The sequence below is a fragment of the Zea mays genome, chromosome 3, assembly GCF_902167145.1.
Source record: "Zea mays cultivar B73 chromosome 3, Zm-B73-REFERENCE-NAM-5.0, whole genome shotgun sequence".
NCBI lineage: Eukaryota > Viridiplantae > Streptophyta > Magnoliopsida > Poales > Poaceae > Zea > Zea mays.
Genome location: NC_050098.1, coordinates 227,207,565 through 227,279,154, shown reverse-complemented (window position 1 = coordinate 227,279,154; position 71,590 = coordinate 227,207,565). Strand labels below are relative to the sequence as shown.

At 48.0% G+C, this 71,590-nt stretch overlaps 4 protein-coding genes across 6 annotated transcripts; 2 read left to right on the top strand and 2 right to left on the bottom strand.

The window, feature by feature from the left end:
* The first annotated feature begins 22,513 nt into the window (after positions 1-22,513).
* On the top strand, positions 22,514-28,622 carry LOC103651544 (putative pentatricopeptide repeat-containing protein At5g09950). 3 transcript variants are annotated; one of them, XM_008677192.4, is made up of 3 exons: positions 22,514-25,802; positions 26,160-26,432; positions 27,689-28,622. In XM_008677192.4, exon 1 carries the CDS (start codon positions 22,558-22,560, stop codon positions 25,732-25,734), a length of 3,177 nt encoding a protein of 1,058 aa, XP_008675414.1. In that variant the 5' UTR covers positions 22,514-22,557; the 3' UTR covers positions 25,735-25,802; positions 26,160-26,432; positions 27,689-28,622. The 3 variants fall into 3 exon arrangements, with proteins under 3 accessions (XP_008675414.1, XP_008675415.1, XP_008675416.1); XM_008677193.4 differs by having other exon boundaries at positions 26,116-26,432; positions 27,689-28,621; XM_008677194.4 differs by lacking the exon at positions 27,689-28,622 and adding an exon at positions 26,976-27,063.
* On the bottom strand, positions 27,046-28,229 carry LOC100282478 (uncharacterized). The gene is given in 2 exon segments (NM_001155387.1): positions 27,046-27,258; positions 27,703-28,229. Coding segments are annotated over 2 exon segments (570 nt in total). The 5' UTR covers positions 28,158-28,229; the 3' UTR covers positions 27,046-27,143.
* An 11,566-nt stretch (positions 28,623-40,188) lies between the features above and the next one.
* Positions 40,189-44,074, bottom strand: LOC100194216 (uncharacterized). Its single transcript, NM_001139258.1, has 3 exons — positions 43,858-44,074; positions 43,110-43,754; positions 40,189-40,630 (listed from the first exon to the last, which is right to left on the bottom strand). The coding sequence occupies exons 2-3, from the start codon at positions 43,664-43,666 to the stop codon at positions 40,561-40,563; spliced, it is 627 nt and encodes a 208-aa protein (NP_001132730.1). The 5' UTR covers positions 43,667-43,754; positions 43,858-44,074; the 3' UTR covers positions 40,189-40,560.
* Positions 44,075-47,481: 3,407 nt separating this feature from the next.
* LOC100216658 (Uncharacterized conserved protein UCP009193) lies at positions 47,482-50,536 on the top strand. Its single transcript, NM_001143069.1, has 3 exons — positions 47,482-47,673; positions 49,270-49,350; positions 49,933-50,536. The coding sequence occupies exons 1-3, from the start codon at positions 47,512-47,514 to the stop codon at positions 50,293-50,295; spliced, it is 606 nt and encodes a 201-aa protein (NP_001136541.1). The 5' UTR covers positions 47,482-47,511; the 3' UTR covers positions 50,296-50,536.
* The last annotated feature ends 21,054 nt before the right edge of the window (positions 50,537-71,590 follow it).

Here is a 71,590-nt window from a genome sequence, read left to right as displayed (position 1 = left end):
ATCCTGCAAGAAGAACACCCAAGTGAAGCGGGAAAAGTCATCAACAATAACTAAACCATACTTACTTCCCCCTATGCTTAGATAGGCGACGGGTCCGAAGAGATCCATATGTAGCAGCTCCAGGGGTCTTGATGTGGTCATCACATTCTTGCTGTGATGCGTTCCTCCCACCTGTTTACCTGCCTGACAAGCTGCACAAGGTCTATCTTTTTCGAATTGTACGTTAGTTAAACCTATCACGTATTCTCCCTTTAGAAGCTTGTGAAGGTTCTTCATCCCCACATGTGCTAAGCGGCGATGCCACAGCCAGCCCATGCTAGTCTTAGCTATTAAGCATGCATCTAGACCGGCTTCTTCTTTTGCAAAATCAACTAAATAAAGTTTGCCGTCTAATACACCCTTAAAAGCTAGTGAACCATCACTTCTTCTAAAGACAGACACATCTACATTTGTAAATAGACAGCTATATCCCATATTGCATAATTGACTAACAGATAGTAAATTATATCCTAGAGACTCTACTAAAAACACATTAGAGATAGAATGCTCATTAGAAATTGCAATTTTACCTAACCCTTTTACCTTGCCTTGATTCCCATCACCGAATATGATTGAATCTTGGGAATCCTTATTCTTGACGTAGGAGGTGAACATCTTCTTCTCCCCCGTCATATGGTTTGTGCATCCGCTGTCAATAATCCAGCTTGAACCCCCGGATGCATAAACCTGCAAGGCAAATTTAGGCTTGGGTTTTAGGTACCCAACTCATGTTGGGTCCTACAAGGTTAGCACAAATATTCTTAGGGACCCAAATGCAAGTTTTGTCTCCCTTGCATCTTGCCCCTAACTTCCTAGCAATTACCTTTCTATCCTTTCTACAAATTGCAAAGGAAGCATTCAAAGCATGATATATTGTAGAAGGCTCATTAACTTTCCTAGGAATGTTAACAACATTTCTCCTAGGCATATTATGAACAACATCCCTTCTACCAACATTTCTATTATGCACATATGAAGAACTAGAAGCAAACATAGCATGAGAAAAATCATCGTACTCATTATAACTCCTATAAGCATTGCTAGTTTGTCTCCTATCATGATACAAAAAGGCATGGTTCTTTTTAGCACTAGTAGCCATAGGGGCCTTCCCTTTCTCCTTAGTGGGAATGGGAGCCTTATGGCTTGTTAAGTCCTTGGCTTCCCTTTTTAAGCCAAGCCCATCCTTAATTGAGGGGTGTCTACCAACCGTGTAGGCATCCCTAGCAAATTTTAGTTTATCAAAATTACTCTTGCTAGTCTTAAGTTGAGCATTAAGACTAGCTAATTCATCATTCAATTTTGAAATAGAAGTTAAGTGTTTGCTACAAGCATTAATATCAATATCCTTACACCTAGTGCAAATTTCAACATATTCAACACAAGAGTTGGATTTATTTACTTCTACTAGTTTAGCATTTAAATCATCGTTTATGCTCTTTAAGTTAGAAATAGAATCATGGCATGTTGACACTTCACAAGCAAGCATTTCATTCCTCTTAATTTCTAATGCAAGGGATTTTTGAGCCTCTACAAACTTATCATGTTCTTCATACAACAAATCCTCTTGCTTTTCTAAAAGTATATTCTTTTCATTCAAGGCATCAATTAATTCATTAATTTTGTCTATCTTAGATCTATCTAAGCCTTTGAACAAACATGAATAATCTAATTCATCCTCATCACTAGATTCGTCCTCACTTGAAGAAGCATAGGTAGAGTTGCGAGTACATACCTTCTTCTCCCTTGCCATAAGGCATGTGTGACGCTCGTTTGGGAAGAGGGTTGATTTGTTGAAGGCGGTGGCGGCGAGTCCTTCATTGTTGGAGTCGGAAGAGGAGCAATCTGAGTCCCACTCCTTGCCTAGATGCGCCTCGCCCTTTGCCTTCTTGTAATGCTTCTTCTTTTCCCTCTTGTTTCCCTTTTCCTGGTCACTATCATTATCGGGGCAGTTAGCGATAAAATGACCAATCTTACCGCACTTGAAGCATGAGCGCTTCCCCTTCGTCTTGGTCTTGCTTGGCTGCCCCTTGTGACCCTTTAGCACCGTCTTTGAAGCGTTTGATGATGAGAGCCATCTCTTCATCATTAAGTCCGACCGCCTCAATTTGTGCCACCTTGCTAGGTAGTGCCTCCTTACTTCTTGATGCTTTGAGAGCAAAAGGTTGTGGTTCGTTGATCGGTCCATTCAAGGCGTCGTCCACGTATCTTGCCTCCTTGATCATCATTCGCCCGCTGACGAATTTTCCTAAGACTTCTTCGGGCGACATTTTGGTGTACCTGGGATTCTCACGAATATTATTCACCAAATGAGGATCAAGAACGGTAAAGGACCTTAGCATTAGTCGGACGACGTCGTGGTCCGTCCATCGCGTGCTTCTGTAGCTCCTTATTTTGTTGATAAGGGTCTTGAGCCGGTTGTATGTTTGAGTTGGCTCCTCGCCCCTTATCATCGCGAACCGTCCAAGCTCGCCCTCCACCAACTCCATTTTGGTGAGCAAGGTAGCGTCATTTCCCTCATGAGAGATCTTGAGGGTATCCCAGATTTGCTTGGCGTTATCCAAGCCACTCACTTTGTTATATTCATCCCTGCACAATGAAGCTAGAAGAACAGTAGTAGCTTGTGCATTCTTATGGATTTGCTCATTAATGAATATAGGACTATCCGAACTATTAAAGTGCATTCCACTATCTACAATCTCCCATATACTAGGATGGAGAGAAAATAGGTGACTACACATTTTGTGGCTCCAAAATCCGTAGTCCTCCCCATCAAAGTGTGGGGGCTTGCCGAGTGGAATGGAAAGCAAATGTGAATTTGAGCTTTGCGGAATACGAGAGTAGTCAAAGGAAAAGTTAGAATTAACCGGTTTCCTTTGCTCGTAGTCATTGTGGTCGTCGTCCTTTTGGGAAGAAGTAGACTCATCACTGTCGTCGTAGTAGACGATCTCCTTGATGCGCCTCGTCTTCTTCTTCTTTCCTTCCTTTCGTCTATGACCCGAGCCGGAGTCGGTAGGCTTGTCATCTTTGAGCTCATTGACGAAGGACTCCTTCTCCTTATCGTTGATCACGATTCCCTTCCCCTTAGGATCCATCTCTTCGGGCGGCTAGTCCCTTTCTTGAAGAGAACGACTCTGATACCAATTGAGAGCACCTAGAGGGGGGGGTGAATAGGTGATCCTGTAAAACTTCAAAACTTAAGCCACAAAAACTTATTAAATGTTAGCACAATTATGGCCAAGTGGCTAGAGAGGAGTCAAAACACAATAACCACAAGAAATCAATCACAGAGATGACACGGTGGTTATCCCGTGGTTCGGCCAAGTACAAAACTTGCCTACTCCACGTTGTGGCGTCCCAACGGACGAGAGTTGCACTCAACTCCTCTCAAGTGATCCAATGATCAACTTGAATACCACGGTGTTCTTGCTTTTCTTTTCTCAATCCCGTTTGCGAGGAATCTCCACAACTTGGAGCCTCTCGCCCTTACAAAAAGATGTTCACAGAGAATCACGGAGCAAGGGAGGGATTAGCAACTCACACACGACAAAAAATCACAGCAAATACGCACACACAAGACCCAGACTTGAGCTCAAGAGACTAGCACACTAGAACGGAGCTCAAATCACTAGAATGTCGAACAAGTGCGCAAGATTGATGTGTGAGTGATCAAGAGTGCTCAAGGAATGCTTCGTTCTCTCCTCCATGCGCCTAGGGGTCCCTTTTATAGCCCCAAGGCAGCTAGGAGCCGTTGAGAACAAATCTGGAAGGCCATCCTTGCCTTCTGTCGTCGGGCGCACCGGACAGTCCGGTGCACACCGGACACTGTCCGGTGCCCGATTTCTTTCCTTAACAGGCGCAGCCGACCGTTGGAGATCTGGCGCACCGGACAGTCCGGTGCACACCGGACAGTCCGGTGCCTTCTTCCGACCGTTGGCCAGACCACGTGTCGCGCGCAGATTCCGCGGCCGACCGTTGGCTCGGCCGACCGTTGGCTCACCGGACAGTCCGGTGCACACCGGACAGTCCGGTGAATTTTAGCCGTACGCCGTCGGCAAATTCCCGAGAGCGGCCTCTTCGGCCGAGGCAGCCTGGCGCACCGGACACTGTCCGGTGCACCACCGGACAGTCCGGTGCCTCAGACCGAAACAGCCTGTTGGCTGTACACAGCCAACATTCTCCTTTTCTTCTTCTCTCTGTTTCTAACACTTAGACAAATATATTAGTACACAAAACCAATGTACTAAGACTTAGAAACATACCTTTACTTGTGATTTTCACTTTGTTCATCCATGGGCATAGATTCACATTTAAGCACTTGTGTTGGCACTTAATCACCAAAATACTTAGAAATGGCCCAAAGGCACATTTCCCTTTCACACATAATACAAAAACATTATATAGTCTTTCTCATAAGGTACATATAATGTGTATCTTCTACATTCTCTCAACAATCTACACAATGTTTTTCTAGACAACTCAAGAGATCTAAGCAAATCAAGTAACTATCTCAACAATACCACATGAGAGGATGGACTTTTGATAACCTTTTTCCATTCTTAAATAAGAAAAATCTTCAATACATTCCAAAAAATGGACAACACATCCCCTCTTATTACGTCATGAACACAATTCCTCTCTGTTCTTGGTGCAACCTTAAGGAGAGAGATGATGTATAAAGCAAGTGCATTAATACATGTTAAAGACATCAACCGATACTAATGTGCAATATAGATACACGACAGTTAGAACTGATATATTGATGCTTACATCAATACCAGTTCTAAAGCAATCGATCATGATGTTCTCGAACAGAAGCACATTTTTTATAGTGATCTGTATATCCGGTCTTCTATATATCAAATAACTATATTAAGGACATAGTATACTCCATTTTTGTATGTACGCATTTGTTAAACCCTACATATTTATTTTACCCTAAAATGTTATATATATATATAGTTTTGTTTAATCCGATGTCTATAAATATAAAAATGAATAGTGTCGGGGACCATAATTAGGGGTACCCTCAAGGCTCCTAATTCTCAGCTGGTAACCCCCATCAGCATAAAGCTGCAAAGGCCTGATGGGTGCAATTAAGACAGGAATCAGTCCACTCGAGGGACTCGATCACGCCTCGCCCGAGCCTAGCCTCGGACAAGGGCAGCCGACCCCGGAGGATTTCCGTCTCACCCGAGGCCCCCCTCCAGCGGCGAATATATTTCCGGCTCGCCCGAGGCCCTGTCTTCGCCAAGAAGCAACCCTGACCAAATCGCCGCACCGACCGACCAAATCGCAGTGGCATTTAATGCAAAGGTGGCCTGACACCTTTATCCTGACGCGCGCCCCCCCAGCCGGCAGAGCCGAAGTGACCGCCGTCACTTCGCCGCTCCACTGACCGGCCTGACAGAAGGACAGCGCCGCCTGCGCCACTCCGACTGCGGTGCCACTTGACAGAGTGAGACTGACAAGCAGTCAGGCCCGGCCAAAGGCACCATAGGAAACTCTGCTCCGCCCGACCAAGGGCTCGGACTCGGGCTAAGCCCTGGAAGACGGCGAACTCCGCTCCGCCCGACCCAGGGCTCGGACTCGGGCTAAGCCCCGGAAGACGGCGAACTCCGTTCCGCCCGACCCAGGGCTTGGACTCGGGCTAAGCCCCGGAAGACGACGAACTCCGCTCCGCCCGACCTAGGGCTCGGACTCGGGCTCAGCCCCAGAAGACGACGAACTCCGCTTCGCCCGACCCCAGGGCTCGGACTACACCCTGGCCTCAGCCGACAGTCTCCGCCTCGCCCGACCCAGGGGCTCGGACTCGACCTCGACCACGGAAGGCAGACTCGATCTCGGCTTCGGAGGAGCTTCCACATCGCCCAACCTAGGGCGCAGACCAGCCACGTCGACAGGAGGCGCCATCATCACCCTACCCCGAGCTGACTCGGGCCACGGGGGACAAGACCGGTGTCCCATCTGGCTCGCTCCGCCAGATAGGCAATAATGGCGCCCCGCGTACTCTGTGACGACGACGGCTCTCAACCCCCTTACGGAAGCAAGAGGACGTCAGCAAGGACTCAACAGCTCCGACAGCTGTCCCTCCGCCAGGCTCCATCGCTCCTCCGACGGCCACGACCTCACACCAGCTGGGTGCCAAAATCTCTCCGGCTGCCACAACGGCATGTACTTAGGGCGCTAGCTCTCCTCCGCTAGACACGTAGCACTCTGCTACACCCCCATTGTACACCTGGATCCTCTCCTTACGCCTATAAAAGGAAGGACCAGGGCCCTCTTAGAGAGGGTTGGCCGCGCGGGGACGAGGATGAGACAGGCGCTCGCTCCCTCTCCCACGTGGACGCTTGTAACCCCCTACTGCAAGCGCACCCGACCTGGGCGCGGGACGAACACGAAGGCCGCGGGATTCCCACCTCTCTCACACCGGTCTCCGACCGCCTCGCTTTACCCCCTTCGCGCTCGGCCTCGCGCTCGACCCATCTGGGCTGGGGCACGCGGCGACATTCACTCGTCGGCTCAGGGACCCCCCGGTCTCGAAACGCCGACAGTTGGCGCGCCAGGTAGGGGCCTGCTGCGTGTTGGCGAACAGCTTCCCGTCAAGCTCTAGATGGGCAGTCTCCAGCGACCTCTCCAACCCGGGACGGTGCTCCGTTTCGGGAGTCTCGAGTTCATGTCCCTCGACGGCAGCTACGACATGAAACTCATTCCACCGCCGGGCGGCAGCGGCAACGGCGGCCGACAGCCCGCCCGCCGGCGGCGGAATCGACGACGTCTTCCCCGCGTGGTGGAAGAACAATCTTCGAGCTCATCCCGCCCTCTTCCCCGCCGGCGGCGGGGTAGGCGGGGCAACCAAGGCCAAGCAGGAGGCAGTGCCTCGTCGGCCGTCGAGCGAGTCGACAGCGTCGGCACCCCAACAGGGGGCGCACCGGGTATCGACCTCGCGCTTGAGACGAAGACGAGCGTCGTCTCCCCGCGACACGCCAATCCCGAGCAAGCGGACGACGCCAGCACGCTCGCGAAAAGCTTGCTGGACGTCACCCTCGTACCTGAGACGACGGTGCATTCAGTCCCCGACATGACTTCATCACCGCCCGTCAACCAAGAGGTACCGACCGATTCTCATCCCACGTCATTTGGGTTCAGCCTCAACCCGCCTAGCGGCTTCGCTTTGGCGGGTGCTCTCGTAGAGGCGAGCCCAAACCCTCTGGGGTTTCGTATGCGGTCACCTTGGGACCGGCTGACGGATGTCTCGACCTATGGGCCCTCTCGGTCCGAGGAAGACGACGAGCCCAGCTTCTGTTGGGATTTCTCTGGACTTGGCAACCCCAGTGCCATGCGGGACTTCATGACCGCATGCGACTACTGCCTCTCCGACTGTTCCGACGGTAGCCGTAGCCTCGGCGACGAGGACTGCGGCCCAAGTCGCGAATGCTTCCACGTCGATCTAGGGGGTCCCTCCGAACGTAACCATCTCGGCATGCCGGAGGACGGTGATCTCCCTAGGCCGGTGCCTCGCGTTGACATCCCACGGGAGCTAGCTGTGGTCCCCGTTCAGGCAGGGGGCCATGACCCACAGCTCGAGCAAATCCGCGGGGTGCAGGCCAGGCTCGACGAGGGAGCAGGAGCGCTTGAGCCGATCCGCCGGGACGTCGGGCAGGCATGGGCGGGCCAACCTCCGGACGGAGAAATACGTCATCTACCCCAGGGCTTCCAGCACCGCATCGCCGACGCTGTCAGGGTCAGGCCGCCACCCGCATCTAGTGGGGTCAGCCAGAACCTGGCTGCGGCAGCAATGCTTCTCCGCGCGATGCCGGAGCCATCAACCACCGAGGGACGGCGAATCCAGGGAGAGCTCAAGAATCTCCTGGAAGGCGCCGCGGTCCGACGGGCCGAGAGCTCCGCCTCCCGAAGGCAGGGGTACCCCTCGGAACCTCATGCCGCGACTTCCCGATTCATGCAGGAAGCCTCGGTCTACACCGGGCGCACGCGCAACACCGCGCCTGCGGCCCCGGGTCGCCTCGGCAACGAGCACCATCACCGCGGCCGTCGGGCCCACCTCGACGAGAGGGTGCGCCGAGGCTACCACCCCAGGCATGGGGGACGCTACGACAACGGGGAGGATCGGAGTCCCTCGCCCAAACCACCCGGTCCACAGGCCTTCAACCGGGCCATCCGACGGGCGCCGTTCCCGACCCGGTTCCGACCCCCGACTACTATCACAAAGTACTCGGGGGAGACGAGACCGGAACTATGGCTCGCGGACTACCGTCTGGCCTGCCAGCTGGGTGGAACAGACGATGACAACCTCATCATCCGCAACCTCCCCCTGTTTCTCTCCGACACCGCTCGCGCCTGGTTGGAGCACCTGCCTCCGGGGCAGATCTCCAACTAGGACGACCTAGTCCAAGCTTTCGCCAGCAATTTCCAGGGCACGTACGTGCACCCCGGGAATTCCTGGGACCTCCGAAGCTGCCGACAGTAGCGGGGAGAGTCTCTCCGGGACTACATCTGGCGATTCTCGAAGCAGCGCACCGAGCTGCCCAACATCACCGACTCAGATGTCATCGGCGCGTTCCTCGCCGGCACCACCTGCCGCGACCTGGTGAGCAAGCTGGGTCGCAAGACCCCCACCAGGGCGAGCGAGCTGATGGACATCGCCACCAAGTTCGCCTCCGGCCAGGAGGCGGTCGAGGCTATCTTCCGAAAGGACAAGCAGCCCCAGGGCCGCCCATCGGAAGATGCCCCCGAGGCGTCAACTCAGCGCGGCGCCAAGAAGAAGGGCAAGAAGAAGTCGCAAGCGAAACACGACGCCGCCGACGCGGACCTTGTCGCCGCCGCCGAGTATAAAAACCCTCGGAACCCCCCCCCGGAGGTGCCAACCTCTTCGACAAGATGCTCAAGGAGCCGTGCCCCTATCACCAGGGGCCCGTCAAGCACACCCTTGAGGAGTGAGTCATGCTTCGGCGCCACTTCCACGGGGCCGGGCCACCCGCGGAGGGTGGCAGGGCCCGCGACGACGACAAGAAGGAAGATCACTAGGCAGGAGAGTTCCCCGAGGTCCGCGACTGCTTCATGATCTACGGTGGGCAAGCGGCGAATGCCTCGGCTCTGCACCGTAAGCAAGAGCGCCGGGAGGTATGCTCGGTGAAGGTGGCGGCGCCAGTCTATCTAGACTGGTCCGACAAGCCCATCACCTTCGACCAAGCCGACCACCCCCGACCATGTGCCGAGCCCGGGGAAATACCCGCTCGTCGTCGACCCCGTCATCGGCAACGTCAGGCTCACCAAGGTCCTCATGGACGGAGGCAGCAGCCTCAACATCATCTACGCCGAGACCCTCGGGCTCCTGCGTGTCGATCTGTCCTCCGTCCGAGCAGGCGTTGTGCCCTTCCATGGGATCATTCCCGGGAAGCGCGTCCAGCCCCTCGGACAACTCGACCTTCCCGTCTGCTTCGGAACACCCTCCAACTTCCGAAGGGAAACCCTGACGTTCGAGGTGGTCGGGTTCCAAGGAACCTACCACGCGGTGCTGGGAAGACCATGCTACGCGAAGTTCATGGCCGTCCCTAATTACACCTACCTGAAGCTCAAGATGCCGGGCCCCAACGGGGTCATCACCGTCGGCCCCACGTACAAACACGCGTTCGAATGCGACGTGGAGTGCGTGGAGTACGCCGAGGCCCTCGCCGAGTCCGAGGCCCTCATCGCCGACCTGGAGAGCCTCTCTAAGGAGGTGCCAGACGTGAAGCGACATGCTGGCAACTTTGAGCCAGCGGAGACGGTTAAGTCTATCCCCCTCGACCTCAGCGGCGACACCTCCAAGCAGATCCGGATCGGCTCCGGACTCGATCCCAAATAGGAAGCAGTGCTCGTCGACTTTCTCCGCGCAAACGCCGACGTCTTCGCGTGGAGTCCCTCGGACATGCCCGGCATACCGAGGGATGTCGCCGAGCACTCGCTGGACATCCGAGCCGGAGCCCGACCCGTCAAGCAACCTCTGCGCCGATTCGACGAGGAGAAGCGCAGAGCCATAGGCGAGGAGATCCACAAGCTAATGGCGGCAGGGTTCATCAAAGAGGTATTCCATCCCGAATGGCTTGCCAACCCTGTGCTTGTGAGAAAGAAAGGGGGGAAATGGCGGATGTGTGTAGACTACACTGGTCTAAACAAAGCATGTCCGAAGGTTCCCTACCCTCTGCCTCGCATCGATCAAATCGTGGATTCCACTGCTGGGTGCGAAACCCTGTCTTTCCTCGATGCCTACTCAGGGTATCATCAAATCAGGATGAAAGAGTCCGACCAGCTCGCGACTTCTTTCATCACACCCTTCGGCATGTACTGCTATATCACCATGCCGTTCGGCTTGAGGAATGCGGGCGCGACGTACCAGCGGTGTATGAACCATGTGTTCGGCGAACACATTGGTCGCACGGTCGAGGCCTACGTCGACGACATCATGGTCAAGACGAGGAAAGCCTCCGACCTCCTTTCCGACCTTGAAGTGTCATTCCGATGTCTCAAGGCGAAAGGCGTCAAGCTCAATCCCGAGAAGTGTGTCTTCGGGGTGCCCCGAGGCATGCTCTTGGGGTTCATCGTCTCCGAGCGGGGCATCGAAGCCAACCCGGAGAAGATCGCAGCCATCACCAGCATGGGGCCCATCAAGGACTTGAAAGGCGTACAGAGGGTCATGGGATGTCTCGCGGCTCTGAGCCGCTTCATCTCACGCCTCGGCGAAAGAGGTCTACCTCTGTACTGCCTCTTGAGGAAGGCCGAGTGCTTCACTTGGACCCCTGAGGCCGAGGAAGCCCTCGAGAACCTGAAGGCGCTCCTCACGAAGGCGCCTATCTTGGTGCCCCCAGCTGCCGGAGAATCCCTCTTGGTCTACGTCGCCGCGACCACTCAGGTGGTTAGCGCCGCGATTGTGGTCGAGAGGCAAGAAGAGGGGCATGCATTGCCCGTTCAGAGGCCAGTCTACTTCGTCAGTGAGGTATTGTCCGAAACCAAGATCCGCTACCCACAAGTTCAGAAGCTGCTGTACGCGGTGATCCTAACGCGACGGAAGCTGCGACACTACTTTGAGTCTCATCCGGTAACTGTGGTGTCATCCTTCCCCCCGGGGGAGATCATCCAGTGCCGGGAGGCCTCGGGTAGGATTGCAAAGTGGGCGGTGGAAATCATGGGCGAGGCGATCTCGTTCGCTCCTCGGAAGGCCATCAAGTCCCAGGTCTTGGCGGACTTCGTGGCTGAATGGGTCGACACTCAGCTACCGACAGCTCCGATCCAACCGGAGCTCTGGATCATGTTCTTCGACGGGTCGCTAATGAAGACAGGAGCCGGCGCAGGCCTACTCTTCATCTCGCCCCTCGGGAAGCACCTACGCTATGTGCTACGCCTCCATTTCCCGGCGTCCAACAATGTGGCCGAGTATGAGGCTCTGGTCAACGGGTTGCGGATCGCCATCGAGCTAGGGGTCCGACGCCTCGACGCTCGCGGTGACTCGCAGCTTGTCATCGACCAAGTCATGAAGAACTCCCACTGCCGCGACCCGAAGATGGAGGCCTACTGCGATGAGGTTCGGCGCCTGGAAGACAAGTTCTACGGGCTCGAGCTCAACCACATCGCTCGGCGCTATAACGAGACTGTGGACGAGCTGTCTAAAATAGCCTCGGGGCGAACAACGGTTCCCCCGGACGTCTTCTCCCGGGATCTGCATCAAGATCGATGACACGCCCAACCCCGAGGCACCCTCGGCTCGGCCCGAGGCGCCCTCGGTTCAGCCCGAGGTACCCTCGGCCCCCGAGGGCGAGACGCTGCACGTCGAGGGGGAGCAAAGCGAGGTCATGCCTGATCAAAACTGGCAGACCCCGTACCTGCAATATCTCCACCGAGGAGAGCTACCCCTCGACCGAGCCGAGGCCCGGCGGGTGGCGCGGCGTGCCAAGTCGTTTGTCTTGCTAGGTGATGAGAAGGAGCTCTACCACCGCAGCCCCTCTGGCATCCTCCAGCGATGCATCTCCATCGCCGAAGGTCAGGAACTCCTGCGAGAGATACACTCGGGGGCTTGCGGCCATCACGCAGCGCTTCGAGCCCTTGTCGGGAATGCTTTCCGACAAGGCTTCTACTTGCCCACGGCGGTGGCCGACGCTACCATAATTGTCCGCAGCTGCGAAGGGTGTCAATTCTACGCAAGGCAGACCCACCTGCCCGCTCAGGCTCTGCAGACGATACCCATCACCTGGCCTTTTGCTGTGTGGGGTCTGGACCTCGTCGGCCCCTTGCAGAAGGCACCCGTGGGCTACACGCACCTGTTGGTCGCCATCGACAAATTCTCCAAGTGGATCGAGGTCCGACCCCTAAACAATATCAGGTCCGAGCAGGCGGTGGCGTTCTTCACCAACATCATCCATCGCTTCGGGGTCCCGAACTCCATCATCACCGACAACGGCATCTAGTTCACCGGTAGAAAGTTCCTGGACTTCTGCGAGGATCACCACATCCGGGTGGACTGGGCCTCCGTAGCTCACCCCATGTCAAATGGGCAAGTAGAGCGTGCCAACGGCATGATTCTACAAGGGCTCAAGCCTCGGATCTACAACGACCTCAACAAGTTCGACAAGCGATGGATGAAGGAACTCCCCTCGGTGGTCTGGAGTCTGAGGACAACACCGAGCCGAGCCACGGGCTTCACGCCGTTCTTCCTAGTCTACGGGGCCGAGGCCGTCTTGCCCACAGACCTGGAATACGGCTCCCCGAGGACGAGGGCCTGCACCGACCAAAGCAACCAAGCTAGCCGAGAAGACTCGCTGGACCAGCTGGAGGAGGCTCGGGATAGGGCCTTACTACACTCGGCGCGGTACCAGCAGTCCCTGCGACGCTACCACGCCCAAGGGGTCCAGTCCCGAGACCTCCAGGTGGGCAACCTGGTGCTTCGGCTGCGACTAGACGCCCGAGGGCGACACAAGCTCACGCCCCCCTGGGAGGGGCCGTTCGTCATCGCCAAAGTCCTGAAGCCCGGAACGTACAAGCTGGCCAACAGTCAAGGCGAGGTCTACGACAACGCTTGGAACATCCAACAGCTACGTCGCTTCTACCCTTAAGATGTTTTCAAGTTGTTCATATACCTCGCTCCCACGCAAAGTTTAGTCATCAAGGAAGGGTCGGCCTCGCCTCGGCAAAGCCCGACCCTCCCTCGGGGGCTAAAAGGGGGGAACCCCCTCTGCGTCGAAATTTTCCTCGAAAAAAGATCTTTATCTGCCAGAATGTCTTTCGTGCTTTTTGACTACTTCGAAAGTGGATCCTGAAAACGACGGAGTACACGTAAGCAGCCAAGGCTGACCGAGCCGAGGGACTCCTACGCCTCCGGGATACGGATACCTCACTCATCACCTTCTGCGATAAGTAACTCACGTTCGGATAAGTGATTCTGCAGACCGAACAAGTCTTCACGCTCGGAAGCTCTTCTGCCGGAGCGATTCTTCAAGCCTTCTCGACTGCGTCGGTGACAGAGCCCCATGGACGGGTAAGAGTGCGCGTAAGCGGCAAGGCCGACCGAGCCGAGGGACTCCTACGCCTCCGGGATACGGATACCTCACTCATCACCTTCCGCGAGAAGCAACTCTCGCTCGCACAAACATTTCTGTTACCGACAAAAAAGTCCAGATACTCGAAACAAGAGGAAAAGAGACGCAACTTTACAACACGACGAGGGTGTGTTTTGGCCTCGGCGGCCGCAGGAAACACACGCTACAAGACAATCCGATTCTGCAGGCTCGGATCCTGACGCTTGAAGGGAGCAGCATCGCCCTCGGCGTCGACAACACCTTCGGCGAGGTCCGACCTAGCCTCGGACGGCAACGCGGTCCGAAGATCTCCACTCTGAAGGACGGCGTCATCACTAAGCCCGGGCCATCGCTGCCAGGGTCTTCTCCGGGAATCCGGCTCGGGCAGGCGGCTCGGCTGGTCGCCCCGAGGCCTCGGCCGGCTATCCGCCGCGGACATTAGCCCGACCCGAGGCCTCGGCAGGTCAATTCCGACGTCGGTCCCGCTAACGGGCAACCCGGCCAGGCCCCGGCCGACCAGGTCTTCTTTTCGGGCCAACTCTGCCTTTGTTCATGCTGACACTGCTACCCCCGGCCTCGACTCATCGAAGGGCGGCCGAGGGGTTCCTTTAACCGAGCAAGAGAAGCCTCGAGCAACAAGGCCGACCGAGCCGAGGGACTCCTACGCCTCCGGGATACGGATACCTCACTCGTCACCTTTGCACGGGGCGACTCACACTTGGTGAAGCGGTTCAGACAACCAACAGGCGAGTCTTAATGCTCAAAAATGAGGACAAAACACGACTCCATGCCGAAGTTACATACATGTTTAGGCCTCGACAACCACAATGAACAAAAACACTGGCATTCAAAGTGCCATTACAAACGGAACTCCGGTTCCACCTCCGCAGGTACGAACAACCCCACTCGATGGGGGGGCCTGCGGAGCAACAGAAGACCGACGAACGGCGCGCTGTCGCCCGCTCCAGCAGCGGCGACGACGACGACTTCTGCTCCGGGGGGTCGAACAGCGGCAGCGATGACCTCAGGGCGGATGCTGCTGCCAGGAGGCCCCCGCCCATGCCCAAACTCGTGAGGCAAGGACGGGCAGAAGGCCGTAGAGTTGGAGGTCGGTCCGTGGGCGGCCCTGGCTGTCTCGCTGGCGGGAGAATCTCTTCTAGCTGCCGTGGCAGAAGACGGCGCCGAGAGCGGCTCCGAAGCCACTCGCGTCCGAAGGCCAGGCACGCGGCAGCTGCCGGTGCCACGGACAACAACCGCCCTTCCCCCCGATCACTGAGGGAAGGAGCGGGCCGCCGCCCACGCAGGGGCCGACCCCAACTCGGCACACTCCCCTCCCCAGCCCTGGTGATGAAAATCCTTGAGGCTGAGGGAGGGGCAGAGGCCGCAGCCCAGCTCGCTTTCCCCCACCATCAAACTGGAGGTCACCGTCTTGGGTGACCGCCGACGGTGGGGTGCAACCGGGCTGCATGATGAAAATCCTTGAAGCCAAATGATGGCTAAAAGGTACCAACTCCCACGGAGTTGCGTTCCTCCAACGACGAGGCGGAAAGACGGCGGGTATCCCCCATCCGGGGGCTTGGAAGGTGGAAAGACACGATGCATAAGAGAGCGCGAAGACATGGTCGCCTTCCAAGGGGGTCACCCTCCTTTTAAAGGCGACTCTCCCTACTTGCGTCCCCAGCCGTCGCAGGCTGAGTCTTCTCCAACACGCTCCAAGGTCCTCCCCTGCGGCGCGGGGGCTGGGTCCCACACGTCATGCAAGCCGGCTCAGAGCAGAAGAAGCCAAACCGCCGTGCGCGGTGCGCACGACCGCCCAGCGGTTACAAGCGACTCTCCACTTTTGCCCAGTCCAACGGGCGAAAGGGGCGGGCAGCCATGCAGGCGGCATGCAACCGCGCCAAGTGGGCGCGCTTCTCCGAGTCCCAACACGCCCAGCATGGAGGCCCAGGCCCACGCGTCATGCAACCGGCGCGCCGAATGCTTCGTGCATGCAACTGCACCGCCACTTGCGCCACCACTGCGCCTCCTCGACTGCGGAACCAATACCGCGACTCGAGGCGACCCAGCGCGCGACCCAGCAGCGCCAGCCTGGCGCGACGGTCAATGCGGCCAAAAACGAGCCGGCAGTAATGGCGGTGGCAGGCGGGCAGGAGCAGTGGTCACGTCGCCAGCCAAGCCTACGTCCCATCCGGGGGCAACGAGAGAACCCCCTCTCACGGCGTGAAGACAACGCGCCCGTGTTCCGTTCCTCGAACGACTCGCGCACGCGCAACGGCCGCCCCGCCAACCACTCGCCCCGTCGCATTAACTCCGCGGCGGGACAGGCGGCGCCTCTGGCAGGAGAAGCGGGCGACGCTTCGCCTTCACCATAATGACCGCGTCAGAAAAGGTACGTCGCGTCGTTCGATTTCGTATCCTTTTCCTTTTTCCCTCTTTCTCTCTCTTGTAGCAGGGACCGGGAAAGGGGGATACCCCGAAAAGGATCCTTCCTCGTGAAGGAACCAGGCTCCAAGCCTCCCTACTGATCAGAGGTTCGAAGGCTGGCCCCTCGGAAGGGTTCGACAGCCGCCTCAGGTCGCGTGGGCCCTACACCCACTACTGGTCAGAGGTTCGAAGGCCGGCCCCTTAGAAGGGTTCAACGGCCGCCTCAGGCTACTCGGGCTCCGCGCCCACTACTGATCAGGGGTTCGAAGGCTGGCCCCCGAAGGGTTCACAGCCGCCTCAGACACGGAGCGAGGGATGACCATGGGTACGTTCGATACATAACCGAGGCTCGGGCTGCGCTCCCGAGGTACCCTAGGACATTTCCGAGACCAGCGGGAACGATCTTGTAACGGAATTCCATCAGAGGGAGGCATCGAGCCCTCGGACCCCATCGCCAGGGGACCGGGTCCGGCAGATCACCCGCAGGTACTTTTGGGCGTGCCTCTGGGCCCCTAGCCGACCCCTAACGAATGGGGCACGGACGTCCACTCGGATTACCCGCCTGCAGCTCACCGGAAACACCATGTTCGGCGCCCATCGAGGGCAACATGGCGCTTTCCCCCCTCCTCCTTGCGGAAAGGCGACGCAGGGGCGTATGTAAAAAAGTCGAGTCTGTCCCTGATCGCCCTCTCGCCCTGTGCAGAGGCTCGGGGGCTGCTCTCGCAAACCTGGCTCCGGCCGAACCGTTGATAGCGTCAACATACCAGCCCGAGAACTTGGGACCCGACCGTACACCCGGGCTACGACCAGCTCGCATGAGGGAACGATCAGACCAGCCGAAGCGTTACGCGAGGCATTAAGACCTCGAAGGAGTGAAACCACTCCTCCGAGGCCTCGGGGGCTACACCCGGCGGGTGCACTCACGCGCACCCACCGGAACAAAACGCAACCGAGAAAGGCTGGTCCCCTTGCAAAAAAGTGCGATGAAAGCCTCCAAGCGAGTGCTAACACTCCCTTCGAGGCTCGGGGGCTACTGTCGGGGACCATAATTAGGGGTACCCTCAAGGCTCCTAATTCTCAGCTGGTAACCCCCATCAACATAAAGCTGCAAAGGCCTCATGGGTGAAATTAAGTCAGGAATTAGTCCACTCGAGGGACTCGATCACGCCTCGCCCGAGCCTAGCCTCGGACAAGGGCAGCCGACCCCGGAGGATTTCCGTCTCGCCCGAGGCCCCCCTCCAGCGGCGAATATATTTCCGGCTCGCCCGAGGCCCTGTCTTCGCCAAGAAGCAACCCTGACCAAATCGCCGCACCGACCGACCAAATCGCAGGGGCATTTAATGCAAAGGTGGCCTGACACCTTTATCCTGACGCGCGCCCCCCAGCCGGCAGAGCCGAAGTGACTGCCGTCACTTCACCGCTCCATTGACCGGCCTGACAGAAGGACAGCGCCGCCTGCGCCACTCCGACTGCGGTGCCACTTGACAGAGTGAGACTGACAGGCAGTCAGGCCCGGCCGAAGGCACCATAGGAAACTCCGCTCCGCCCGACCCAGGGCTCGGACTCGGGCTAAGCCCCGGAAGACGGCGAACTACGCTCCGCCCGACCCAGGGCTCGGACTCGGGCTAAGCCCCGGAAGACGGCGAACTCCGCTCCGCCCGACCCAGGGCTCGGACTCGGGCTAAGCCCCAGAAGACGACGAACTCCGCTCCGCCCGACCCAGGGCTCGGACTCGGGCTCAGCCCCAGAAGACGACGAACTCCGCTTCGCCCGACCCTAGGGCTCGGACTACGCCCTGGCCTCAGCCGACGGTCTCCGCCTCGCCCGACCCAGGGGCTCGGACTCGACCTCGGCCACGGAAGGCAGACTCGATCTCGGCTTCGGAGGAGCTTCCACATCGCCCAACCTAGGGCGCAGACCAGCCACGTCGACAGGAGGCGCCATCATCACCCTACCCCGAGCTGACTCGGGCCACGGGGGACAAGACTGGTGTCCCATCTGGCTCGCTCCGCCAGATAGGCAATAATGGCGCCCCGCGTACTCTGTGACGGCGACGGCTCTCAGCCCCCTTACGGAAGCAAGAGGACGTCAGCAAATACTCAACAGCTCCGACAGCTGTCCCTCCGCCAGGCTCCATCGCTCCTCCGACGGCCACGACCTCACACCAGCTGGGTGCCAAAATCTCTCCGGCTGCCACAACAGCATGTACTTAGGGCGCTAGCTCTCCTCCGCTAGACACGTAGCACTCTGCTACACCCCCCATTGTACACCTGGATCCTCTCCTTACGCCTATAAAAGGAAGGACCAGGGCCCTCTTAGAGAGGGTTGGCCGCGCGGGGACGAGGACGAGACAGGTGCTCGCTTGAAGCCGCTCGCTCCCTCTCCTGCGTGGACTCTTGTAACCCCCTACTGCAAGCGCACCCGACTTGGGCGCGGGACGAACACGAAGGCCGCGGGATTCCCACCTCTCTCACGCCGGTCTCCGGCCGCCTCGCTTTCCCCCCTTCGCGCTCGGCCTCGCGCTCGACCCATCTGGGCTGGGGCACGCGGCGACATTCACTCGTCGGCTCAGGGACCCCCCGGTCTCGAAACGCCGACAAATAGAGCATAGGAGAGAGTCTTTTGCATAAGATGGAGTGTCATCCGAGAAGGTTTTAAGAAAGACAACGACTACTATAGAAGCAATCAGGGGCGGACCCAAGTAGAATCGAGTGAGGGCACAGGCTCTCGCTCGTTGCTCTGTTGTAAGTAGTATATTCTAGATTTTCATCATAAGGTTCATTGCTCAGTCCAACTTAGATGTCCTTGTACTGCTATTTTAGTACCCATTCTTATAAATATGCTCTCAAACCTATTTTGTTCTGGGTCCGTCCCTACAAGCAACCATTAGGTGCAAACATATAAGTAGGTCTTTTAGTCCCTTAGTAGTTAGATGTAGATGGCATCGCTTGCATATACAATTAGATCTTAGTAATAGACTAATAGTTGCCCATAGAAAATATTGTTATGGACGAGAAGAAAATCTTTTTATATCTAAGATAAATGAACATATAAAGTGTTCCATGGAAGACAGAGTTATTAGTCGAATCTTTTTTTGTGTAAGAGCAAGTGACCCTGCTCTGTAGCGATGAGGCAACCACCTTGAGCCAGGTTAAACAAAGGTGCTTCGATTTACCGTTGTACGTATTTCACCGATAGCTAGTGCCATACCTCTTCTCATTTCACTCCATGATTTGCTGCTGCATGGCGACATAGTATGCTCTCACACTGGGAGAAAGTTTATCTAAGTCTGCTCCCATGATGCCCAATTCAGCAGTAAGCAGTTGTGCCTCACTTTGTTTGGCCCTTGCTTCTATGTCCTGCTTGGTAAGACTGAGCTGCTCCTCCTTCAACTTGTTCTTAACTTCCATTTCATGCTTCTGCAAGTCAAACATCTTCTCAGTAAGCCTCATTTTATTCCCCTTCAATGTCAGGATCTCTTGCATCTGTTCATCTTGCTTCTCTTCTGTTTTTTCATTCCTCTCTTGCATCTGCTGCAGCACTTCTACAGCAGCACTAGATGATGCAGTGTCTTCCTTGAACCTTCTTTTTTTTGCAGTATCACGACCTTCAGGCCTTGTAATTGCTGCATTTTCAGTGTTGGGTTGTGTACCAACGGGATTACAGGGGCCTTCTGGTTGTTGTGTTTTCCTTGTCGGAGTGTTGTTTAGCTCTAGCACTTTATCATTCCACTTGGGCTCATTATGTAGCAGCTTCCAATAGTGCAAGAATTGGAAAGCTTCCTTCTCCTCGTACATCTTCACAGCATCATCGATCTGTGATGAAATATGAAACATGTCATCAGGTCACAAGCAGACCATGTCTTGTATAGCAAACATAGATGCATGATCAAGGTGCTTACCCTATCCTGTTCATTTTTGCCACTTTCATTTCGCCTATCAACTTTCGATTTGAATGCAGAAAACTTACTAACTGCCTTTTGGATAAGTTGCCACCTTTATGCCAATCTGACTTCTTGTTGAGCGTTCTGGTTTGTTCTCACAGAAAAAATCATACATTCTTTTGTAGTAAGCACATGCGCTTTGATTAACTCCTGCAATGGGATCCTTACTGACATGGAGAAAGGCCGAGCAAATCACAGCATCCTCCTCCTTGGTAAAGGCAGACCCTCTATGGGCAACATTTTTCTGCTTTCCTAGTTTCTTCTGTTCTTTACCTTTTGCTTTCTCGTGGGATGGAAACGTTTGCTGAGAGGTCGTGTCATCCTGTAGAGAATACTACACTTGTTTTAGCTTCATATAACATCAACGTATGTGCAAAGTTTAAATTTGTAGCTCGCGGCAATTAAAAACTATACCTCAAATGTGTTCGCATATTCTGGATTCTCAATGAAAACACCTAAGCTGTCAGCCCAATCATCATGCAAGTATTGTTCGTTCTGTTCTTCAGCCCATTCATTTGACAGCTGCCCATTTTCCATCCTATACAACAAACACATAAGAGTTTCCTAGCTCCCAGTCTACAATTATTATGCAAAATATAGAAATAATTGAGACATGAGCATTCGCAGGAGAGGCAGCATGCTGTGCGGCTGCCTGCCATGGCTGCTACCTGCCGCCTACAGCTACTGCTATTGTGCGGCTTCCTACCCACAGTTGCCCCCTACAGCCAGCGACGGCCCTGAGGGGGGGCGCGCGGGGCGGTCGCCCCGGGCCCCCACGGAATCACGGGCCCCACCCTGACACAAGAGCAGTAGCGCAGTTGAGCAGATCACGAAACCGCTAGCCGCTAGGAGTAGAAACTGGCAAACTGCATCACGGAAACGCTTCGTCTGTTCGTCGCTTCGAGTCCTTCCTCCGGTCTCCAGTACAACCGTACCTAGAGATTTGCAGCCAGAACTTGTAGAGCTCGTCCTTGCTGATCCGCTCCAGGTTCTGCCGCCGCCGCCGCGCCAGCGCGTCGAAGATGCCCACGGCGAACTCCTTGGAGTCCACCATCCCTGCAACGGACGAGTCGTGCACAGGTGCGCTCCCCTGAGCGGCTGAGCCACATGTACACCTCCATTTGGTGGCATGCAAAACCCATGTCTCGTCATGCTTATCCCTCCTACGCCTCCCTCAGTCCCTCTATCTCGCTGCTCGATCTTGCCACTTGCAGGGGAATTGGCCGATTTTAAGGTAATCACATATTTGCCTCCCTCGTTCCTACATGTTAGAAGACAATTTTAAGGTAATCACATATTTGTATTTTTTTTCTTAAGATGAATACTTTTTTAATGTATTTTAAAATTTTTATTACCAATATGTATTATATATATTGTTATAGTAAGGCCTCTATATTAAGTTTGGCCCCGGGCCCCTAATTTGTCAGGACCGTCACTGCCTACAGCTGCTGCTGCCTGCAGCGACGGCCCTGAGGGGGGGCGCGCGGGGCGGTCGCCCCGGGTCCCCACGGAATCACGGGCCCCACCCTGACACAAGAGCAGTAGCGCAGTTGAGCAGATCACGAAACCGCTAGCCGCTAGGAGTAGAAACTGGCAAACTGCATCACGGAAACGCTTCGTCTGTTCGTCGCTTCGAGTCCTTCCTCCGGTCTCCAGTACAACCGTACCTAGAGATTTGCAGCCAGAACTTGTAGAGCTCGTCCTTGCTGATCCGCTCCAGGTTCTGCCGCCGCCGCCGCGCCAGCGCGTCGAAGATGCCCACGGCGAACTCCTTGGAGTCCACCATCCCTGCAACGGACGAGTCGTGCACAGGTGCGCTCCCCTGAGCGGCTGAGCCACATGTACACCTCCATTTGGTGGCATGCAAAACCCATGTCTCGTCATGCTTATCCCTCCTACGCCTCCCTCAGTCCCTCTATCTCGCTGCTCGATCTTGCCACTTGCAGGGGAATTGGCCGATTTTAAGGTAATCACATATTTGCCTCCCTCGGTCCTACATGTTAGAAGACAATTTTAAGGTAATCACATATTTGTATTTTTTTTCTTAAGATGAATACTTTTTTAATGTATTTTAAAATTTTTATTACCAATATGTATTATATATATTGTTATAGTAAGGCCTCTATATTAAGTTTGGCCCCGGGCCCCTAATTTGTCAGGACCGTCACTGGCTGCCTGCCTATAGTCGTTCTCGCAAGATTCACGTGGAGGCGACCACACAAAACAAGGGACGAAAGAGATCCCAATAGGAGGGAGGAAGGACGGTGGCGTACCTTGGTGCCGGCGGCGTGTACCTAGGTTGTAGCGGCCCTCGACTCTTGCCGTCGCCACCGCTTCTTTTTTTTCTATCCTTCGTTCCGTCCCTTTCCGTTGTTTCGAGTATCGCCGTTGGTACCGCGAGACCGATTTGTGTCGCAGAGTCCCGATATATGGGTCATGCACGGGTGAAAGCCCAGAATATGGTCGACTTTAGGTGGTCTGTTGGAGAAAATATGGATCACAAATCGTGTCTATTTACAACCTATTTTGGGTTTAAGTTGGATTTGGATCCTTTGTTGGACTCAGTCTCACGCATCTGTTCCGACACCCATGCACCGGAAGGTAAGGGTGCCGCCATTACCTCACCTCACGCTCCGCTGCGCCTCTTCCTCTTCAGCCGCTGCCTCCGTTTCCCCGCCGCCACCTAGACGCCTCCCTCCTCCCGTCCCACTCTGCGACCTCCTTGCTCACCGTCTCGGGCCTCCTCGCTCGCCGCTCTCACCTCCACCGCCTCGCCCTCACGCCGACCTCCTCCCCCTGCTCCGCCGCGGCGGCGACGCCAACTCTCCGGAAAACCTCCACGTCGAGCTCATCAAGCGGGGCCTCAATCATGACCTCTTCTTATGCAACCATCTCGTCAACTCCTACGCCAAGGGCGCGCGCCTGGCTGCCGCGAGCCAGGTGTTCGACGAAATGCCCGAGCGGAACGCCGTCTCCTGGACCTGCCTCGTCTCCGGGTACGTGCTGCATGGAATCGCCGAAGAGGCCTTCCGGGTGTTCCGCGCCATGCTGAGGGAGGTGCAGGCTGGGTGCAGGCCCACGTCCTTCACCTTCGGGACCTTGCTCCGGGCGTGCCAGGATGGGGGACCCGACCGTCTGGGCTTCGCAGTCCAGGTCCATGGGTTGGTGTCGAAGACGGAGTATGCGTCAAATACTACTGTGTGCAATGCCCTGATCTCAATGTATGGTAGCTGCACTGTTGGCCCGCCGATCCTAGCGCAGCGGGTGTTTGATGGCACGCCGATCAGGGACTTGATCACATGGAACGCATTGATGTCTGTTTATGCTAAGAAAGGTGATGTGGCTTCAACGTTCACACTGTTCAAGGATATGCAGCGAGGTGATTCCAGGATTCAGCTGCGTCCGACAGAGCATACCTTTGGCAGTTTGATCACTGCTGCATCTCTGTCATCAGGCAGCTCGGCTGTGCTTGACCAAGTATTGGTGTGGGTGCTCAAATCTGGCTGTTCTAGTGACCTCTATGTGGGTAGTGCTCTGGTTAGCGCTTTTGCTAGACATGGCTTGACTGATGAAGCTAAGGACATATTTCTCAGTCTGAAACAGAAGAATGCAGTTACCTTAAACGGTTTGATAGTTGGGTTGGTCAGGCAAGACTTCAGTGAAGAAGCAGTGAAGATTTTTGTGGGGACAAGGAATACTGTTGATGTTAACGCAGATACATATGTTGTATTGCTCAGTGCATTAGCTGAGTATTCTATATCTGAAGAAGGGCTGAGGATAGGTAGGGTAGTCCACGGGCATATGCTTAGAACTGGACTTACTGATCTAAAAATCGCTGTTAGTAATGGACTGGTTAATATGTATGCCAAATGTGGTGCCATCGAGAGTGCCTCTAAAATTTTTCAGTTAATGGAAGCAACGGATAGGATTTCCTGGAACACCATCATCTCAGCTCTCGATCAGAATGGTAACTGTGAAGAAGCAGTTATGCATTACTCTCTTATGAGACAAAGTTGCATAAGCCCATCAAATTTTGCACTAATCAGTTCCTTGAGTTCATGTGCAGGTTTGAAACTTTTAACTGCTGGTCAGCAAGTGCATTGTGATGCTGTTAAGTGGGGTCTAGATTTAGATACTTCTGTTTCAAATGTACTGGTTAAAATGTATGGGGAATGTGGAGCTATGTCAGATTACTGGAAGGTTTTCAACTCTATGGCTGAACACGATGAAGTTTCTTGGAACACTATGATGGGTGTCATGGCCAGTTCACAAACACCTATTTCTGAAATTGTCAAAGTTTTCAACAATATGATGAGGGGTGGTTTGATCCCAAATAAAGTAACATTTATAAACTTACTTGCTGCTTTGTCTCCACTGTCCGTTCTTGAATTGGGGAAGCAAGTTCATGCTGCAGTGATGAAGCATGGAGTTATGGAAGATAATGTGGTAGATAATGCCCTCATATCATGCTATGCAAAATCAGGAGATATGGGTTCCTGTGAGCATCTGTTTACTAACATGTCTGACAGAAGGGATGCCATCTCGTGGAATTCTATGATTTCAGGTTACATCTACAATGGCAATCTACAGGAGGCTATGGATTGTGTATGGCTTATGATACACAGTGGCCAAATCATGGATTGTTGCACTTTCTCCATTATACTCAATGCATGTGCTTCTGTGGCAGCATTGGAGCGTGGAATGGAGTTGCATGCTTTTGGTATTAGGTCACACTTGGAATCAGATGTCGTGGTTGAGAGTGCTCTTGTTGATATGTACTCCAAGTGTGGTAGGGTGGATTATGCCTCTAAGCTTTTCAATTCTATGACTCAGAGAAATGAATTTTCATGGAATTCTATGATTTCTGGTTATGCAAGACATGGTCTTGGAAGGAAAGCCATTGAGATATTTGAGGAAATGCTGCGCAGCAGAGAGAGTCCAGACCATGTCACTTTTGTCAGTGTCCTATCTGCCTGCAGTCATGCTGGATTGGTGGAAAGAGGTTTAGAATACTTCGAAATGATGCCGGATCATGGTATACTACCACAGATTGAACATTATTCTTGTGTCATAGACCTTCTCGGTCGAGCTGGTAAGATTGACAAGATAAAGGAGTACATTCAAAGAATGCCAATTGAACCTAACGCTCTCATATGGAGGACTGTTTTAGTTGCTTGTCGACAATCAAAAGACGGGTCTAACATTGATCTGGGGAGAGAAGCTTCAAGGGTGCTTTTGGAAATAGAGCCTCAAAATCCTGTAAACTATGTTCTGGCATCTAACTTTCATGCAGCTACAGGAATGTGGGAAGATACAGCCAAAGCCCGAACTGCAATGAGGCAAGCGACAGAGAAAAAGGAGGCTGGTCGCAGTTGGGTAACCCTAAATGATGGAGTCCATACTTTCATCGCTGGTGATAGATCACATCCAAACACCAAAGAAATATATGAAAAACTGAATTTTTTGATACAGAATATAAGAAATGCTGGTTATGTTCCCCTGACAGAGTATGCCTTGTATGATCTTGAAGAAGAAAACAAAGAAGAGCTGTTGAGCTATCATAGTGAGAAGCTAGCCATTGCCTTTGTTCTGACTCGTTCCTCAAGTGGCCCAATAAGAATAATGAAGAACCTTCGGGTTTGCGGAGATTGTCACATAGCATTTCGATACATTTCTCAGATGATTAGCCGGCAAATCATTTTAAGGGATTCTATCCGATTTCATCATTTCAAAGATGGGAAGTGTTCTTGTGGAGATTACTGGTAACTGATTTGAAAGGTTGGTTTAGCACCAGTTCCTAACATTTCAGGTCATACCACATTGCCAGATGCTAGGTACATGTTTCTTACCTTTCTCTTATTTAAGTCATATATATATATATATATATATATATATATATATATATATATATATATATATAAATTTTTATATATATATATATATAAATTATATATATATATATTCAAATAAAATAACTGTTCGAGTTTCTCCTAAGACATGAATTTACTATTCAATAACTATTATTCCATTTTCCCTCAACCCATAGAATTTGTAAAGAAATAATTGCATCTGTCAAATACTCGAAGCTTACACCTGTAGCATCTAAAATTAAAATTGAATTTATTAATTCGGCTTGCTAATTTATAGGTGTTGTCTTTTCATGACTGTCCTTGGGCTGCCCAACATAGCAGCTTTTGGTCATCACTAGATCAGGCTGGTGCGCTCCAGTGCGCCAGAACAGGCGAGCACCAGAACAGGCGAGCACCAGAACAGGCGAAAAGTACTGGAAAGAGCGATAAACAGCGATCGTTACAGGGAGGCAGTACTGAACACGGCAGGGTCACGTGTCACTCCGCCTAGGCGTCCTAGCACACGTGAAGTTCTTTGTGTTGTCTACAGCCTAGACATGCTGGTGTCTCTGTTGGCAGATGCTTGGAATTTTGAAGTGTTCGGTTCATGAGAAGGTATGACTTTAAAAACATTGTTTTATTTAACATATTCTATTAAATGTATGAAATGAATCATTCCATCTTTTGGCTTTTTAGAATACCTTTATGTCGACAATGTAGTTTCCTATGTCTCACTTTTAACATCGATATTCTTTGTGCAATGACATGAGGAAAAAGCAAATGCAGAGATTGATGAAGAAGATGAATAATTTATCAAATCAATAGCTTTTTGGATAATTTCTCTATCTCTGCATTGCAATGCCGTCGTGCATAACTTGTGCGTGGAGGGTGTTACCTTTTGAAACTGCACCTTTTTAAGTGTTTCCAATTAAAGCATCACCTTTTGAGTTGTGATCCTATTGCTTAATGCTAGATGAACCAGGATGGAATAATAACATATTCACATCACAATGTAGCAAACTAGCAATGCCAATCTACATACCCTGTTATTTATCTGAAAGCATATGTTATTATTGGCATTTGACAACTTGTATTTGTACTAGAGATAAACCTTTTTTGCCCGCACTGGACAGTCTTGACCTTCCCGTATAAATCCAGGTATCTAATCGAAGGAAACTGGAAATTGGGATTAATGTCTATCCAAAAAGGACAGCACAATGAAACTAAGTTGAACAACGTGCAATATGAAATTTTCTATATACCATATCAAGTAAGTACATTACATTTAAAAGACTTGTACATAACGAAAACACCAAAAGTCCACCATTAATCCAAGTCCACAATTCCAAAATTGGAGAGAAGGATCTTCATTTGCTGAACAAAATCCGAGCCTGTTGCATACTCTGTTAGCATCCCTACTGCAAACCCAAACATGGCCCACCTGCAAGATGTGTAGCAAGGTGAATTAGCGCATAGAGACAAGCTGTCTTAACGTACTCAACAACGTGGTGAATCCTTACGTCTACCTATCTTGCATTTTTTAGCATGCTTATTGTAGACTCATGTTACTTATTAGAGCCTTACACGAGTAAATCAAGTAGCATCAAGGGGTAATGAACATACTAGGCCTTGTTCCAAATGGCTTGAAAACATATCAGTTCAACTGATTAATCAATCTCAAGGCCGATGTTTGGTCGATTTATTGGTTGCTAAGGAGCTGGCTGTCTGAAAAGCTCAGGCTAGATCGATTTGCAGTGAAATGTCCCTGATTCAAAAACCTTGAAATGTTTGAAGGCACTAGGAAAAATCTGAAGAACCATATTGGATTATTCAAAAGGCTTTCTGGTTCACAAATTTGATGCATCTTGCAGGGGGGCAAACGTACCTTCCGTTGGAAATCTCATTCTTGGGCAAGAACCCGAAGAACGGACCCTGGTCGGCCTCCTCCAGCTTCTTCTTCTTGAAGTACTCCTGCAGGTCCTTGGCCACCTTCCTCTGGTACTCCAGCGTCATGGCCCCAGCCACCGGCTTCCGCATCTGGGCTGTGGCGTCAACTGGCTTGGGCTCAGGAGAAGGTGGCATCGGCTGCGACGACGTGGGTGGAGCAGCGGGCTTCACGGGCGTCGGAGGCTGCGACAGGGTGGGAGGAGTGGACAGAGCCGGCGTCTTGGGTGGCATCGGCGGCGGTGGCGACAGCGGAGGCGCCGCAGGTCTCCGGATGGGGCCCTCTGCCTTGGAGCTCCTGATCACCGCGAAGGATCGGCATGCGCGGTGTGGAGGAGCGACCGAGACGGCCCCCACCTTCACCTTGATGGAAGGGATGGACGGGGCCAGAGACATTGCTGCGGCGCTTGAGCTTCGCAAGCGCTGTTTGGCTCTTGTTTCTTGGGAGGCTATGAACAGAGAGGAGATGGAGGGAAGGAAGGAACGCGTGGAGAATGTTGGGACACACACCCACGCTCTCGTTGTGGATAAGAGTGTGTGGTGCCAAGTTTCCGTCCGCGAACACAGGGCCCAGGAACGTGTTGTCTCCTAACGGTCAGGTCAGTTCGTGAGGTTTTCAGGAACTCAGCATGGGCGCAGCACATTCAGATATTCTGGTGCTGACCTGCTGCGATTGTCCCTGTCACTTGGGCAGCTTGTTGTAGCGCTCTTGCTTTACAATTACTATCACACATCAAAGCAACCGATTGCTTGACAAATTGAACTGGTATTGGTACGACAATATATAACAACCCTATAACCTATGTAGCCCACCGGATCATTTATATTTGTATAAATCCTCATCCATGAGTTGCATAGTTCCTTCTTGCTTTCGTGAAAGAAAACATACACCATTTTCTACGAATTCTTGTCGATTATTCTAAGCCATAACATCTATTCTGCAGAGAAGACTACCTAAGAATCGGCATAATGTTATTGCAATGTGTTTTTAAGAAATAGCAAAGTCTATTTTGTTCCTGGACGTGTCGCTGAACTTGAAACACGCTTGGAAACTCTAATATCAGACACCATTGTACCTTCTGTCTTTCAGAATCAGATAACATATCATCATTGACTATATTCATAGTGGCTCCTTAGTTGTTTTTGCTGATATGGCAGTGAGACATACGCCATATGGTGTTGTGGACTCTTTCCTAGGGCGCCAGTATACTAGGCGCAACAAGAAGTAGGGAAGGCCCCTGAGCTTATCCCCTCCCTGGGCTTATCCCTTATTCCCTAGTTTATCTCAGTATTGTTGGAGTCGGTTCAGATTAGTCCTGGAGTCTAGCAGATAAGTTCCTTAAGTCTAGGAGATAAGTTGTTAGGCCACCTGAGTTATAAAGGGGCCTTAGTTTGTAACTAGGGTTTCTCATCTAAGAAGTTGATGCCGGCTGGCTCAGCTCTTGGGTCACCCTAGCGAGTTCTTCCCCTCGCCCTGGTGCCCACAGCGGCTGTGTTCATCCCCGGTCTCCCTACCACTTGCGTTCATCCTCCCAATCATCTCTACTCGTGCATTCTTCCTGGTGCACTCCCCTTAAATCCAGCCGATCCCACATAAGCCATATCAATTTGGTATCAGAGGCAAAAGACGCATCGACCACCATGTCCGGCGTCGACGACGATCCTGCCACTCTGACCGATTCTGCCAAACTGGACAGAATTTTGGCGCAGCTCGCCACGCTCAACTCCAGGATGGATTCTCATGACCAGCGGCTAGCACGATTGGAAGGCCAACCCGGAGGCTCTTCACCGACTGGACCACAAGACCCCTCGACGTCCGTCCAGTTGGGCACCGGCCAGATCGGGGGATCGGGATCAGCCCCCCATGGCCGCGGTGCAAACATTGATCATACCAGGAGTGCCAGCAACCGGGAGCGATTTGAAGACGACCCACCCCCCCGTCCCAGAGTCAACTTCCCACAGTATGATGGTGAGTCTGATCCACTGCCTTGGCTCAACAAGTGCGATACATATTTTCGAGGAATGCGGACATGGGAAGACGAGAAAGTATGGCAGGCCTCCCTGCACCTTGAGGGTGTGGCGGCAGAATGGTTTTACACACTGGAACGCGACACAGGCGGTGTTCTTACATGGTCGCGCTTCGCGGACTTCCTCCAAATGAGATTTGGACCTCCTCTGCGGACCAATGGCATGGCTGACCTCAAGGAACTATACAGGACCGGCACTGTTGAGGAGTACCAGCGTCAGTTTCTAAGGTTATTGTGCCGCTGCGATGACATGTCTCAGAAGCAGCAGACCAACATGTTCACCGCCGGCCTAGGGGAGCCGCTCCGCACTGACGTCGAGTTGGAGAGGCCATCCACCCTTCAGCATGCCCTCCACTTGGCCAGAGCGTATGAGCGGCGCTTGGGTACCACACCCAGCCCCGGCAAGACGTCATACACACCTGCAACAGCCTCATCCAGATCATCAGCAGGTTCAGGGGCACGTCCAGCAACTTCAGCGACAAGCCGGCCTCGCCTCCGTCGACTCACACCTGACGAGGTCGCCGCCAAACGTGCCAGCGGGGAATGCTACCATTGCCCGGAAAAGTACACGCCAGATCACAAGTGCACAGGCCGCGGCGTGTTTTTGCTCGAGATGGACGACGAAGGCATTCCAGCCGAGAGTGAGCTACCGGAGGACCTGGGCATTTCTCTGCACGCCATGACTGGGATAGATGTCACAGACACACTCAAGCTTCCGGTCTCCATCAACGGCATAACCCTCACAGCGCTCGTTGACTCTGGATCCACCCATACATTCCTGAGTGATGCTGCTATCTCGCGCCTGGGCTTACAGGTGACACCCTTGGCCGGCCTCTCTGTTAAGGTGGCAAACGGTGAGCGCATAACCAGCAAGGGCCGCGTAACCGCAACCCTCACCATTGGCCAAGAACAGTTTACAACATCCTGCTATTCCCTACCCTTGGATGGACTAGATCTGGTGTTAGGAGTTCAATGGCTACGATCACTGGGGCCCATTGTCTGCAACTTCGACAAGCATACCATGACATTCTGGAGGCAAGGAAGAATGATCCGGTGGACTGGCGTTGGTGGCGCTACCCCTCGCTGCTCATCACTGGATATGAGCCGGGAGTGTCTGGAGGCACTTCTGACCTCATTCTCTGATCTGTTTGAGGAGCCACAGGGACTACCACCATCGCGCCGACATGATCATCACATAAGACTGTTACCTGGAACAGCACCAGTAGCAGTACGACCATACCGATATCCTCAACTCCTCAAAGATGAGATCGAACGCCAGTGTGATCAGATGATGCAGCAAGGAATCATTCGCCAGAGCACGTCCGGATTTTCCTCCCCTGTTCTGCTAGTCAAGAAGGCTGACAATACTTGGCGATTCTGCATTGACTACCGCGAGCTGAATGCAAAAACAGTGAAGGATAAATTCCCAATTCCCGTCGTGGATGAGTTACTGGATGAACTCTGTGGCGCCAGCTTCTTCACCAAGTTGGATCTTCGCAGTGGGTATCACCAAGTCCGAATGCATCCAGAGGACATCCACAAGACAGCTTTTCGAACACATTATGGCCACTTCGAATTCCTGGTAATGCCATTCGGCCTGACTAATGCACCATCCACTTTCCAGGCACTAATGAATGAGATCCTCAAGCCATTCATCCGGAAGTTTGTCCTGGTGTTCTTTGACGACATTTTAATTTATAGCTCATCATGGACACAGCACCTACAGCATGTGAAGCAGGTGTTTCAGTTGCTCCGTGCCAACCAACTCGCCCTCAAGCAACCCAAATGTTCCTTTGGCAAATCTGAAGTTGCATACCTTGGACACATTATTTCAGCAGTAGGAGTAGCCATGGATCCTTCCAAAGTTGATGCAGTGGAATCATGGCCACCTCCCCAGACACTCCGGGCTCTCAGAGGGTTCCTAGGCCTCACCGGGTACTATCGGAAATTCATTGCAGGGTATGGTGCCATCGCTGCCCCTCTCACGGCACTGCTCAAAAAGGAGGCATTCAGATGGACCGTAGAAGCCAATGAGGCGTTCTGTCAGCTGAAACAGGCTCTGACCACAGCACCTCTTCTTCAATTACCAGACTTTGCTCAGCGGTTCTTCATTGATTGTGACGCTTCCGGGGCCGGTTTCGGGGCTGTCTTGCACCAGGGAGACGGCGCCATTGCTTATTTCAGCAGGCCAGTCTCTCCTCACCATCAGAAGTTACCAGCATATGAGAGAGAGTTGATAGGGTTGGTGAAGGCTGTCCGTCACTGGCGACCATACATATGGGGCCGCCCATTCACTGTCAGAACAGACCATTACAGTTTGAAATTCCTATTGGATCAAAGGTTGTCCACAATTCCGCAGCACACTTGGGTTAGCAAGTTGTTTGGTTATGATATTACAGTGGAGTATAGACCAGGTAAACTCAACGGAGCAGCCGACGCCTTATCCCGTCGGGAGGAAGATACTGGGGCTGTTTACAACATCTCATCACCAACTTTTGACCTATTTGATACTCTTAGAGCTGAATCCAGTTCAGATTCTCAGGCAGCAGCAATTCGAGCACAGTTGGCAGCTGGAACAGCCCCACCAGGGTGGGCTGAAACTGATGGTATTCTGCTGTTCCAGGGCAAGGTATTCATTCCTGATTCCTCGTCCCTATGGCCGGCACTGCTTGCTCAAGCACATGACGCGGGGCATGAAGGAGTCCAGAAGACAGTGTGTCGATGGCGTTCCTCTTTTTATAGCCGGATGGCTTTACAACGTGTGAAGGAATTTGTACGCGGCTGTTCTACATGCCAACGCAACAAAACAGACCATCTTCATCCGGCAGGTCTGCTACAGCCATTGCCAATCCCCTCTATGGTATGGGCTGATATTTCAATGGATTTTATTGACGGGTTTCCAAAAGTGGGTGGGAAATCGGTCGTGCTCACAGTGGTTGACCGATTTTCAAAGTATAGTCACTTCATTGCATTGGGACATCCGTATTCGGCAGCCTCAGTGGCCAAAGTTTTTTTTTATGATATTGTGAAACTACATGGCATCCCATGCTCTATTGTAAGTGACCGGGATACAGTCTTTACTAGCTTGTTTTGGACAGAGTTATTCCGGTTAGCGGGAGTCAAGTTGCACATGAGCTCAGCCTTCCACCCCCAGTCTGATGGCCAATCCGAGGTGGTTAACAGAATCATAACCATGTACCTTCGCTGCCTAGCGGGTGATCGGCCCAAGTCATGGCTAAAGTGGCTCCCATGGGCAGAGTTTTGCTATAACTCATCCTATCAGACTGCACTCCAATGTTCCCCCTTCAGAGTGGTCTATGGAAGGGATCCTCCACCCTTGATCCAATATCAGCAGGGCGGTTCAAATGTGGCAGCAGTAGACAAACAGCTCCGGGACAGGGATGACTTCTTGGCAGACATTAAAGATCGTCTCATACAGGCTCAGGTGACCATGAAGCAATACCACGACAAGCGTCGTCGGGAGGTGGAGTTCAATGTGGGAGATTGGGTTTGGCTAAGACTACAGCAGCGCACAGCGGTGGGGGTAACATCAGCAGCTCCTACCAAGTTGAGCCCCAAGTTCTTTGGTCCTTATCAGGTGCTGCAGAAGATTGGGACAGTTTCATACAAACTACAGTTACCCAGGAATGCTCGGATTCATGACGTCTTTCATGTGTCGCTCCTGAAGAGGTTTGAAGGCTCGGCCCCGGACCAGATAGTTCCTCTGCCACCATTGTTACATGGCCGAGTCATTCCAACACCTGAACATGTGCTGCGAGCAAGAATTAACAGAGGCGTTTGGGAAGTATTGGTGAAGTGGCTGGGCCGTTCAGAGACAGATACGGCCTGGGAACAGATGGAAGACTTCAAGCTACACTACCCAGATTTCAAGCTCGAGGACGAGCTTTTTGTCGGGAAGGAGGGAAATGTTGTGGACTCTTTCCTAGGGCGCCAGTATACTAGGCGCAACAAGAAGTAGGGAAGGCCCCTGAGCTTATCCCCTCCCTGGGCTTATCCCTTATTCCCTAGTTTATCTCAGTATTGTTGGAGTCGGTTCAGATTAGTCCTGGAGACTAGCAGATAAGTTCCTTAAGTCTAGGAGATAAGTTGTTAGGCCACCTGAGTTATAAAGGGGCCTTAGTTTGTAACTAGGGTTTCTCATCTAAGAAGTTGATGCCGGCTGGCTCAGCTCTTGGGTCACCCTGGCGAGTTCTTCCCCTCGCCCTGGTGCCCACAGCGGCTGTGTTCATCCCCGGTCTCCCTACCACTTGCGTTCATCCTCCCAATCATCTCTACTCGTGCATTCTTCCTGGTGCACTCCCCCTAAATCCAGCCGATCCCACATAAGCCATATCATATGGACTCTCATGTATATAAAAAAATTTCATCACCTTTTCAAATTAAGTTGGATAAAAACAAACTTTATATGGAAACTGTATAGCCCGACATAATCTGCAAACTAATAGTTGACAACGGTTCAAAAGTGACAAAGAAACATATCTTCGGAGTTCAAGCAATCATGTTCTCCACCCCTTGTGCATGACACTGTACTTCTATTCATAGTGGTGGCTCGGTGTACAATCCGTATGAAATTACAACCATGTCCTAGATTCCTATACACAAACTACGAAATTCATCAAGAGCATAGCTGTCTTTTTCCCTTATAAACGTGTTGAACAAGCCTTCAAAATCTCCCTTCGTCTCATCGTCTGGTCAGCCGAAGACCTCCTTCATCCACCTAGATGAGAGCTTTGTTCATGGATCATGAAACTGAAGCCCCCAAAACCACCTTTGTACGCATCGCTAGGATAAAGATGGCTTCGTTATCCATTCAAAGCACTTGAAACAAACTTAGATATGACTGGTGTCCTTGTGTTTCGAGGACCTTCGACAAGAGTAGGTTCCCAACAACAAGTGGGTCTTGTTTATGGATATGACCAGAATGCCCTGAGAAGCTCTTTGTTGTATCGTCCCGAAGTAGCTCCCCTACTGCCGCTCTCCTTGAGCCATAACTTTCTCATCGCCGCCGTTAATCACGAAGAGCGCCGCCTGCATAGCGGAAATCCCGATATAGGCGTTGTACAGGCTCCGATAAAACTCGCTCTCTCCTCCCTTTTTCTCCCCCACGCGACTCCAATCGCAATTCCAAGTTTCCATCCCTGTCGCCCGACTCCAGTGAGCAACTTTAGCTGGCCTAGTATCAATATCGCTTATAGGTGAAGCTTACTTACACAAGACTAGCAAATTTAGGCTTTGTCCATTACAAAACCTTGAGGAGGTGAATCATGTAATGATGTGTAGCTCAACCCACGGGTCTGCACTATAAAGCTGCTATATGAAAGTGTAGAAATTGAGACAATTATAGACCTTGGCTTTGGTAGGTATTGTTGGAATTGGACCTATCTAAGGCCGCTTGTGGTTGGCCTAATTTATATAAGGAAACCAATGTAGTGTGTAGAGATGTCACAGGGGCTTTAGTTCCGTATTGATTATCTAGGTACGAGATAACCAATATATATATGAGGCATGTATTATTCCTCACATGAGACAAACAAAGGGCTATAGATGCTGCTATAAACTTACCACACGTGCTCGCTCTCATTTCCTATTTTTTCACGAAATTGTTGTGTGACTTGCGATGATGCTCGATTGTGTTATGACATGTTTTGAACATCAGTTTATTTTTGTCTTTTATTATTTGCTCATCGAGTATCACACCTAAACTACCACGTCAACTAGAAGTAATGGGCGCACGTTACGTACATGAACTCCGTGTGATTGCATGTAGAGAGGTTCAATGGGCGATTACTGGAACTTAGCATATTGAATCTGGAGATTGATCTAGTTGACGACACCCTTTATATATTGGAGATATCCAGTAGACGAGTCACACGGGAAAACAACTGGCTCGACTTTTCCTTCTTCGTCTTTGCGTTGTCGCTTTTCTGCTCTGTCGACCCTTCATTTGTCGTGCAACAGATCAAGGGGAGCGATGTCTTCGAACCGTCGTCGACAATCTGATGACCTGCACGGGTGCCAGTGAGTGGTGTCTCCTAACCATCGTCGATGATTTGACGACCTGTATAGGTGTCGACAAATCAGGTTTCTGAGAAGTGTGTCACGCACATCCGCTCGTGTACCTCATCATCACTCGCGGGAAGCACTATAAGTAAATCAGTTGGTCAAGCGATGTTGATATCTTGTTTAGACCTGTTGTTAAATTTTTTGTGCATTTTTATTTATGGATTTGTTTAAGATATGTTTTGTTCTAGCATCGTATGTATTATTTGTTAGTAAATCTGGGGTTTAAATTCTATGTTGCATTATCAAATTATTCTAAGGTCATGTTAATTTTATAACAAGTACAAGCAAATCCAAAAGCACACGTCGTTGGAGTTGGACATTTCCATCGCAGGTGTCCTTGGTGTTCGAGAAGTCGCTGCAGTACGTGAAGCGCTTCAGCCGCTACAAGAATCCCGATGCCATGCTCCAAGTTCACGAGACGCTCAACCGCTCTGCACACTCGGCATCCTCTGCCCCGACACCAGTTGCGAGGCCACCACGCTCGTCCCCTCCCTCAAGTCCGGCGGCAGGCAGAGCCGGTTCTGACATTTTGAGGGTCGTAAGCGAAAATCTATATGAAGGTCTTATATAGAGGTTTGAGTCTGTTATTTTTTTAACTTTTAAATGATATCTGAAAAATAAAAGAAGTTAACAATTTTCATAATTTTATTCAAAATGATATGATTAGAGACACTGTTACAATATTTTGTGAGCCATAAAATTATACAAATTATGTAATATAACTCTGCATTTGTTTTGAGAGCAAATATTTTACTTTTCATTTGTCAAACTAACCTAAACCTTAAAATGCACATTAAACAAAATCTAAACACATTGGAGCAAATTTTCTAAAAACAAAGTTCAGCAAACTAAACTAGGATTAAGCAACGTAGATTATCAGTGTCGGCTCTGAGGTAGGTTAGAATTGAGCAACGCAATAGACACATGTATACAACACCTTCCGTCCTTCCGCGTCAATCAATATTTAGTATTCGTTATCAAGCAGACTATTGCAGACTGTTGCGCGACTAGGGCTGAAAACAAAGCTCGAGGCTCGCGAGCCGGCTCGGGCTCGATCAGGCTCGGTGAGGCTCGCGAGCCTAAACGAGCCCGAGCCGAGCCTAATTCCACGGCTCGCTACACTAACGAGCCGAGCCGGCTCGAGGCTCGGTCCAAACTACTACAGCTATCACTTGTCAGTTGTCAGTTTGTTTATTAGTGTCCAGTCATCTAGATCCAGTGACCAGTGTGTTGTTTTGGTCACAACTCACAAGGAACTAGAGTGCAGGGACATAATTTTTTATTATATGGAACATATTGTGCTTCAAATTTAAGCTAATGACTGTAATTACTGTTGTTGAGTACTTGAGTGTACAGGCTCGTGAGCCTATATCGAGCCGAGCCAAGCCTTATTACCAAGCTTGTGAAGTGACCGAGCCGAGCCTGGCTCGGCTCGCTATTCCACCGAGCCTGGCTCGGCTCGACTCGTTTCCAGTCCTATGTGCGACCTTGAAGAAATGATTACCAGAAAATCAGAGAGATGTAACAAAGAAACAAGAATAGAGATTTATCGGTAACATATATGTATTTGACATAAGCTAGACAAACAGTATCGATCTTGGAGGGTCTGAGCGGTAGCATAGCTGTATACCCTCAGTGCCGACCCTGGCAGCAGGTTTGTCGGTGATCCAGGGAGACACCGAGAAAATGCTCATCGACCCTTTTACCCCGGAGAGTAACAGCTAACAGAGAGCTTCTTAGGGCATTTTGGTCATATCCATAAATGGGACCCACTTGTGAGTCCTCAAAACTATTAGATGGGGTATTTTGGTAAACCAATTTTAACGAGTACAATGAAATGAGACGCGACCTATTTTGAAGAGCAGTAACGAAGAGTAATCTATTTTGACATATTTCTCTGAGTCCAAATTTTTTAGTGAAATGTTAAAAGATTTAAAACCAATGACATGTAGACACGGTATGCTAAGTATGTGCCACATTAATAAAAACAAAATTTAAAACCACTCTAAGCTATTTTAGAGGAGGTAACTTCTCCAATTTTGAGAATTAAGTTGTGTACGCTATCTATTAGAATTTAGGTGGTAGAATTTAAATTCAGCAACAAAGACTTAATTAAACAAAAGAGAACGTAGTCCATATGGCCGCATTTTAATATTTGGTCAACCTTAATGTATTTGGTTTCGCAGAGGCACTACTCTGATTGCAATTAAGTGATGTATTGGGTTCAACTAAATGAGTAATTCAAAATTGTGGTTCCATATCGTTTTTCATGTGTCGACTTTAGAAATTCAAAATTGCAATAATATGAGCAAATTTGTACCAAAATGTAATTGTCTAAACATATACTTTATTTGGTTAAAAATGTAATAAAAACGGTAGTCAAAATATGTGTTTTGCAGACTAGAGAATGTTTAAAACATTACTATTTGTGATTGGAGAGGCTATTACTTTTTTGGAGTTCATCACACTTTGTCTGAATACTAAAGGCACCTAGTGTTAACTTATGACCTAGTTCTGAGTATATTATTTTATATTTTAATATAAAAAAGAAAAACTAACTCTTGATAAAAAAAACTATCCCCATACACATATTTTAAGATCATGCAATGAAGTAATGCATGATTATTCATATTATGAGCTACTCCCTCCGTTTCTTTTTAGTTGTCGCTGGATAGTTCAATTTTACACTATCCAGCGATAACTAAAACGAAACGGAGAGAATATATACTAAAAGCTAATACTATTGAAGTAATCAACTCATACTAGTAAGGAAGTTCTAAAGGCCTGTATATTCGAGCAACAATTTTTGGGGGTTTGGCTCAAAAGCTGGCTTTTTGGTTTTGTCTCTTATCTATTAGCTTTTTGCTATTTTCCTTTATAACAAAAATTTAACTTCTTAGCACACCAAAACCATGAAGAATTGTTTTTATCATGCTTATCAGCATTTAGTTTATTCTATCAAAAACTAACTTTTCTTTGAAGCAAACTCTACTAGGTTGTTTGTTTGCTTAGGCCCGTTTGTTTCAGCATGTGTACAACTTACTACAATTGACTTCTTAGGATCAAACTTTCAGCATCAACTTTTTAGAAAAGCTCCAAAAACTGTAGCTCAAAGAACCAGGACCTTAAGCTTCTAGCTGTTGCTTGGCAGAAGCTAGAACCAAACAAAATCTTAAACAAACAATCACTCAGAATCCACACTCATACAAAGTTGGAACATCATGTATCTAACCAGAGTAGGGCTGAAAACGGACGGAAAAAATCTCGTCCCGACCCACACCATTTTCTACATTTGACCCGACCGTTTCCGTATTTACGGAAAAATATGGAAACATGAGAGTGCTTATTCCGTCCGTTTTTGTGGGATTCCGTTTTTTCCGGATTGAACCCGTATTTATTTCGTATTTGACAAATATGAGACGAGCCTAATATGCATTAGTATATAAACTAAATCATCGTGTATTTAGGTGACAAATTATAGCACAATTGGTCATTGTAACCACCGGCTCTTTTCAAATGACAAGTGATCTAAAGTCTTAAACAACATCGGATGTAGCTAAATGTACACATTTAGCAACCAAACAACAATAGAATGTTGTCTCTCTATATCTATTTGTTTTATGTTATTGTTCTGCCAATCAATCACTAGTCAGACATCAATAACATTTCTATTTGTAGTAAATTATGAGTTCCCGTTAGTATTTCCGTTACCGTTCGTTTTCGCAATTCCGTTTATCTCGCTCCCGTTTTCGTTCCCGACTATTCCGGACCCGATCCCGTTTCCGATGATAAAATGCGGATACGGAAACAGGAGATGGGTTTTTCCGTCCGTTTTCATCCCTAAACCAGAGTGCATTAGAACAGATGACACATATAAAGCTAGAACATGTATCTAACCACAGTATGGAGTGCATTGGAACAGATAACACCAAATTGAATCCTATGACAACACATAATGAAACAAATAACATGATTATTTCATAAAACCCTAGGCCTCAAATCATTTAAGTGGCCACAAAATAAATTGTGCATTCCTTTACAACACGGGCATATTTGCTACTATATTATAATAATATAAAAACTTGTCAAAGGTATAAGATTCAGAAATCAGAATTGATCTTTTGCACTTTGCAACCAATACAGTAGTACATTTTCTCAGAGAAGACATTATTGAACCGTGGAAAAGAAGCGTCTCATCGAAAACACAGTACGCCTGGGCTAAACAACCAAATGTCCCTCGTACGTCACTCCTATGAAGTGAAGAATGAATGTTACCAATTTGGACGAAACTATCAACAAGCCATCACTAAATACGTCAGGAGCAAAACAAAATAAAACAGCATGATGTCAGGGATCCAAAATCCCTGGAGGAGGTAACATGGCAGCCTCATATGGTACAGCGGGCGTGAAAACACAATGGAAAGCGAGAAAAATAAAATGTGACAGAAAAGAAAGAAAGGGGATCTTGATATTGTACAGGTGGGCATCGAAACTATAACCCTGCTGAGCAGACTAGTTAAGCATATAACCAACAAATACTCTAGCACGATATCGATTCATGGCTGTTTGTTTTGTTTCGACTGTCGTCGATCATTTCAGCGGCAAAGTAGTCTCCGTGGCACATCTTTCCCAGCAGGGCAGGCTTCCCATGAGATGTTTCTGTCAGGCTTGTTGTGCAGAGATGAAATCTACTGAATCACACATTCACATTTCCGGAAACCATCGTTTTCTGCATCATCATCCGACAGGCCCTCGTCGCTATCGAGACACGAAAAGCAGCAATCAGAATATAGTATACAAGTACAACAAAGCAATAGTAGAACACAAGAATACAGAAGATATGTATCACCACATCCATGGCTTTGTCACCCTATAGTTTGGGCTTAGTAAAAGTAACCAGATGCATTTCAACATGCATATGAAAAATCAGTGTCAATTAATTTGTAGAGAACTTGCCTTGTGATGTAATGAATGCCAATCAAACGAAGATACAACTAATCTTCATACTGTTAACATTTAGGCCATGTTGGCACGACTCCAAATGCCTCCAGCTCCTTGCTACAACATGCGGAGGAGCTGGAGCTGGTGAAGCTAAAAATAGTCGCTTCACCATCTCCTAATTCATTTTGAGAGAAGATATAAAAACTACATGCAGTCATAGTGCACGGAAGGTCCCGGGTGCAGTGGTAGAGCCTTCCTGGAAGGTCCCCGGTTCGAGCCCCAGCCTCTGCATATTATGCGGGTTGGCGCTTAAAGATACCCTTCACCAGACCCCGTACAGTGCGGAAAGCCTACGGCATTGGGTACGTCCTTTAGTCATAGTGCACGGAAGAGCAGGAGCTATAACCGCCTGAACTCTACCGGGCCGTACTAACTCCACACAAAGCCAGACTACACACATTTGCATCATTTAATGGTGCAGGGGCACTGCTTTTTCAATGAGCGCGTGCACTTTAACACGTTCAAATATAGAACATTTTGATAAGTATATGTTAAATTTTCATATTTGGAATTGTCTATACTTCTAAGTTATAAAAGTATGCACATAGAGCTTTCGAGGAGATTTGGCTCCAAGGAAGAAGGTGTTAAGTTTTAGGGCTCTTTGGACACAAGATTGGAAAACCACAGGAATAGACATAACATAGGGATAGGATATAATTGCACGTGTAAAACCGAGGCTTGGAAAACACATAAAACCTGTAGTAATTGTTGCTTGGACGGCCACAGGAAATCTATAGGAATAGCAAACTTAGGAAATATCCACTACTACATAACTAACCTTCATTGTCGGTCCATCGGTTGCTTAAGAACCGGTAGTGATAGGACCAACCAGCAGGGATTATTGGGTCATCACTGCCGGTTATAGCCACGAATCGACAATGATAGATGGGATAGATCGATATTGCAAGTCCAGGACAGAGGCGGTGATGGCAGAGAGGCTCAGGATACCATGAAAGAGGAGATAGATCAATATTGCACTATAATGAAGATAGCTTATTGGGCCAGGCTCTAGGACCAAGGCACATAACAGTCTAACAGTAGTGGTAGGAACGACCTTGGATTGAGAAATGATCAAAAAAGAAATTGTAGATCTCGATTCTCTAGTGATATATAAGCCTCTCATGTTAGTTTAACCAACTATTATAACAAGATACTTTATTTGAGCAAGAAAAATATTAGAGTGAAAAATAGCATAGAGAAACTTGTCGATCTTATCTGCTACCCACGAACCCACTCTAGTTATTTCCATACACTCATTTGAGGCAGGCTAGCTTTCTCTCTCCCATGAATCGTTTCCATGCAGGAGTCCACCAGTGTGATCTCGAGCAGAGAGCAACCAATAGCACCAACTCGAGCAAGGATGGCCATGGCTATGCACTGGGAGCGGAGAGCCGCCGGTGCAGGAAGCTGGCCACATAATTTGGAGTTGCGGGAGGGCAGCGACCCCAGCCATGTGAGTGTTGGCGGCGGTACAATCTGCCCCAACTATAGTTCTCATTCTTCTCTGCGCAATCTTTGTCGGTTGCCTCTGATTTGCCTTGGTCCTACGCAGGATTGGGAAAAAAAGAGCCCCGACTGGATGTTTGTTTTCCTATGTTTTTCCTAGGAAACTGATGAGAAAATATTCTTTCCTTCAAATTTCCTAAGGCTCAATCCTACAAACCAAAGGGTGCTACAACGACAATTTCTATGGAAATCAGAATCCTACATTTTTAAAAAGGGCGTACCCAGTGCCGTAGGCTTCCCGCACTGTGCGGGGTCTGGGGAAGGGTATCTTTAAGCGCAAGCCTTACCCGCATAATATACAGAGGCTGGGGCTCGAACCCGGGACCTTCTGGTTACAGACGGTAGGCTCTACCGCTGCACTAGGCCCGCCCTTCTTTGAATCCTACATTTTTCATATCAAATTATCTTGATCCAAAGGAGCCCTTAGACTTTTAGGTGGAGACTGGAGACTACTAACAAAGATGGGTATCTTTGTTACTTGAAAATTTGAAAACAAATTACCTCACAAGATGGTTACTAGTAGATGGCACAAAAGTACCAAACAATTGAGATGATGTTGTGCTTTTATAGCTCTTATTTTGAAAATTGGATTCATCAATACAAGATAGAAATGTGCATTGGTTCATGTATGAGAATTGACAATAAACAGTTTAGACTTAATAACTATGAACACAATATATTTTCCATGGCACAATGGCATGCAAGGAAACGTAGGATTTTTTTCCCATACCTTGTTTCAAACTCCCTTATCTCAAAAAGCTCCTTTCCACATGTATCTGTCCACTGAACTTTCCTCCGTTCTATGCTAGATCTCAAGGTCTGCACCTCTTCCACAGACTCGCGTGGTTCTTCCCCCTCGCTCACCACTATACGGTGCTCCAAAGAATCCCTTTTGGAGTTGCTCTTAAGACAGCCACGTCTCTCACTGCCACTGATGGAAGCACTAGTTGTCAACGCCTTGTGTGCTGAACAAGATGCTTCTTCCTGTGAGGTACCCCTACCGAGCGCATTGCTGGAGACCGCTTTGGAAGGAGACGCCACCTCGAGGCCATTAGCCGTGCATCCGAAACAGACAAAGGGAGCACATTTCCCAGGCGCCTGATCCTTGGCGGAGGGCAGGTGGTACACCTGCTCGGCCTCCCGGTCGACTAGCCGGTACTGGTTCCACGGCGAAGCCTTGACGGGCTTCTCCTCAGCTTTCCGTCCGAGTAGCAAGAGAGCAAGGCCATGGCTGTACCCCGAAGCTGAAGACGAGAAGAACCCTCCTCCTTCCACGGCCAGTAGCATCTCTACTGCTCATCCAGGCACCATGAACTACTAACTTGATACAAGCCTGACGAATTTACCTCTTCATTGGCTAGCTCACTATACTATCCTGCAAAGGAAACAATCCATCATATACACTACATAAAGCTTCGGGTTTGAGGACCCAAGAATCCGCATTACAGAAGACGAGGAATCCGTAAAAGGAGGCCTACCGAGAAAAGGAAGGGATCACCGCAGGTCCGGCTGGATCTCCGTTCCGATCCAGTCCGGGGGATGATCGAGGACGATGGGTACGCCCGTCCGCCGGAGAAGCAAGATAGGCGCAGTACGCGGCGGCGGAAGGATGACTTGATACCTGGCTGGATCTGGATCGCGGCGTCGTTGAGAGAGAGAGAGAGCGACAGATTTTCCTAGCAGTAGTAGTTCACCATTTTCAAAGCCAGTCTTCTGCTGTTGAAGGCCCACAATAAATCTGTTATGTTGTCGGTTGTAGCCCGGCCACAAGTGTGTCCATAGCTCGGCCCGGTCCATTTCTCCAGCTGGCCCGCGTATCTCCGTCGCCCGGCCGCTTGCGTGGACCAAAAACTACGACGCTAACCGACCGATTTTTTTTTTTTTTGCATTTTGGCCCTTTAATGGGAATAAAATCACATTTAGACCATGGAAAATTTTAATCTCATTTTTGGACATCGGCGTCATAGCTTATGACGCCGAGATAACACATCTCGGCGCCATAGGCTATGGCGCCGAGCTCTGACGTGGCGGTGGCAGCAATGCTGATGTGGCAGCCCGCGTGGCACCTAGCTCGGCGCCACTGATCTTGGCGCCGAGCTAGGATTTAATCGCGCGGTCCATTTCACCGCGATTCTCTTCTCATTGTGTTACTTCTCACCGCGTAACCTCACTGCGCCGCCTCTCCTCGTCACCGCCGCCCTGGTCCCCGCGCCGCCCGAGCCACCGCCGGTTGCTCCTAGGTAATGTTTTTTTCCAAAATTTAAAATAATTTATATGTATTTATTTGATATTAATTGTTTAGTTATTGTTTACATGTTATTTATAAGTTTTCTATAATTAGTTCTCATGCCATGTGCCATTTTTTATTATTCTTAATTTTTCTGTATTTATTTGTTATTAATGAGTTAGGTTTAGGTATTAGTTATTAGTTAGTCGTTAGTGAGTAGTCATTTATTTTGTAGCATAGTTTATTTTGTAGCATCGTTCCAGGTTCGCCGTGGACTGTAACTCATGTCGTCTTCGTCGTGCAGCGACTCGTTGTGGATGCCGGTCTCTAGCGAGCGTTGACGTGCAGCTTCCTGTGCCTCCTATGCAGCCGGACGTTCAGCGTCCCATTTGTGCACTTGGACCATCTACAGCTGGACTAAACTCCTCGCGATCGACGCGGGATACGTTTGAAGACGTGCCCCACGACGACGACGACGACGACGAACACGACGACGCTGGCGCTGGCGCCGCAGGTCAGGAGGAGATTGGACCATCACAGCTGCAGGATGCTCCTACAACTTAGCCATCACAGCTGACACCACGTAGAAGGCGTCCACGTGACCCTTGAAAGGATGGAAGTATGAGGATGTGTATTGATTACCGATCATTGAATGAAGTTACAATCAAAAACAAGTATCCACTGTCTCGGATCGATGACCTCTTCGACTAGCTTCAAGGGGCCAAGTATTTCTCCAAGATAGATCTAAGGTCAGGATATCACCAGTTAAGAATCAAGGAAGCAGACGTCCAGAAGACGGCTTTTGTCACCCGGTACGGACAATATGATTATATGAGTTCACAGTAATGCCCTTCGAACTAACCAACGCACCCGCCTTTTTCATGAATCTTATGAATAAGGTATTTATGGAAGAGTTGGATAAGTTTGTCGTAGTCTTCATTGACGACATCCTTATCTACTCAAAGAGTCGCGAAGATCATGAGCATCACCTCCGGATTGTCCTCGGAAGACTCAGAGCACATCAACTCTATGCTAAGCTCAGCAAATGTGAATTCTAGTTAGAGAAAATAGCCTTCCTTAGACATATCTTAACTGCAAAAGGAATAGAAGTGGACCCATCCAAAGTAGAAGCAGTATCCAAATGGAAGCAGCCATCCAAAACGTATGTCGCGTATGCGATCGTTAATGTACGAATCGACGAGCTGAGATCCACAACGCATCTTCTGTCCCATTAGTCTCTTGGACTCTATTGTGCACATCACCTCTCCTTTGTCGTCGTAACTCTCCCAACTGCATTTTCTCGTCTCCTACAAAAAATAGTAAGTACCGATATAACATTACAGCTAGCGCAAAACAGTAAATAAATATCAACCTCATCGTAATCGACCATATGTCCATAAAAATATCCAACACCAAGCTTGGAAAGAACTAATCCATACTTAGCCTCAATACCACATTTGCAGAGTACTGGATCAAACTTCAACTCTTCCGCCCGCTGATTTTTTTCTTTTCCTTTACCTTTGCCTCTGACCAATGGGACAAATGACCATACAACCACTCTCTGAAACGACACTTACGCCACCCGTATGGCTGCAGAAGAATAAATTAGTAATTTATTGTAAAAAATAACTAGTTTATACATTTAGCGTATCGATGGCTCACATAATCAATGTTCGGACACACGAACTGCTTCGCAGTGTCTTCGTCGATGACAACACAGTCTCCACAATCGCATCGAGACGGTGAGTCCATCCTTCTTTCTGTTACTACCTCCTTCTCCGTATCCGTCATTGGTGGAGGATTCAGAAGAGGAGGTACCCAAGGCTTAAAATGCTCATGACTAGTCCTTCCACACAACTAATTAGCGAAAAGAAGATATCGAGGGTCAAATTTATCAGGACCGTCGATCCACTAGAAAAAGAAACACCTCAGGTGCCCCTAAAACAATGGAACAAAGCACTATTACACATCTAGTAAATAATAAATTCGAACAAAATTAAGTCACAAGTCATAAGCTACGTACGTCAAAACCGCCACAAAGGTAGAAGCAGCGAGCAACCGTGTCTAGATGTTTGGATTGACATACCCAAGCCAGTCTGCCATAGTCACAGTTAGGCACAAGGAGTTCAGGAGGAACAAGAGCATCCTTACTAGATACGTCCGGATATAACTCCCGAGGACGACCTCTCTTCTGCCACAACGCCTCCTGGTACATGTCTTTCATCTAATAAACCATTATAATTATCACTTATACCTAATAGGCTTTATAATAGGTTTACACAAACTATCAAATGAAATGTACTCATCATATTAACGATAATATATATATTATGAGCAACATTGAAAACTAATAATCGAAAAAGTACAACCCAATATACAAAACGAATCAGTTAGACACCATACCTTGGTCTACGAAGTGTCGCAACTCGAAACTTTGAATACAACAAATTTTGACGAAGTTTTGAAATGAGAGGCGATGAGCTCTTCTCGGCCAGCAGTGCGACCGATTTTATAGGCGTCTGTAGCTCGGCGCCAAGATCTGTGGCGCCGAGCTACGAGGCCGCGTCGCCGCCGCGTCGATGTCAGGTCAGCCATAGGCGCAGGGAGCCATTAGTGTCACATCACAGCTCGGCGTCATAGGCTATGGCGCCGAGCCGTGTTACCTCGGCGCCACAGTTTATGGCGCCGAGTATCGGGTCCAAAATTGCATATAAAATTTCTAGGGGTCTAAATGTAATTATTTTTCGAAAATAGAGTTAAAAAAGAAACAATTCGGGCGAACCGACCGCAACGAACGGACTAGGTGGAATAGGGGAAGCATGCCTTCAATTGAAGCAATCCGCAAACCCTTTCTACTTTCTTCCCCTGCTCGATTCGCGCAGCTGCATCACCGGCGACGGCGGCGATGGCACGGAGGAGAAAGACGGACGCCCCGCCGCGGCTGGACGAGGCAGATCGCACGCTCTACTCCACCTTCTGCGGCGCCGCCAACTCCCTCTCCCAGCTCTACGCGCAGGCCATGGCCCAGCAGAAGCTCAACTTCCATGCCGGCGAGCGCCACGCCTTAGTGCGTAAACCCTCTCCTGTCTTCTGTCTATCGCCCCTAATTCCTGCTTCCTCTCTTTCGTCGCGTCGGTACGTTTGGTCGGTTGGGGTCGGGCATATGGAATTCGATTGGCCCCGCGCACAAATTTGATGGCTTTACGGTCTTCGATCTTTTAGAATCTTTCAGGTAGACATGTGTAGAGGTTGGATTTAGCCATACATCAATGGGCGTGTAGGATTCTGCACGCACAAGCTAAGAAGAACAAATGCCGGCTGGAATTTTTCCCTCATGGTGAAACCATCTTGCAAGAGAGACATTCAGTAATCCGTAATTCACAAATAAACTATGCAGTGTAGTACTCCGAAGGTGCTTGAGTACCTATTTAGTTTGCTCGCAAGAGATGTAATTTTGTATTGCAACACTGATGTGCTTTTCACTGATACTAAGTAGTTTAGTATGAAGGTTTATTCAAGTAGTCTTGGCATAACTACAGATAAAAAGTTATGGACAAACATACAAGATTTGCTATCGCAACTAATTCCTGCGCTTCAAAACAGCAAAGAGTTACTTGTCCAAGGGGAGAATCCACAAAACAACACTGGTTTGAGACGACATTCAGAAAATAGCATCCGTTTTCAAGTAATTCGTAGAACAACACCTGTTTCACTAAATTAATTTAGAAAGCAGCACTTCATCTATATTTTGCATTCTTTCATTGCTTATACCACATACAAGTGGACCAAAGTACACCTATTCATTTCATAACCCTCTTTTTATCCCTTCTGTCCATAAGAAAAACATAACTAGATAAAATATATTAGCTCCATTTTTATAGTGTTAAACATACAAACAGGCACACATTGTTTATGAAGGAAGAAGTCTAGATTTAACTATTGAACATGAACTTCAAACCTAGGTATCTTCGTTATCGAACTGTTGAAATTAGACATACTTGGTTCACTGAAAGGTCTTCGATTGTATATCCTCCGTTCTTTTTTATTTGAAGTGGTTGTTTTTTTTTCAAAAAACTTCAATCACCCGTCATGTTCAAAAAAATTGTATGTTCTTTAAAAACTACTCTCTCCACCCCAAAATATATCTTTGAAGTTCAATGGTTAAATCTAGACTTCTTCCTTTATAGAACATCTATGTTTATTTTTATGTTCAACATTATGCTTACCAATATAAAAATAGAGCTCACATACTTGCATGCATTTATGTTGTTCCTATTGAAAGAATAGATAATAAAATAAGGCTATGAAATGATAGGGGCAATATGGTCCATTTGCTTGTGAGGTGAGAAATAAAAGAATGAAAAATATAGATAAGTGCTGTTTTCTGAATTCATTTGATGAAACTGGTGTTGTTCTTTGAATTGTTTAAAAACGAGTGCTATTTCCTGAACACTGTCTCAAACTAGTGTTGTTTCATGGATTCCCCCTTGTCGGAGAAGAATCTTCATTTTAATCACTGATCTTACCATTTAGAATCTAAAACTTGATCATGTAGTGTCTCACCTACCAGTTCTCATTATGCTCTTCTTTTTATGCTTCAGAGTTTATATTACTAAATATGAGTAAAGAAACATCCTTGCTAAATTCAAGCTTAATGTTGCAGGAAAAGCTCTACCAGTGGATCTTGAGGAAGCACGATGAAGAGGCTAGGCTCACTGTGGCTGAAATAATGTCTCATATCCAGGTCCAACCTTTAAACTTCCTGGACTATGGTGCTTTGCTTGAACATGTTTGACTATGAGTTGCCTTACTTCTTGTGGAGAAGACGCATTTGAATTTATTTACCTAAACAAAATCTTACCTGTGCATCTTTTGATAGCTGTTTAGGCCCTGCTGAAATGTGATTTTCTTTAATTATTGGAAAAATACTAAGTTTGCAAAAAAAAAAGTTTGTCAAACTTCTAGGTGTTTGGATGTAACAAACCTTTTTAAAACCATAGTCTAAGTTTTAGAAACTCCAATTTATAATTTTTTTTTCAAACCACGGTTTTGCGTGTCTTTGGCTTATAAAACCCCAATTTCTTGATACCATAGCTTTCTAAAAGCCAAAACATCCAAACAGCCCTTTAGTTCCATATTTGTTTCTTTTTTCCTTCTGTGCGTTAATTATTCCTATATGTTCAGGAGCTATGTACAACAATGGATAATCATGACATAGTTTTTCCGAACATACAAGATACACCTCATACCATACATGATTGTGTCTTGCGGCTCATTAAATTTCTGAAGCAATCATAATGTTCACGTACTCTTGTTTCTTTTGCAGCATGAGATAGACTATGTAGGTACTGATGCACATGTCTCCCCAAGAGTACCTCAGCATCCTCAGATTGCAAATCCATTCGCCAATTCAGTTGTCCCACCTGGAACTGGTTTGTATGGGCAATCAGCAGCTGGGTTTGCTCCTAGACCCAGTGTCACTGACCAGTCGAAGAATACAATATTCTCTAATGCCTTATCAAGCCCAGTGCGCAGGAGTCTCCAGAACTCTCATACCACTCAAGGTGCTGGCAATGGAGGCCGGAATGCAGAAGCAAACTTAGCAGGTGCAAATAGAGAGGCCAATTCTACAAGCTCCAACGACACTTCTATGGATATGGTTTCAGACACGAATGAATTCTACCAGTGATTTGCAGTAAGATGCTTCTGCAATCAAGCAGCATCGCATGCCAGTGTTTTTTTTGGGCCTTTCCTTTCGTTGAGGTTTTCACATAAACTCTCACCATTATGTGAGCAATGTAGTTGTATATCCGGTGATTCTGGTTTGTTCAAGTTGGTATTTAAGTTGAAACGTGTTGGGCATGCTTTATTCCCCACAATGTGTTCGTGAGTTCAAATATTATGAATGTACATGCAGATTGCGTTGTGATATAATCTGATACAGGAAGTTGACTGAACTTGTTGAAACTTCTTCTCAATGCGGGGCAGCAGAACATTATAGAAGAGTAAAAGGCATGGTTCTGCCTATGTCGATCAGATCCAATAACTTTGGATTTGCATTTCTAGGTTCAAAACATTTCTGTTTGGTTCCAGAACCATTTGAGATGGAACGGCTCTATCCTAGATAGTAGCTCCGCCCGGAAGATTTTGGAGAGCCGGATAGTTCAACATTTGAGCATAATTTTATAAAAGAGTAAAATCCAAACATCAACAAATGGATGACGGAGTGGTTCTATCTCACCATACTTCATAACCAAACACTACCTTAATGATACATAAATAGTTTGAAACGTTTCTGGTCGTCCTTTTAGAAAATAAAAAAGACTTCACTCTATTTCATTCCTTAAGACTGTAAAGTCTAAACAACAACAAATGGAGAGTGAAGTGGCATCATCTCACCATATTTTGGAACCAAACACTACCTTAATAGTACATAAATAGTTCGAAACGATTCTCATCCTTTTAGAAAATAAAAGACTTCATTCTATTTCATTCCTTAAGACTGTCTTCAACAATATCCTATAAACGGTCTTTTACCCTAAATATGAAGAAGATTATTTCTTCAACAGTGTCTTCTAAAGCTTTCTCTAATCTTTTATGTATAAGTTTTTTCTTATTTCTCTATCTATTTTTATACTTTAAACCACGGATTAAACAAAACCTTCATGCTCTATATATAAACTCTCTCTCCCTTCTCTATCCATTTTTATATTTTAAATCATGAATTTAGACAAGGGATTAAGCTATAAGTATAAAATATTTGAGGGTATGACAAATATGTGCGTATAAAAATCTAGAGCAACATCTCTACTTAATATGAGTCTTCAATGTACAAAGGATGACAAATATATGTGTATAAAAATCTAGAGCTACATATGTACTTAATACGAGTCTTCAATGTACAAAGAATAAAATATAAATAAGGATGTTGAGAGAAGTGAGATATCCATAAGTAAAAATAAACAGATATAGAGAAGTGATATAGAGTACAGCGCTGAAGGTAGCCTTATCCTCCCTCTATGTGTCTGAAATCAATCCCCTCTTCCTGACTCAATAACGGTACGAGCGACTGAACTATGGATTCTTGACTAATGACTGCCGGATCTTAGATACACTGTACTTTGTGAAGGAGTTCTTTGATAAAATTGCATGAGCTGCTGGTGGAGGGGTTTAACGCTTACACATAGAGATGGTCAAACGGGCCGCCCGGTCCGATCCAGTCTAGACCCGTTGAAGCCCGGCCCAGTTTGGATCCGACCCGTCAGTCATGATTACAAAATCGGGCCAAAGCTTTCAAGCCCACGAGCTCGTTTCTCTGTTCGAGCTCGGCCCACTGCGAGCTTAAACGGGCCGTGCAAACCCGATAAGCATGGAAAAAACGGGCTCATAAGCATGATTTAGTGAAAAAAATGGATTTGACGAGCTTAGAGTTAAACGAATCGGGCTAAACTAGCCCATCGGATTTAGTTTTTAGAGAAAATTCCTTCAATGCCATCCAAACTTATACCAATCCCTTCAATGCCATCAGATTTTATAGCTTCCCTTCAATGCCATCAAATTTAAATTCTAATCCCTTAAATGCCATTGCCGTTAGTTTCAAGTTAACGCCGTTAGTTATATTTAAAGCAAATCCCTCAAATGCCATCAAAATCTATACAGATCCCTTCAATGCCACTAGAAATTGGTTCGATCTATTTGGGTTTTAAAATTTTCAGAATAGAAAACTTTTTGAACCCAAAAATTTTGAAACGCAAATATACCACATTGATTTTAAAATTTATCTCCATCTGTTATCATTAGTGTTTGTTGTTAGTTTGAAAAAAATATTAGGAATCAAATAGACCGAACAGATATAGCAGAGTAATTTTTGGTGTTTACAAAAAAATATGTACTAAAGTTTTTAAAAAGTGTGGAATTGGTCCATATTTTTTTATTCTAGAATTTTTAAAATCCAAATAGATCAAACCAGTTTCTAGTGTCATTGAAGGGATTGATATAGATTTTGATGGCATTGGAGAGATTTGCTTTAAATAGAACTAACGGCGTTAACTTGAAACTAACGGCAATGGCATTTAAGGGATTAGAATTTAAATTTGATGGCATTGAAGGGAAGCTATAAAATCTGATGGCATTGAAGGGATTAGTATAAGTTTGGATGGCATTGAAGAGATTTTCTCTAGTTTTTATTTGCCTCGGGTCCGCTTATTCGTGTTGAACTGACACGGGCAATATAAAAACGGGCCGAACCAGTCTATTTCTGGACAAAAAAACGTGTTTTAGACCGGTCTTTCGGACTTCTTGTACATTGAGGACTGCGGTCGTTCGGGAAGTTCCAAATCAATTTTCTGTTTGACTGGCTACAGAATTCGGAGTGCTGCTCGACTCATCAGTCATCACTGCACTGGAACGTGGCCATTCTCTTGCCTCCCCAAATCCAGTGGTTGTCTGGTTGATGCCTGGGTGCCCGCAATCCGCCGTCACCATCTGCTCCGCTTCCCAGCGGCCACTGGCCAGCGTGGTTCTGCAGGGAGGAGAGGAGACTAGGAGAAGCGGCAGCGTTCCAACCTGCCTCGGAAGTCACGGAAAATGGCGTCGTGGAAGCTCGCCAAGGCAGTCCAGGATCCGCCGCGCTTGTCTCGCCTCGCCCGTAGGACAATCGAGGTCACCGAAGCCGGCAGAGGTGGGCAGGCTGAGAGGGCCCTCGAGATGTTCGAGGCAATGCCTGTGAAGAGTCAGGTGTCCTGGAACGCCGCGCTGGCTGCGCTCGTCGACGCCGGCCGCACCGACTGGGCGCTCTCCTTCTTCCGGAAGATGCCCAGGAGGAACGCCACCTCTTACGCCACCATGATCGGGGGCCTCTCCCGCGCCGGCGGAGCTGCGGCCGCCGAGGCGCGGCTTCTCTTCGAGGAGCTCACACTTGATCAGCACAACGTCTTCACCTGGACGGCCATGGTGTCGTGCCACGTCCGGAACGGCGAGCCTGGTAAGGCGGTGGAGCTCTTCGTGGCGCTCTACGCCGAGTTCTTTGCGCGGGGGGTGCTGCCCAACGCGCACACGTTCAGCTCCCTGCTCAAGGCCTGCGTGGGTGTCCAGTCACCAGCCATGCTGTTGCAGCTCCATGGGGTCATCTTCAAGCTCCTGGACGAGGGGAGCAGGTCCTGTTTCGTGTGGAATGCTTTGGTTGATGCACACGCCAAGCTGGGCGCACTGTCGGACGCCGAGAAGGTGTTCCACGGAATGCGGCAAAGGGACATCTGCTCTTGGAACATCATGATGGACGGATATTCCCGGCATAAGCTCGTCGACAGGGCCCTTGATCTATTCAGAAGTATGAGGGAAAAGGATACCTCGACGTGGAACATCATAATATGCTGCCTGGGGGAGAACAGACTCGGTGAAGACGCTCTCCGCCTCTTCATCGATCTGGTCAGATCGTATGGCCATTGTGGCGGCGATGCCGAGGTAAACGCCTCAATATACACAACAGTTCTGCACATCTGCTCGGTGCTGGCACTCCTTGCGTTTGGGAGGCAAGTGCATGCACGCGCCGTAAAGGACGGGTTCGGCCGGAGTAACGTGTTCGTCAGCAATTCTCTGATCAGCATGTACAGCAGCTGCGGCGCGACGCTTGATCTTGAGCAGGTGTTGGAAGAAATGGCTGTCAGGGACGTCGTGTCGTGGAACTCGGCGATTCAGGGGCTTGGTCAGAACGGACTTGGGAGGCAAGCTCTGGCGGCTGGAGAGCGTGCGCTGGAGCTCGGGATGTACAACGGGAACACCTTCATCGCCATCCTGACATCCTGCAGCCACGCGGGGATGGTCGTGGAGGGGTTGAGCTACTTCGATGCCATGGCCAAGAAGCATGGCGTGGAACCAACGCTTGACCACTACATCAGTGTCATCGATCTCCTCGGCCGTGCAGGGAGGCTTCAAGACGCGTACGACCTGCTCCGGAAGATGCCGTTCGCACCGGACGCGGTGGCGTGGCGCACTCTTCTGCATTCTTGCTTGGCCCATAAGAACACCGCCGTGGGAAGCATTGCGGTGCAGGAGCTGATGGCGCTGCAGCCCGACGGTGGCGCCAGGAACTATGAGAGACTGGTTCAGGGCTGCGGAGGCAGCAGCACGGCTGATGAAACGCAGGCTGGGAACGAGAAGAGTGCTGATCACACGCCTGGGTGCAGCTGGGTCACCTGAGTGGCTGAGTTCCTCCTGAACATCAAAATCAAGGGCCAAAGCTGCATCAGTAGCTTCACCTTTTGTCCTGCTAAGAATCAGCAGCAAGATCAAAGGTGAATGAGAAGGAATCATGAATCGAGTTCACGGCATCATGCAGAGTGAAGAGCTGAACCTGAACGCAGAAGAAGATTAACTGTCCAAGCTTCCACGTAAAATGTGAGCTGGATATCGGAGAGCAGGTGCAGTGTAGCGGCTAATGTTAATCAATTTTGTATATGCCAGAAACAGTGATTCTGGAAAATGTCGTTGAGCGTGTCAATGACATGACTAAGAGGCAACGATGATCTATGAAAGTGTTAATGAATATTTAGGATAAAAACTTATTAGTGGTGGTTTATATATACGAAAGGCTTCTGTGCTAGGTTGGAGAGAGGCATCCTAACATCTAGCCATCGTCATCTCTCAACTAGGGTTACAGGTAAAATGATCAAGATAAGCAAAGATATGGTGAATTAGACTTCACTACAGAAAAACTAGAAAAAACGCCACCCAAGTTAAAAACGTCGGTGCCGACGTTCTTAAAGGGGTTAAAAACGTCGATTTCAACAGGCCGATGGTCTTAAGGTTAAGAATGTCGGCCCACGCTCTAGCCTACGTATCTAATGTTAAGAACGCCGGTCAGTGAAAGGCCGAAATTCTTAAACTGTTAAGCATGTCGATCCTTCCCGGCAGACGTTCTTACTAATTTAAGAAATCGTGTGTCTGGTTCTCTTCTCCTTTCTCTTTCTTGTGCTCTGTCTCGCCTATGACCTAGCCGCCGCCACCGCCTTACTCTCCGACCGTGGGTCGCTAGCGTTGTTCCTCCATCGTCCGCCACCGCGCCCGCCACCACGCCTCACACCTGCCACCGTGCCACTGCCCACCTGCCTGCCACCATCGTTCCTCCATTGCCCGTCGCACACCCGCCATCGTTGCTCTGTCCTCCACCGAAGAGCTTCAATATGCATTTTTTTTCTCAATATGCATTATTTTTTCTCTAAGTTTTCTTGCATAAATTAAAATCTATTATCAATCGAACTTTACCCCTCTGTCTATAAGTGTTTCTATCCATCGCTTAATAGTTTTGCACCCTAGATTACAATTGTATAGTAGCATGACAAATATAGTAATATAAATATTCGAATTTAATTGTTTAAATATAAATGATTAAAGTAAAGAAAGAATTAGGAACATATAGATGTTTTGCTAAGGTATCGAAGAGACGACACTATCTGGTAGTCCTCATTGGAGCGCCCGTGCAAGAGTGTCATTTTTTCTTGATCCATGCAAGGACAAAATGATCTCTACATGTTCTTTGACTCTTCAACATAGTGAACCTCTCATAACAGTGTACACTCTTGAGTTAGGTCACCACAAGATCTTCTGGTGATCACCGAACTCTTAACTGTCGCCAAATCGTCTAGGTGACATCGAGCACCTAGAGTAGTAATCACTAGCTCTCACTTGACCTAACCAAGTCTAATGAGGGTGATGAATACGCATAAGCTACTTTCAATGCACTAATGAGGTTGCTAATCAAGTACTTATCAACTCTCAAGTCTCTCACTAGGCAAAGTCTCTTCCTTACTCTCAAATGGGTTTCTTCACCAATTGAAATAGCAAGAGAACTCATATAATCAAGTTGGAGAAATAAATAGCCCAAAGCAAAAGAACTAGTCGGTACCCCTTCACTTAGCATAGTCGGGTGCACCGGACATGTTCGGTCTACATCGTACATGTCTGGTGCATTCCCAATGGCTTGTTTTAGAAACTAGTCATTATTCTACTGATATCTAGCACTCACATCGGTGCCACACCGGACATATACGACGAGTACAACACTTAGGTGCATATTTGCATACCTCTCTAAGTATGTTGTCTGGTACCATGTCCGGTGGCACACTAGACATGTTCGGTAAGTATTCGGTTTCTCAAACATAGTTTACAACCTCTTTAAGCACCATGTTCAGTGATATATTTGGTGGTTCATTAGACATGTGTGGTGAGTATATTGAGGTTGAGACCAATTCTGCATGCTCTAGGTACCATGTTTGGCGCTTGAAACATTGGTGTTGCGCTAGTTTTCAAAAGGGCACACTCATGTATGATGCCTCATGTTTGGTGCCCAATAAACACGTCTGGTGATACTACATTACCGTCAACTCACTTGTTTCTATTATTTTTCGAGTTGGGCTCTCATGATCGTGAATTTCTCATAGGCTCTCGTGAATTTATCTAGCACTAGTTTTTGTGCATGTGTGCATCACCACTCATACACTTTCATACGCCAAGCTACCTATTTTATGCCCCTTTGTAATATGGTCAAAGGAAAATTAATGGTTCTATCACTACTAAGTATCCAATAACTTCATTGACACTTAGAACTATCTAATTCTTAATCTTCTCTCATGTTTTAAAAAGTAACAATTGATTTCCATCAATAGGGAGCGCGAATACCATATAAGCCTAATCCATTTCCATATTTTTGTGACCTATCTCACATTATTTCTATCAAACACATGTTAGCCACAATAGGCAATAACTAATATGCAATCAGGTCTTATGTGCAAGCGTGCAAGCGTGCAAGCGAGCCTCTTGATCTATTAGATCATGATCCAACTTTAGACATAATCGTGGTTTGTTAGAGGGTTTTCTATAAATCTACACGAGTTGGCGGTGGAAGGATTTAAGTGTTAAAAGTGATATATGGTTGGATCATAATCTAACAGACTAGGAACCTCGCTTGCACGCTTGCACATAAGACCTGATTGCATATTAGTTGTTGACGTCACAATAATCTCATGTAATAATTGATCACTAAAGTTGTCGGTCTAGATGCTTTTGATCTCTTACTTTTTAGTGATTGATAACAGCGTATCCTTGATTATATGGGAAATAGATTCGAGATTTTAAAGCAACCTTGTTTACATGAATTTTTGGTGCTGAAACATAACGTGTTAGTGTAAGTCCATGTAATCAAAGTCTATAGTCATGTATCATAAGAGAGAAAGGTTAAGACCATGTACATGAATGGACAAGTTTGTTTGCGTAAGATATGAAACGAAGGATTATAAAAAAGAGCAAGTGTGACATGATATAAGATAAATAGTAAATACAACACGTCACAACATAGCACACACATATCATACATATGTAATCAGAATAAAGTGTATATACAATGCATGGACCATACAAAAAAGTGAATAATATAATGCATGAACCATATGAAAATGTATACGAGAGTATCACAAATAGAAAATATTGTCCCTACGACTCTCACTCTCCCTGTCACTCTCCTACCCCATACTCACATACTTCCCTCCCTTTTAGCATCAAGCACCAAAATCTACAAAACCTAGGAATACTAAGGAGGGGCAGCCACATCCATATCAAGCATTGAAGATCTAGGTGACAACTCACTACTACAGCACACCTCTGTACAGGCGGTCTGGTTCGCCACTACACAGGCGGTTCCAGGAACCGCTTGTGGTGCACCGCCTGTGATGTAAAACAACATCACAGGCGGTCAATCAAAAACCGCCTGTGAAAAACACAGATCACAGGCGGTCCAGTTCAACTGAACCGCCTGTGATAGACACACATCACAGGCGGTTCAGTTCAAAGGAACCGCCTGTGATAGACACACATCACAGGCGGTTTTAATTATAAGCCGCCTGTATTTCCCAGATTCATATACAAAAACAGATTCATATATATTTTCCAGATTCATATACAGAAACAGAATTAATAACAGATTCAAACACAGATTCAAACACATATTCATCATACAAAGATTCAAACATCCCCATATATAGCAGGTTCCATACACAGATTCATCCACATATATATCAAGTTCCATCATACACAGATTTATACACATCAAGTTGCATAACAACTCAACATCTCAAAATTCCATAGACATCTCAAAGTTCCATAAACATCTAAAGTTCCTAACTAAAGACCTAAACACTGTGTGATATTGTGTACAAACTTAGTTCTGGGAATTTTTGCAAATTTCCATTTACATTGTAGAATAGCCCTTGTTGATGAAGAACTTCACGACGCATAAAGTAAAGCAAGTCTCTTACAACCTTAGTGAGAGCACCTAGAGGGGGGGGGTGAATAGGTGATCCTGTAAAACTTCAAAACTTAAGCCACAAAAACTTGTTAAGTGTTAGCACAATTATGGCCAAGTGGCTAGAGAGGAGTCAAAACACAATAACCACAAGAAATCAATCACAGAGATGACACGATGGTTATCCCGTGGTTCGGCCAAGTACAAAACTTGCCTACTCCACGTTGTGGCGTCCCAACGGACGAGAGTTGCACTCAACTCCTCTCAAGTGATCCAATGATCAACTTGAATACCACGGTGTTCTTGCTTTTCTTTTCTCAATCCCGTTTGCGAGGAATCTCCACAACTTGGAGCCTCTCACCCTTACAAAAGATGTTCACCGAGAATCACGGAGCAAGGGAGGGATTAGCAACTCACACACAACACAAAGATCACAGCGAATACGCACACACAAGACCCAGACTTGAGCTCAAAAGACTGGCACACTAGAACGGAGCTCAAATCACTATAATATCGAACAAGTGTGCAAGATTGATGTGTGAGTGATCAAGAGTGCTCAAGGAATGCTTGGTGTCCTCCTCCATGCGCCTAGGGGTCCCTTTTATAGCCCCAAGGCAGCTAGGAGCCGTTGAGAACAAATCTGGAAGGCCATCTTTGCCTTCTGTCGTCGGGCGCACCGGACAGTCCGGTGCACACCGGACACTGTCCGGTGCCCGATTTCCTTCCTTAAACAGTGCGGTCGACCGTTGCCGACCGTTGCAGATCTGGCGCACCGGACAGTCCGGTGCACACCGGACAGTCCGGTGCCCCCTCCCGACCGTTGGCCAGGCCACGTGTCGCGCGCAGATTCCGCGGCCGACCGTTGGCTCGGCCGACCGTTGGCTCACCGGACAGTCCGGTGCACACCGGACAGACCGGTGAATTTTAGCCGTACGCCGTCGGCAAATTCCCGAGAGCGGCGTCTTCAGGTCGAGGCAGCCTGGCGCACCGGACACTGTCCGGTGCACCACCGGACAGTCCGGTGCCCCAGACCGAAACAGCCTGTTGGCTGTACACAGCCAACATTCTCCTTTTCTTCTTCTCTCTGTTTCTAACACTTAGACAAATATATTAGTACACAAAACCAATGTACTAAGGCTTAGAAACATACCTTTGCTTGTGATTTGCACTTTGTTCATCCATGGGCATAGATTCACATTTGAGCACTTGTGTTAGCACTTAATCACCAAAATACTTAGAAATGGCCCAAAGGCACATTTCCCTTTCAATCTCCCCTTTTTGGTGATTTATGCCAACACAACATAAAGCAACTAGAACAAGTGCAAAATCACTTCAAATAGAATAATTTTGAGTTCTCTTCAATTTTGGCATATATGGATCATCCTTTGCCACCACTTGGTTTGTTTTTGCAAATCAAACTCAAATCTCTATCTCTAGGTCAAGCACACATGTTGAAGCATAAAGAGAGTCATTCCAAAAGAGATTTATCAAGGATTTCAAAAACTCCCCCTTTTTCCCATAATCAATACTTCTCCCCACAAGAAGCCAACTTTTGACAAAAGATACACTAAAGGAGTTTTTGACAAACCAAAAGCTCACTTTTGACAAAAGATACACTAAAGGAGTTTTTGACAAACCAAAAGCTCTACTCTACTATTTTCAAAGTTTCTCAAGTGGTAGCTGATCCATCCATTGCTTTGGCCTTTATTTTCTCCCCCTTTGGCATCAAGCACCAAAACGGGATCAATCTTGGCCCTTTAACCCCATTGCCTCACCAAAGTCTTCAATTAAGAGTACAAAGGCAATAAGATCTTAGAGATGAACTTGGAATAAGTTACCCTCTCATCGGAGTGCAGTGGAAGTCTTGCATGGTCCAAGTTCACCTTTCCCTTTCAATTCACCTTCGAGACTAAATCAAGCAAACTCAAGCAAATGGTTAGTCTCAAAGGGTCAAGTTGTAACACATCTCCCCCTAAACATGTGCATCACTTTGCAACGGACTTGCGAGGTCCAGGGAGTGTTTGTACAACTTGAGCATCACAATAAGCAACAAAATGCAGAATGAACCTGATCAAATGCATAAACACATGTATGCTACAATTCAATCCAAGTTCCGCGAATCTAAGACATTTAGCTCACTACGCAACCTGCAAAAGGTCTTCTCATCTAGAGGCTTAGTGAAGATATCGGCTAGCTGGTTCTCGGTGCTAACATGAAACACTTCGATATCTCCCTTTTGCTGGTGGTCTCTCAAAAAGTGATGCCGGATGTCTATGTGCTTTGTGCGGCTGTGCTCAACAGGATTTTCTGTCATGCGGATAGCACTCTCATTATCACATAGGAGTGGGACTTTGCTCAGATTGTAGCCAAAGTCCCGGAGGGTTTGCCTCATCCAAAGTAGTTGCGCGCAACACTGTCCTGCGGCAACATACTCGGCCTCAACGGTGGATAGGGCAACGGAAGTTTGTTTCTTAGAATTCCATGACACCAGGGACCTTCCTAAGAATTGGCACGTTCCTGATGTACTCTTCCTATCGACCTTACATCCAGCATAGTCGGAATCTGAGTATCCAACTAAGTCAAAGGTAGACCCCTTTGGATACCAGAGCCCGAAGCAAGGCGTAGCAACCAAATATCTAAGAATTCGCTTCACCGCCACTAAGTGATACTCCTTAGGATCGGATTGAAATCTAGCACACATGCATACGCTAAGCATAATATCCGGTCTACTAGCACATAAATAAAGCAAAGAACCTATCATGGACCGGTATGCTTTTTGATCAACGGACTTACCTCCTTTGTTGAGGTCTGTGTGTCCGTCGGTTCCCATCGGCGTCTTTGCGGGCTTGGCGTCCTTCATCCCAAACCTCTTTAGCAAGTCTTGCGTGTACTTCGTTTGGGAGATGAAAGTGCCGTCCTTGAGTTGCTTCACTTGGAACCCAAGGAAGTAGTTCAACTCGCCCATCATCGACATCTCGAATTTCTGCGTCATCACCCTGCTAAACTCTTCACAAGACTTTTGGTTAGTCGAACCAAATATTATGTCATCGACATAAATTTGGCATACAAACAAATCACCATTACAAGTCTTAGTAAAAAGAGTTGGATCGGCTTTCCCAACCTTGAAAGCGTTAGTAATTAAGAAATCTCTAAGGCATTCATACCATGCTCTTGGGGCTTGCTTAAGTCCATAGAGCGCCTTAGAGAGCTTACACACATGGTCGGGGTACCGATCATCCTCGAAGCCAGGGGGTTGCTCCACGTACACCTCCTCCTTGATTGGCCCGTTGAGGAAAGCGCTCTTCACATCCATTTGGTACAACCTGAAAGAATGGTGAGCGGCATATGCTAGCAAGATTCGAATTGACTCTAGCCTAGCCACAGGAGCAAAAGTCTCCTCGAAATCCAAACCTGCGACTTGGGCATAACCTTTTGCCACAAGTCGAGCCTTGTTTCTCGTCACCACCCCGTGCTCGTCCTGTTTGTTGCGGAACACCCACTTGGTTCCCACAACATTTTGCTTCGGACGAGGTACCAGCGTCCAAACTTCATTTCTCTTGAAGTTGTTGAGCTCCTCTTGCATGGCCAACACCCAGTCCGGATCTAGCAAGGCCTCTTCTACCCTGAAAGGCTCAATAGAAGAGACAAAGGAGTAATGTTCACAAAAATTAACTAATCGAGACCGAGTAGTTACTCCCTTGCTAATGTCACCCAGAATTTGGTCGACGGGATGATCCCTTTGAATCACCGCTCGAACTTGGGTTGGAGGTGCCGGTTGCGCTTCTTCCTCCATCACATGATCATCTTGTGCTCCCCCTTGATCACACGCCTCCTGTTGATGAACCTGTTCAATGTCTTGAGTTGGGGGATGCACCATAGTTGAGGAAGAAGGTTGATCTCGTTCATCTTGTTCCTGTGGCCGAACGTCTCCAATCGCCATGGTTCGTATCGCGGCCGTTGGAACATCTTCTTCATCTACATCATCACAATCAACAACTTGCTCTCTTGGAGAGCCATTAGTCTCATCAAATACAACGTCGCTAGAGACTTCAACCAAACCTGATGATTTGTTGAAGACTCTATACGCCTTTGTATTTGAGTCATAACCTAACAAAAACCCTTCTACAGCTTTGGGAGCAAATTTAGAATTTCTACCTTTCTTCACTAGAATGTAGCACTTGCTCCCAAATACACGAAAGTAGGATACATTGGGTTTGTTACCGGTTAGTAGCTCATACGACGTCTTCTTGAGGAGGCGATGAAGGTAGACCCTGTTGATGGCGTGGCAAGCCGTGTTTACGGCTTCCGTCCAAAAGTACTCGGGGGTCTTGAACTCTCCTAGCATCGTCCTCGCCATGTCGATGAGTGTCCTGTTCTTCCTCTCTACCACACCATTTTGCTGTGGTGTGTAGGGAGCGGAGAACTCGTGCTTGATCCCTTCCTCTTCAAGGAACTCCTCCACTTGAAGGTTCTTGAACTCGGACCCGTTGTCGCTCCTTATCTTCTTCACCTTGAGCTCAAACTCATTTTGAGCTCTCCTGAGGAAGCGCTTGAGGGTCCCTTGGGTTTCAGACTTATCCTGCAAAAAGAACACCCAAGTGAAGCGGGAAAAGTCATCAACAATAACTAGACCATACTTACTCCCTCCTATGCTCAGATAGGCGACGGGTCCGAAGAGATCCATATGCAGCAACTCCAGGGGTCTTGAAGTGGTCATCACATTCTTGCTGTGATGCGCTCCTCCCACTTGTTTACCTGCTTGACAAGCTGCACAAGGTCTATCTTTTTCGAAATGCACGTTAGTCAAACCTATCACATGTTCTCCCTTTAGAAGCTTGTGAAGGTTCTTCATCCCTACATGTGCTAAGCGGCGATGCCACAACCAGCCCATGCTAGTCTTAGCTATTAAGCATGCATCTAGACCGGCCTCTTCTTTTGCAAAATCAACTAAATAAAGTTTGCCGTCTAATACACCCTTAAAAGCTAGTGAACCATCACTTCTTCTAAAGACAGACACATCTACATTTGTAAAAAGACAATTATATCCCATATTGCATAATTGACTTACAGATAATAAATTATATCCCAAAGACTCAACTAAAAACACATTAGAAATTGAGTGCTCATTAGAGATTGCAATTTTACCTAACCCTTTTACCTTGCCTTGATTCCCATCACCGAATATGATTGAATCTTGGGAATCCTTATTCTTGACGTAGGAGGTGAACATCTTCTTCTCCCCCGTCATATGGTTTGTGCATCCGCTGTCGATAATCCAGCTTGAACCCCCGGATGCATAAACCTGCAATGGCAAATTTAGGCTTGGGACTTAGGTACCCAACTCATGTTGGGTCCTACAAGGTTAGTGCAAATATCTTTAGGGACCCAAATGCAAGTTTTGTCTCCCTTGCATTTTGCCCCTAACTTCCTAGCAACAATTTTCTTATCCTTTCTACAAATAACAAAGGAAGCATTTAAAGCACAATAAATTGTAGAAGGTTCATTCACTACTTTCCTAGGAGCATGAATAACATTCTTTCTAGGCATAGCATTTTTCCTAGACATATTTCTACCATGCATAAAGGAAGAACTATGAGCATCAAAATCATCATAAGCATTATAACCCCTATAAGCACTTCTATCATGATACAAAAAAGCATGGTTCTTTTTAGTGCTACTAGCCATAGGAGCCTTCCCTTTCTCCTTGGCGGAGATAGGAGCCTTATGGCTTGTCAAGTTCTTGACTTCTCTCTTGAAGCCAAGCCCATCCTTAATTGAGGGGTGTCTACCAACCGTGTAGGCATCCCTAGCAAATTTTAGTTTATCAAAATTACTCTTGCTAGTCTTAAGTTGAGCATTAAGACTAGCTAATTCATCATTCAATTTTGAAATAGAAACTAAGTGTTCGCTACAAGCATTAATATCAATATCCTTACACCTAGTGCAAATTTCAACATATTCAACACAAGAGTTGGATTTATTTGCTTCTACTAGTTTAGCATTTAAATCATCGTTTATGCTCTTTAAGTTAGAAATAGAATCATGGCATGTTGACACTTTACAAGCAAGCATTTCATTTCTCTTAATTTCTAATGCAAGGGATTTTTGAGCCTCTACAAACTTATCATGTTCTTCATATAACAAATCCTCTTGCTTTTCTAAAAGTATATTCTTTTCATTCAAGGCATCAATTAATTCATTAATTTTGTCTATCTTAGATCTATCTAAGCCCTTGAACAAACATGAATAATCTACTTCATCCTCATCACTAGATTCGTCCTCACTTGAAGAAGCATAGGTAGAGTTGCGAGTACATACCTTCTTCTCCCTTGCCATAAGGCATGTGTGACGCTCATTGGGGAAGAGGGTTGATTTGTTGAAGGCGGTGGCGGCGAGTCCTTCATTGTCGGAGTCGGAAGAGGAGCAATCCGAGTCCCACTCCTTGCCTAGATGCGCCTCGCCCTTTGCCTTCTTGTAATGCTTCTTCTTTTCCCTCTTGTTTCCCTTTTCCTGGTCACTATCATTATCGGGGCAGTTAGCGATAAAATGACCAATCTTACCGCACTTGAAGCATGAGCGCTTCCCCTTCGTCTTGGTCTTGCTTGGCTGCCCCTTGTGACCCTTTAGCACCGTCTTGAAGCGCTTAATGATGAGGGCCATCTCCTCATTATTTAGCCCGGCCGCCTCAACTTGCGCCACCTTGCTTGGTAGCGCTTCTTTGCTCCTTGTTGCCTTGAGAGCAATGGGTTGAGGCTCATGGATGGGACCGTTCAACGCGTCGTCCACGTATCTTGCCTCCTTGATCATCATTCGCCCGCTTACGAACTTCCCAAGAATTTCTTCGGGCGACATTTTGGTGTACCTGGGATTCTCACGAATATTATTCACCAAATGAGGATCAAGAACGGTAAAGGACCTTAGCATTAGGCGGACGACGTCGTGGTCCGTCCATCGCGTGCTTCCGTAGCTCCTTATTTTGTTGATAAGGGTCTTGAGCCGGTTGTATGTTTGAGTTGGCTCCTCGCCCCTTATCATCGCGAACCGTCCAAGCTCGCCCTCCACCAACTCCATTTTGGTGAGCAAGGTAGCGTCATTTCCCTCATGAGAGATCTTGAGGGTATCCCAGATTTGCTTGGCGTTATCCAAGCCACTCACCTTGTTATATTCATCCCTGCACAATGAAGCTAGAAGAACAGTAGTAGCTTGTGCATTCTTATGGATTTGCTCATTAATGAATATAGGACTATCCGAACTATTAAAGTGCATTCCACTATCTACAATCTCCCATATACTAGGATGGAGAGAGAATAGGTGACTACGCATTTTGTGGCTCCAAAATCCGTAGTCCTCCCCATCAAAGTGTGGGGGCTTACCGAGTGGAATGGAAAGCAAATGTGAATTTGAACTTTGCGGAATGCGAGAGTAGTCAAAGGAAAAGTTAGAATTGACCGGTTTCCTTTGCTCGTAGTCGTTGTGGTCGTCGTCCTTTTGGGAAGAAGTAGACTCATCACTGTCGTCGTAGTAGACGATCTCCTTGATGCGCCTTGTCTTCTTCTTCTTTCCTTCCTTCCGTCTATGACCCGAGCCAGAGTCGTTAGGCTTGTCATCTTTGGGCTCGTTGACGAAGGACTCCTTCTCCTTATCGTTGATCACGATTCCCTTCCCCTTAGGATCCATCTCTTCGGGCGGTTAGTCCCTTTCTTGAAGAGAACGGCTCCGATACCAATTGAGAGCACCTAGAGGGGGGGGTGAATAGGTGATCCTGTAAAACTTCAAAACTTAAGCCACAAAAACTTGTTAAGTGTTAGCACAATTATGGCCAAGTGGCTAGAGAGGAGTCAAAACACAATAACCACAAGAAATCAATCACAGAGATGACACGGTGGTTATCCCGTGGTTCGGCCAAGTACAAAACTTGCCTACTCCACGTTGTGGCGTCCCAACGGACGAGAGTTGCACTCAACTCCTCTCAAGTGATCCAATGATCAACTTGAATACCACGGTGTTCTTGCTTTTCTTTTCTCAATCCCGTTTGCGAGGAATCTCCACAACTTGGAGCCTCTCACCCTTACAAAAGATGTTCACCAAGAATCACGGAGCAAGGGAGGGATTAGCAACTCACACACAACACAAAGATCACAGCGAATACGCACACACAAGACCCAGACTTGAGCTCAAAAGACTGGCACACTAGAACGGAGCTCAAATCACTAGAATATCGAACAAGTGTGCAAGATTGATGTGTGAGTGATCAAGAGTGCTCAAGGAATGCTTGGTGTCCTCCTCCATGCGCCTAGGGGTCCCTTTTATAGCCCCAAGGCAGCTAGGAGCCGTTGAGAACAAATCTGGAAGGCCATCTTTGCCTTCTGTCGTCGGGCGCACCGGACAGTCCGGTGCACACCGGACACTGTCCGGTGCCCGATTTCCTTCCTTAAACAGTGCGGTCGACCGTTGCCGACCGTTGCAGATCTGGCGCACCGGACAGTCCGGTGCACACCGGACAGTCCGGTGCCCCCTCCCGACCGTTGGCCAGGCCACGTGTCGCGCGCAGATTCCGCGGCCGACCGTTGGCTCGGCCGACCGTTGGCTCACCGGACAGTCCGGTGCACACCGGACAGTCCGGTGAATTTTAGCCGTACGCCGTCGGCAAATTCCCGAGAGCGGCGTCTTCAGGTCGAGGCAGCCTGGCGCACCGGACACTGTCCGGTGCACCACCGGACAGTCCGGTGCCCCAGACCGAAACAGCCTGTTGGCTGTACACAGCCAACATTCTCCTTTTCTTCTTCTCTCTGTTTCTAACACTTAGACAAATATATTAGTACACAAAACCAATGTACTAAGGCTTAGAAACATACCTTTGCTTGTGATTTGCACTTTGTTCATCCATGGGCATAGATTCACATTTGAGCACTTATGTTAGCACTTAATCACCAAAATACTTAGAAATGGCCCAAAGGCACATTTCCCTTTCACTTAGCCACGCCGGTGGAAACCATATCTCTTTCTAACCATTCAGCATTGATCTTAGATTTAGGAACCTGCAATGAAAGCAAAAAGCAATCGGTGCTAAGAGTAATGTGATGAGCAACAATATAACATAAAAATTGCAATATAGACAATGATAGCGAACTTACATCCTCACGATTGACCATGTAATGGAAGGTGACACGACACCATTCGCATACATAATAACCGCACAGGACAGTACCCGGAGGTTGTTTGTCACCATATGGAAATAATGATATTGACAAATTAGGCTTGTCCTCTGGATGTTCGCCGCCAAGATCTTTCCAATAAAAACGGTATGCACTGCATATAAGAATAGCATTGTGAGATTAAGAATACATTTGTTAAGATGTAATAAGTACAAGTGTGCAATAATAATCATACTTCTCTAAAATCTTCAAGAAGTCATTATACGTAGCCTTTTCCATTCTCAGTGAGTCGAAGACCACGACTTTACCATCCTTTGGCCAGATCATGATACAAATGTAGTGGTCACTATATAGACATAGACGAAAACACATGTTAATATCACGATTGCCATAATTTATAGTTCAAAATTAAACCATGTCGATAACTTACTTAAAGTGGTGCGGAGCTATTATTAAGTCCTTGCCATGTTGTACATGATTGTACATGGCTCGTCCAATGTATGCCGCCATTACCTTCATTTTCTTTCTCTGATTCTGTTTGACGGCTTTCTCAAATTCAGCATCGTCCAAGTCTTTGTATTCTTCTCCTTGCCTCCGAGCAACTACTTTGTAGCGAGCTTGGGATATCATCAACGGGTCAAGAAACCCTGTCTTAAGTTGTTTCTTCTTATCATCCATGTATTGCATCCTACGTGTAATAGTGTTAATCGTTAGACTCTCGTTTATGTGTGCGTGTACAAAACTAACAAATATGAAAGTTTAGAGGTACTTACAAGCAGAAGAGGGTTAAGTAGTTCGTTTCCATCCTTTGTCGGTGGTACAACGACCAGAGATCGTCAAAGAATAAATGCCGCACATGATTTATATGATCATTGCTCCAAAATGCATCTTCTGGCACAACAAATGTGAATTCCTCGAGTTTGTATTTGTTGCTAGCCACCATGTACCACTCATGCATTCTAATCTCCGGAGTCGACAACTTAGAAAGTTGCACCGTCGTTAAGAACGGCCTCCCATTCACAAATTTAGGAGGAACATCCTCCTTCTTGTATATCGAGATATTGGTTTTAAGACGTAATGATTCTCGAGTATGAATCATTCCATCTTCTTCCCATACTTCGAAATTGTCTATTTGGGCCGGCCGTGTGCCTACTCCATGAGATACTGATACTGCTTTTGATTGATTAGTCATAACTCTCTGCAATTTATGCAGGTAGCGTGCCACTGATTCTGACGGTTTCTTGACATCGTCTGTGGCGATTCGCTTATGAATCTTCTTTGAAATAGTTGGCCCTTCAACATTGGTGCCAACCTTTGGTTCCTTTTTTATGTTGACGTCGACATTCTGAGGAACAATTTTGTCTACGCCCCCCTCGTCGAGTTCCTTCGCAAGAGGCGATATGATTGTTTCAACGATTTTTTTGGAGGTCGGTGTCATATCTTCCTGCACCATGGGGTGTGGAATGATCGAACTAGCTTTTTGTTGCATTGGTGTTGAATTCGGCTCATCACCAAACTTGATGTCGCGTCGATGCCAAAGGACCAACTCGTTAATTGCCTCATGCAAAGTTATGATCCCCTCAACTGGAAAATCTATCTCCCAATCTTGACAACCATTGTCTGTGATTTCTAGAACTTCGACCACAGCATAGTGTGGCGGGACAGGATTGTCCTTGTAGTTAACAAGTCCTGGTTTTACCAAACCAGTAGCAGCTTGCTTTGTTTTTGTCCCAGATCGATTGATTGGAATATGAAGAAAGCAAGGCTTGTCCTCAACAATATCGTCTACAGGGTACTTGGTCAAGTCTTGCACAGATCCAACGCTGCTAGGGACTATAGGTGGACTCATGTGGCTTGACTTGAGTTCAAATGATATGCATTCTGTTTTCTTCATTTTGTTCATCACGTCATTAATAGCCTTTTGTACCCTTTCATCAATAGTCTCTTCAAGGGTCCTTTTCGACTTCTCGTGTTTCCTATATGACGACGCATACTCTGGAAACGCCTCTCTCCAGGAAATCTTAGAAGAGATTCCCCGAGCCCGTCCAGTGTGTTCAGGATTGCCTAGGGCTGCAGTTAGTATGTCATTCTCCCTCCGAGGCTTAAATTCTCCTTTTTTTCTCTTATCTGCATATTCTTGAATTTTTGACGAAACTTCGCCTACCAATTCTGGATGCACAAGTTTGCCGTCCTCACTCAAACCTGCTCGACCTAAGATCCAACGAATAGCTCTCTCATCGATATCTTTTAATATTGGGTCCAAAGTGCCGTTAGTTATAGCTTCCTCGATAATCTTGTTCCACTGCACAACTTTATGGTGATATCCGCTTGACCCCAGGCGATGGGGGTGTTTGTTCATCTTCGCTCTCTGAGAATTAGTTTCGCCCAGTTCTTTGGCCTTCAGTTCGGTCTTCTGACGAACAAATTCCTCCCACTGAGCTTGAGTGATTTTCCCCATTTTCTTGGGTGGAGGAACCTTATTCTTCTTAACAAAGTCCCTATTCATCTCGGCCTTCCACCCACGAAACATCTTGGCCATAGCAGAGAGCATCGACTTCCTTACTGCATCCTCTGTGCCTTTTGGGAACTTGAATGACTCAGACAACTTAGCCCATAGCTTGTTGCGGGTGTCTTCATCTAAATCCTTCCATTTTTGAAGTGTGATTGGCACTATATCTCTAACAGTAGCCCCGCAGGAATTTCGAAACTTTGTAACCACGTCAAGTGGTTCTTCAGGAAACCCCTCTGCATTTAGTTTTGTTACATACATAACTGCACCTTCTTTCATCTGATTTGGACCTCGTCGCCCTCGTTTCCGCTTATGTGAAACGGATGATTCAGGCATCGGAGCATCCTCCGTGTTTCGTGTAGAAGATGCATCCTCTTTCTTCTCTTCATTTGAAATCTATATAGTGAAAAAATTAATGGCCTTTCATATATGAACATTATTTTACAATATAGTCCACATATTTCTATTTACCTCTTCATCGTTGGGAATATAGTCGGCATCAAGCTCATCTGATGTTTTTTTCTTCCTTGGAGGTATAGGAGTACAAGGATTGTCGTCACTAGAACTATCCTCCCCGCTCCCTTCACTGGAGCTGCTCGTTGTCTGCCATTCAAGTTTGGTCGCGTCTTCATCAACTTTGTTAGACGCACCGGTGCAGACCACATCCATACTAGGCTGCTCGTTGTCTGCCATTCAAGCTGGTTCCATCGATAAAGGGATATACTGTTAGTGTGATATACTGGTTCCATCAATAAGGGAACTTGGAGAAAAGGCACTTTCCAATGCAGTTAGACAGAGAAGGCATGGCTGTGATGTTATAATGCTGAAGGACCCCAAGAAGAGATTATGCCCTATAGTCTACCACCTCTCGTTATTTGTGGGCTTCACCGAGGGCGGGAAACATTTGGTGACATCAAACGACCTTCGGGCTGGGGACGTCTGCGAGCTTGTTAAGGGGCCAGACGATGGTGAGCCGGTGTACTCTGTCCGGATGTGTGGTCACAAAATTTAAAGCCGCCCCAGCTTC

Coding starts and splice junctions, on each gene's coding strand:
- LOC100194216 (NM_001139258.1), bottom strand. CDS start 43,666: ATGCTACTGGCCGTGGAAGGAGGAGGGTTCTTCTCGTCTTCAGCTTCG. Junction 40,631..43,109: donor ATAAGGGAGTTTGAAACAAG/GTATGGGAAAAA, acceptor GTGTCTCGATAG/CGACGAGGGCCTGTCGGATG.
- LOC100216658 (NM_001143069.1), top strand. CDS start 47,512: ATGGCACGGAGGAGAAAGACGGACGCCCCGCCGCGGCTGGACGAGGCA. Junction 47,674..49,269: donor CCGGCGAGCGCCACGCCTTA/GTGCGTAAACCC, acceptor TTAATGTTGCAG/GAAAAGCTCTACCAGTGGAT. Junction 49,351..49,932: donor AAATAATGTCTCATATCCAG/GTCCAACCTTTA, acceptor TTTCTTTTGCAG/CATGAGATAGACTATGTAGG.
- LOC103651544 (XM_008677192.4), top strand. CDS start 22,558: ATGCACCGGAAGGTAAGGGTGCCGCCATTACCTCACCTCACGCTCCGC.